This window comes from Hordeum vulgare, chromosome 6H (genome assembly GCF_904849725.1).
Source record: "Hordeum vulgare subsp. vulgare chromosome 6H, MorexV3_pseudomolecules_assembly, whole genome shotgun sequence".
Lineage (NCBI taxonomy): Eukaryota > Viridiplantae > Streptophyta > Magnoliopsida > Poales > Poaceae > Hordeum > Hordeum vulgare.
The window spans coordinates 520,766,302-520,837,654 of NC_058523.1; the positions used below are offsets into that span (position 1 = coordinate 520,766,302).

At 44.6% G+C, this 71,353-nt stretch overlaps 4 protein-coding genes across 5 annotated transcripts; 2 read left to right on the forward strand and 2 right to left on the reverse strand.

The window, feature by feature from the left end:
* Positions 1-109: 109 nt before the first annotated feature.
* On the reverse strand, positions 110-7,207 carry LOC123403094 (putative transcription elongation factor SPT5 homolog 1). 2 transcript variants are annotated; one of them, XM_045097064.1, is made up of 21 exons: positions 6,868-7,207; positions 5,345-5,589; positions 5,102-5,245; positions 4,874-5,035; positions 4,709-4,792; positions 4,328-4,398; positions 3,884-4,235; positions 3,650-3,805; positions 3,459-3,556; positions 3,327-3,375; positions 3,093-3,245; positions 2,819-2,962; positions 2,639-2,738; positions 2,339-2,509; positions 2,220-2,268; positions 2,047-2,114; positions 1,468-1,537; positions 1,188-1,251; positions 881-1,097; positions 696-793; positions 110-582 (listed from the first exon to the last, which is right to left on the reverse strand). In XM_045097064.1, exons 1-21 carry the CDS (start codon positions 7,190-7,192, stop codon positions 340-342), a joined length of 3,063 nt encoding a protein of 1,020 aa, XP_044952999.1. In that variant the 5' UTR covers positions 7,193-7,207; the 3' UTR covers positions 110-339. The 2 variants fall into 2 exon arrangements, with proteins under 2 accessions (XP_044952999.1, XP_044952998.1); XM_045097063.1 differs by having other exon boundaries at positions 2,047-2,138.
* A 1,530-nt stretch (positions 7,208-8,737) lies between these two features.
* On the forward strand, positions 8,738-15,197 carry LOC123401475. Its single transcript, XM_045095299.1, has 10 exons — positions 8,738-9,103; positions 9,250-9,308; positions 11,104-11,245; positions 11,366-11,653; positions 11,746-11,899; positions 11,975-12,913; positions 13,002-13,240; positions 13,320-13,393; positions 13,622-13,733; positions 14,751-15,197. The coding sequence occupies exons 1-10, from the start codon at positions 9,041-9,043 to the stop codon at positions 14,772-14,774; spliced, it is 2,094 nt and encodes a 697-aa protein (XP_044951234.1). The 5' UTR covers positions 8,738-9,040; the 3' UTR covers positions 14,775-15,197.
* A 20,077-nt stretch (positions 15,198-35,274) lies between these two features.
* LOC123401679 (glucan endo-1,3-beta-glucosidase-like) lies at positions 35,275-38,638 on the forward strand. Its single transcript, XM_045095529.1, has 3 exons — positions 35,275-35,421; positions 35,536-36,867; positions 38,220-38,638. Exons 1-3 carry the CDS (start codon positions 35,358-35,360, stop codon positions 38,252-38,254), a joined length of 1,431 nt encoding a protein of 476 aa, XP_044951464.1. The 5' UTR covers positions 35,275-35,357; the 3' UTR covers positions 38,255-38,638.
* Positions 38,639-53,946: 15,308 nt separating this feature from the next.
* LOC123404484 (1-aminocyclopropane-1-carboxylate oxidase 1-like) lies at positions 53,947-55,757 on the reverse strand. The gene is made up of 3 exons (XM_045098419.1): positions 55,533-55,757; positions 55,168-55,397; positions 53,947-54,837 (listed from the first exon to the last, which is right to left on the reverse strand). Exons 1-3 carry the CDS (start codon positions 55,665-55,667, stop codon positions 54,204-54,206), a joined length of 999 nt encoding a protein of 332 aa, XP_044954354.1. The 5' UTR covers positions 55,668-55,757; the 3' UTR covers positions 53,947-54,203.
* Positions 55,758-71,353: the final 15,596 nt, after the last annotated feature.

Consider the following 71,353-nt stretch of genomic DNA (forward strand, 5'->3'; position numbering starts at 1 on the left):
TGAGTCGGCCAGTTGGAGTTGCTCTTGGAGCAGACCATATGAGCAAAATCCCAATCGTAAAAGTTCAAATAAGAATACAAAGTGCAGAAAGATAAAACGGGATGATGTGTCATGTCAGGATCATAAAGATCAAGCATTCCGAGTATATCTCCGGGCAGAACCTGGGAATATCTACATCATGGTCCACTAATTCACATATACTGAACAAGTGGGATTAAGAATAATCAATCTGACATGTTAGAGCGATCTAAAATGCTAAGTTGACCAAAAACACCTATTTTTCTTTCTAATTTTGTGGCCTAGGACAGTTCAGATAACACTAACAGGTTAACAGCTATCTCAAGTTGCTAGTTTGCCCAGAATCCCCAGGTCTACTATTTTCAATTCAAGCGACCCTTCCACCCGGACAATCACATCAGACCCGTCGACTCCTATCAGTCTTCCTATAACTCCACGCATGGCGCCATTCATTATCTTGACCCTGTCGCTCTTCTTCGGCCTGATGATCTCGAGCTCGTCTGGAAGAGCTGTTACTTCATCCCCACTGCCTGATGACCCAAGTGCGACACGGTAAGATCCATCCTGCAAGTTTAGATTCCGGAAATGTTATCACAGCAAAAGAACCCCACAAAAAAAACATGTGGAGAAACAGCTTCTGCATGCGCTTGTAACCGCCACAAATGAACATTACATACCAGGAGTGCTTCCTTCACCACACCATTGGTGGAACCCTCTCCTCTGGACACACTGACCAAAACATCTGGCAAGATCCAATTACTGCCGCACTCATCTCCTGAAAGCATTTGGCAAAAGGTATTCACAGATGTGCACCCAAAGTCCTAGTTTCAATCCAATCCCAGTTGTAGATGAAAGGGCAAACCTATCATTGGAGACATTACATCCATTCCAGCATTTCCTGGGGTCATTGGCTGGCCACCAGGGGTTCCAGGCAAATAAGAGGCGGGAATTGGGGTCATTGGTTGAGAACCAGGTGTTGGAGCGTTGAATGGAGCATCACCAAAGCCAGTTCCAGAGGTATTTTCCCATCCTGATCCAGGAGTGGGGGCATCAAATGGCCTAGTTACGGGAGTTCCTGGCTGAAAATTTCACACGGTGTAGAAACAATACATTTCAGTAGCCAACACAAAGATAAACAATCTTCAAAGTTAACAAGAAGCACATGGAACCTGGTAAGCTGGACTGCTCCCCCAAGCGCCCCAAGTGCCACGATTTCCATCTTCCTGGTTATCCCTGGTCATAATTAACAAAATCAGCGACCAAACAGACCAACACAATTAATTCCAGTAACGTTTCAACACTCCACTTCACAACAGACAAATTTGAAATAGTTCCACTATGGAGCAGGATACACAAAACATCAGAAGCTAATTTATTCTAAATTTCAGGATTTCAATTTTGCAAGCCTAAGTATAACCAATTTATTCTCCAAAAAAGAAGTATACCAACCTCGGTGGACTCATTGGTGCCCAGGCTTGATTATGCATAGGAGTTTGCGATCCATCACAGATTGGTGTCGCTGCGCAAATTCAAACAACTTGTTACCATGGAAAAGGGGAATAAGAAACAGTACATGGTACAATGCAATGAATGACACAGAAATAGGCGATGTGATAGGCACCTGAACAGGAGAGGGCTAAAATGAACAAATAGAACCAAAATGATTTACAGATCAAATGAGTGAATGGCGCAAGAGAACCCACGTGGCAATATAATGACTATTCAACTTCAAGTACGGAGAACACAAGAATTATTTTGATGTAGGTGCAACTATAGTATTTCCCTCCTTCTCTAAATGTATGTAATTTCAAGTTCATGGAAATTAGAAGCCGCTGTAGATAGTGTGTGATACAATACTATAATAAAACGTCTTGGCAACATATGTGATAGAAATTAGCAGTCAAAGTTGCATGTTGTTGAATGCTCGCTACACCTATGTCCAAAATGGCGTAAGTGCATCTTGTACAAAGAAAAAGTGATCTAGGTAATCTCAAATTGAACCGTAACAAAGAATGTAAGTAAGCGCACCTCCAGGTTCTCGCATTGGAGTTTGAATAGGATACAATGGTGTTCGAGATGGGTGCATAGGTGTTTCACTGCCCAATGAATAACGAGATTCACTGCCGATACAACTGGTCAGCAAATGAGAAAATGGTACCAAACAGCTTATTAAAAATATGGTTGATCAAAAAGAAATTTACCGGAATGGTGTTGCAACATTAGCTGTGTCAGCAAGATCCTCTCTCTTAACTATATGTTTGCAGCAAGGTTAGTCGTCAACAGTAGACCGACAACAACAATTGTGACAAAAATTATTCACCTGTGACAATCTTCATAAGTGAATCAAGCTCCACACGCACAAGTGCACCATTCACTTCTTTAACATGGCCTCGATATCCTTTGTAGGGACCAGATTTAATTTTGATGCATCTACTGACCAAGGCATCATGCCCTCTGCCACCACGACCACCCCCTCCAAACCTTCCACCAGCTGTGTTAAATAGGAGGGGAGTGAATTATTAAATCAGCATAAAGTAGTGCAAGTAGTCTTCGCAAAAAATGCAGCTGACTAAAAACTAATGGCAGAGATAAGGAGCGTCCAAACTATCAATATTCATACAATTCATGTAAGGTCCTCTCGGCGGGAGCCCTCCAGGAGATTGCAAGATCCTTGCTGGAGATCTAAAAGCACCAAGCCGTGGATCTGCTGTATCTACACCCTGCAGAAACAAGTAAACTGAAGATATGATGGGATGTTCTAGGTACCAACAAAATTTAATTGAGATAATCAAGCACAGACCATCCTGCTGCTGTTGACAACCGATCCCCCAACAAGGACACAAGATTGTGCTTTTGCACAGATAAAGCCTGAATGTTCAAGGTGGTGGCGGTCATGTATAAAACATATCCCTTTGTGTATATGTTCCACAGGTCCTTGCTTTCCCTAATGTGAACAGAAAAATAAATGTTTGTTAGCCTCTGATAAGAAGATTAAGATTAAATTGAGATAATGGAATAAATATATATTATGACAGAAATAATTAACACTAGATAACAGGCAAAACTGTACACACCTTGCATCTCCCCTCAATGACCCTGACAATATCCTTAGTCGACACTGTGTTATTCTTGCAATCTTTCACAGATACACGCCGATCGAGTTTGTATTTTATTTCTCTCAGTTTCACAAGCACCACTTCAGGTTTATCAGGCACTCCTTTGAGAACCTAATTATACAGCAGGGTTAATCCATAAAACTGTACGTACAAGATAATCAGTCAGATGAATATTTAGATAGTTCTGCTTGCCTGAAATGCTTCGCTTTCCACCCTTACAATCACACCAAATGATAAATTGCTGAAAAGTGAAGAAAAGGGATAAGTTGTTTCGTAGCCGTTAGACATGATGGGTAGCAACCTCACTAAAAATTCTGGGCTTACTCAAGAAGGACAAGATCATGCAATTCATAATCACCAATTCTGGTAAGCCCCGTCGTGACCTCAGAACTCTCCACAACATGATCTGCAAACACACGGATCTGCAGTCACAAAAAAAGAGTTAAACATACTAAAACATATGTTTAAACAAAGCAATTTCCAATAGATGCACAGGTGTACCAACAATTGCTCACATGTTCTTTGCTCGTGTCAGATAAAATGGTCAAGACATGTCCTTCCACTTTAACTACCATGCCTGTCACACCTTCTTGAACACCAAAAACCACTTTTACATGATCGCCGGGATTGAAATATTTGCAGAGATCTTTCTCACTGAAGGCAAGTGTTTTCTGCATGTTACAAAGAAATGTTTAAACTTTTTCTAGTCCAACTGATAGTAGTATAATAAATTCACTGCAAGTAATTACCGGAAGACCAGGTTGTTTTGGTCGGATGTGAACAATAGAATCCTCTACTTTCTCCACATAGCCCCTCAAGTCCTTGAGATCACCTTTAACAACAACTACAGCATCGCCTTTAATAAAATGTCCCTTCTTCCTGTTGAGTGTGGACAATCTAGCCACATCCTCATTCACGTCATCACCAACTCTCCCGAATTTTTCCAATTCATCAAGTGATGGTGTAACGTTCTGTGTGCTGATTGATTTTATCGAGACTTTTTTGCGCAAGAAACCATCTTCAAATTTTAAACCACCAACCATCTCAAAGTATTCCCCAGAATCTCTATCTCTCCTCCGTTCTACAGGAATGTTCATCTCCCTGTGTTCATTTAAGTTAGAAAAAAGAGGAGAAGATAAATAAATAAAACCGAACTACCATTTGATAGCGAAGGGATGAAAAGCATTAAGCACCTTGCCTCGTCGGTACTAAATAACCTTGGCGGTGGAACAAATGATTTCTTCTTTGCAACCTTAAGACCTTTCTGACAATACAAAAACCATATCATGCTAAGTCATCCAATAAGCAAGCACAATACAAAGTAGAAACACGCATTCTACCAAGAAGATAGATTGATAATTAAGAGGTCCTGCAATAAGTTAAAAGCTACTAATTCCATTTTTGGACACAGCAGTGCATGGAACTTGTGAATCATATGGGAAAGAGAACCCAAACTTGAAGTACTATATATAAAATGGCATGTCAATGAGCTCAACCCACTGATAAAAGCGTATATGTTGTGTTGAAAGGTGACAAGTAGAAAATCATGATGAATGGCAACTAGCATAACTTACCAATTTATCTGTCAAAGCCTGTAAATCTAATCTAGGAATGAGCTTCACAGTAACCTTTTGGAGCACATCATCAACATCAACAACCTGGGGGTAATCAAAATAAATAACTGAGCAATTGAAAAATATATATACTAACAACAAACAGGGAAACAACGATGACCATACCTTAGCAAGATCCCCTTTATATATACCAAGCTTCAACCGGATCCATGTATCTCTTGAAAGATCAGCAGACTTGCTCTTGACAGAGAGAACATCAGTCATTTCTTTTGTAGGAACCAGAAGTATTTTTGCTGAAGAAAAGATGTTCCGCAGACCTTTGCAAGCCTGCAATGAAGTTTAGTTAACATCCCTTATCAAGAAGACTAGAATGTCCATTTACGCACTGGTTACCTCCTTGACATGGGCTTCTTTCTCTGCTTCAACATAAATGTAATTCTTTAGGTGTTCCAATGCAACGGCGGACTTAATCTGGAGGTCTTGCCTATCAATGAACTTTTGCATTAGACAAATGGCTGTCTCACGCTCATGTCCAATCTGAAGTCAAAATTAGAACAACAATGAGATTCAAATGGTACGATGAACAAATAGCAGAGCAGAGGCGAGAGCTTAATTTTTCTAGAACTTGCAACCTACCGCACATTTCACCATCCAGAGCTTTGGATCCTTCACTGATGGCAGGAGAGCTTGCTGTTCAACCTCGGTTAGACCCTCTTCATCATAATAAGAGTGTGATTGCGTTCTATATTTCCATTTTAACATCTCCGCCAAGTTCTCCATATCGTCTGCATCATCCATTGGATTTGGATTGAAATGACGTCTAGAACCCCTTTGCACATCCTCATCAGGATTATCAGCCCGAGCATCATCATCAATAAAACCTGCCGAGAAGCAAAGGAGCGTAAGTCACGTCATTAACACAAATAGTCTTGCTTTTGCATACTACGCAACTCAACTCACAAATAGGCAAGCACGGAAAAATTTTAATCCGAAAGGGAAAGTAAAAATATGTTATACTTGAACGGCAGAAATAAACATCCATGTGAACATACTCAGGACCAATGGCAAGAGTATACATCCATAAAAAAACTGCAGTTGATAATCGATTAAACACCAAATTCTGCACCATCCAATCTTAAGTAACATAATGGTTAAATTGATCCTGAAGTAACAAGAGTCTATCAAAAAGTACCATCTGGGCATCGAAACCAAAACTCTTGATTCTGGAGGATATGATTCTGTCCATCATCATGATGACAATGTGGGTTTGGAAAGAGCCAGACAGTTGATTGTAACAACAATTTCCAAGGTATATCCTGGGTAGGTTTAGCCCTAAGTGGCAGGAATTGATAAGTCTTGATGGAACATGGACTTTGGTCCTTCACTCCATAAGGGCATCTTCAATGGTTGTAAGATAGTTGTTGGTAATTTTGACACATAAGATTTTTGATGATGTGTCAAGCAATAAATGAGGAAAGAGAGGAATGTTGTATGTAAATTAACCAACACCTTTGCACAAGCTCCAATGTAGAATGAGAGAGCACCTTATTTATTACCTTACATCTTATTGAGCAAACTAGATACTACCCATTGGAGTAGTTGTATGTTAAGGTGTTGGTTGATGACATGACATATTTTACCAACAAGCTAACCAACATACTATTGGAGATGCCCTAATATCTTCCATTTATGACAAAGTTCCGAAATTAACATAATTCGCACTAAAGTCCACTGATGGTTCACAACAGGAACATAAGAGGCTTTCCATAAAACATTGCCGTCTAATGCAACTAAACCAGCATACCAATTATCGAACCTAGACAACAATGAAGTGACAATAGAATGTAATTTGAGCCAGAATGACGATCAAGCAACGCAACTAAGCACCCTCGCCATTTCTAACAGGGGTAATGACTCCCAAACGCAGGCATGGTCCAGGCTAATTAATCAAGAGCTCCAGAGAAGGAACTAGCATCAGCAGTCACGGAAACCCTCGACCATCCAGAAATGCTACAGGACCAACGACGCGGAAAAAGCATAAACCTACACGAAATTGGGACCGGCTCCGTCGAATTCGGGTAGCAGAAATTTAACCTAACGACGGTTAAGAGGAGAATAAGACGCCGGCGTACGGCCGATAGGGCCAGCGGGCCACTCACCTTCCTCGTACTCATCCTCATCTTCCTCCTCGTCGTCGTCGTCGACCTGCGCCATGTCGTCGATGAGGATCGAGCGCTTCCTCTTGCTGGGCCGGCCGCCGCGGCCGCCCTCGTAGTCCTCGTCCTCGTCGTCATCCTCTTCCTCCTCCTCCTCCTCCTCGTCGTCGTCGTCCTCGTCCTTGTCCTCGCTGGCCGCGTCGTCGATGAAGCTCGCGACGCCCGAGCCCTTGCCCCCGCCGCCGCGCGACCTCCTGCCGCCCCTCCCCTCCTCCTCCTCTACCTCCTCTACCTCCTCGTCCTCCTCCTCGCGGCCGCGGCGAGACATTGCGGGCGGCGGCTAGGGTTTCGAGCGAGCCCCCCTCGCGACGCGCTGCGGCTGGGAGGGTGGCCCCGCGTGGCAGGCAGGGTGGAACCCTCGAGGGTCGACGCGAGAGCCGATTGAGGCCTCGGCGGGGCGGGGCGGGGCGGGGGGGTGGGGTGGGTGGTGAGAGCGAGCGAGCAAGAGCGGGGGAGCGTTTTCGATTGCCGGCAAGGCGAGAGGGGTATTTAGCGGCGAAACCGAGTTATATGGAGGAGGAACGTTGAGTTAATTTTCGTTGGGTGGGCCGGGCCGGGCCGTACGTTGGGCGTGCGCGGGCAGGCAGACAGGTTGGGCTCGTCGCCAGTTTATTCTGCTTCTGGATCATTCCGCAAACAGTCCGTTAGCTCGAGTGCTCCTGGCCCGTCCTGCTAACGGCCCAATTCAGCGGGATATGGACATCTCGGCCTATCCTTTGAGTGGGTAATATCGGCCTACTTTTTTTTTCTAGAGCATCGTGGATGGATATGCTGTTCCGTTGCAAGAAAAAGAAAGAAAAAGTATTTCTCAAAAAAGAAAAAGAAAGAAAAATCCAGTGTTGTCACTCTAGGCGGGATTTTTGTGAGCACTGAGCAGCAGCACCTTCTTTTGAACTACCATCTAGACAATTGCAGCAGCATCTTCTAACTTGTTTCGGGTACATACCATTTGATGGTGTAGCATGCCTCGTAACGTGCGAAGAATTCTCATACGATTGTGTCCTAAGATTTCGAAGCTCCGTCCTTACGGCATGCTGATCAAGTCTTTCCAACTCTCAAGTCTTGACCACAAAGCCACCGATAGAGACAGACAACAAGCAAATAAAACGTCGGTGCTAATTTTGGTGCCGCTACCGAGCTTTACTCTCCCATGGTGATAGCCTCCGCAGCTACGGCTACAAGTAGAGTAGAGGGGTGCTGCCGTCTGGCGAGCTTTATTGCTTTGCCAAAACTGGCCCACGCCCATTGACTGCTTCAGGGCCAAGCAATAATTATCTGCCGCAATAACAAAACCACTTAATCACACGGCGCCCGAGGCGTCACTCCCACGCTCGCTCTCCCCATCGCGCGTGTCCCCCTCTCGCATTCGCAATTCCGGTGCGCCTGTCCGAACGCCCACCACCACGTCACCCCATCGAGCTCCCCGTCCACATCCAGACCACTCGCCACGCGTCCACGCACACATCCCCGGCCGTCCCACGCAGCTGCGCGGAGGATCCCGGGGGCTCATCGGAACGTTCGCCGACATGTGGGGGCGCCGCCACGGCGGGCCCACGCGCCATCGGGGGGGGGGGTCGCGCTCCGTTTGCTTCCTCGCGGGGCAAGCGGCTGTGACGACGGCAGCTGCAGCAGGAGGCTGCCGTGTGGGAGCACGCGTCGGCGGGCCCCACGTGTCGGTCGGCCACGCGGTTTTCGTGCGAGCTCGCGCCAATCCATCCGGCATCGCACCTGAGCCGGGGCGGGCCCGCGGCCCTGGGCCCACGCGTCACCGAGACGCTGGATATCTTCCGAACCGTCGCGCCCCCACATGGCCAGAGTCGGTTTCGCCCAGAGGGGGAGAGGGAGGGGAGGGGAGGCTCACGCCAGAAGATACCGCGCCGCGTGCGTCGTCGGATGGTTGGCTAGCTCCCCGCGCACGGCCGCGCCGGGATCCATCGCCGGCAGACGGACGCCGGCGGAGCGCGCCTACTCCTGGCGCTATTTAAGGAGGAGGAGGAGGCCGTTGGCGATTCGGGTCGCGTAGGGGGGGAGGGAAGAGGGGGGAGGCGACAGGGTAGGGTGGACGGCGTCTTTAGACTCTGGGAGCTGCCATTAACGCTGGCCTGGCCACCTCCGCATGCGGACAAGCGCGGCCACGTCGGCACGGGATGACGGCTCCGAGGCTCTGACCTCCGCGCAGGTATATTTCAAGGGGGGCAGAGCTCTCTCCCTCCGCCGATTCTGTTCGATTCGATGCCTCGACTCCGGGTCCGGGCCGCCTGCCCTCTGACTCTGATCTGCCTTCTGATGTGGGAATTCTGGCGCGCTCTTGCGTGCGCGGTGCAGGGGGACATGGGCGGCGGCGCCAGGCGGCATTTCTTCCCGCTCACCAGCTTGCAAATCGGGTACGTTTCGTTTCTTGGGGGATTGGGGGGTTCATTGGGCTGGGGAAATGCTTGCGGAGCTTGTGATCTTGCGGTGGAAATTCCTTGCTCTGCTTCTGCTGGTTCGGTTGGCATGAGCATTTCGGTGGAATGGAGATTGATTTGAGCAAATTTCATCTGTTAATGTCTGTGTTCAGTCACAAAAATGTAGCGCTCTTGTGCTGTACTGGAACATGCTGTTTGTGTGGGTAGTATAACACCATATGGAGGCAAAGGGAAAAGGTTTCATTCAGTTACATTGGTGCCCACAGTTCATCTTTCGTTGCAACAGTTCCTGGCGGCATGGAAGATGGCAAGAATCCCAGAGTAGTAGTATTTGTTTGGTCTGCGGGGGTGAGAAAGTTCCAACATATAGTAGTTCTTAAGAAACAGACAAAGAAATATCCCAAATTAGGAGTTGGGTAGCTGAATTGTCTGATGTTGATGTTTCATTCGGTACTGTCCTTCTGGCTAGCATTTACTTTCTTATTCTGATTTGGATAGGGTAAAGTAAAACAGTGATAATTTAGTCATGTGGAAAGGAATGTATGCGGAGTTTGTGGTCTTGCGGTGGAAATTTCTTGCTCTGTCGCTGCTGGTTTGATAGAATGAACATTGCGGCGGAATGGAGATTGGTTTGAGCAAATTTCATTTGTGAAATGTCTGTGTTCAGTAAAAAAAATGTAGTGCGCTGGCGCTGTACTGGAATACATATGCTGTTTGTGTGGTAAAGGGGAAAAAATCATTCAATTACAATAGTGGGCACAGTTCACCTTTCGTTGTAACAGTTCCTAGCGGCAGGGAAGATGGCAAGAATCTCAAAGTAGTAGTACTTGTTTGGCTTGCGGGGACGAAGAAATTTCGAACAAACAGACAAGAAATATCCCAAATTAGGAGTGGGGTAGCTGAATTGTCTGATGTTGATGTTTCATTCTGTACTGTCCTTCAGTTCAACATTTATTTTCTTATTGGATAGTGTAAAACAGTGACAATGTAGTCATGTACTACCTCCATACCGTAATAATTGTAGTTGGGAAGAACTAAACTAGTTCTCCCCAACTACAATTATTATGGTACAGAGGGAGTAGAAAGGAAACCGGTTGCTGGTAATTTTTGCCATATAAAGCGGTTGATGGACAAAATTGCCTAACAAAGGGAAGGTGTTAATACATAAGATTAATATGCAGCACTGAAGTTGTTCGATAGTTCACCTTCGATCACCTTTCATTCTGCCTGCATTCAGGGATGTGGCACACACTTATAGCTCAGTCAAACTGCAGTACCTGTGATCTCTGCAACATCATTTAGGATTTTATTTTAGGCTTCTTACTTGCCTGTCACCTTCTTCACTTCAGATTGATGAGTGTGCCCCTGTTGCGGCATATTCTTCCTAGTTTGCACTTTTGGGCTAAACACATATCAGAGAGAAGAAAGGTTAAATCTTAGCTTCTTCTGATTCATGTGACTTCCAGAACACATGAATAGGTAAAATGCAGGAACTGGATGCCATGGCACACTGAATCCTAAAGGAGGAAATTGCGTGCAAATTATGCCATATGAAAAGAAAAATCCATAAGGTTTTTGCTGTTTTAAAATATTTAAGAGGCGTATGGTGTTCACGGGTCACGCGACTTACAAGCTATTCTTTCTTCTGCTTTTTCTACACAGTATCTTCTACTATCCTGACGATAATGCATTAGTAAATTTGGATTTTCATTTGCAGTGCTCTTCATTAGTCAGGCATACTAGAATAACGGTTTCTTTTGTCCATATGCAGGGATTTACAGTCATATCTTGCAGAGCTCACTATCTTTTTGTGCCCCGATACCAAGAAGTTCCTGATATTCCTTGACAACCGTCCATGGTTGCTAGACCAGAATACGAAACCTGCTCACCTGTGGCAATTGATGGTTACCAAGGTCCACTTTACTCTCTTATGCACCAGTGCCTCTTTAATTGATATTATAACCATATATACTCATAATCTCACGTAATTGCTCCTGATAACTCTTGTTTACTGTTGCTATTTTGTGCTCCAGTCAAGATTTTCTCCTTTCGCAAACACTAGAACTAGGAGAAAGAGAGATGAAGCTGGAAATAAGCTTGTATTTTCAGAATTCCCAACATCTGCTCCACATGTGTGGAATCAATCATCCAAATGGTATACTCTGATCGATGATACCATGCGGAAAAAGAAGCTTCAAGTGAATAAATTGAAGGATTCTCGCCTGCTGAATAGGGAGCTGCATCGGACATTATATGGTTTTATAATTTTTGAGGTAGACTGGGCTGACGTGCGTGGCATTAATTATTTGAATGAGCTTCAGGTATTGTTGTTTAATGTTAATAGTTTACAATAAATATCATATTGATGGCTTTAAACGGATAGCCCATGCTTATTTTCCCTCATCTGCTGTAGACTGATACATCAATGGTGGTTGAAGCTAAAATAATGAAGAGATGGGAATTCGATAGTGTCAATCAAGCTTCATCTTTAATCACTTCTTGGTTCTCAGGGAATTACTCAGAGTGTCAGCTCTTACAAGATTATTTAAATAGCATCTCTCCTAAAGGTAAAAGTTTGAACTTCTGAGATGTGTTATTCTTGCCTGCTGGTACAACCTGCTTATATATGCTTGCTGTTACAGGTGATGTATTTTATGATGCCCTAGATGACTTAACACCTGAATTATGGGACACTGAGAGTGCAAAGAGCGATGGTGATGATTCTGGAGATTGTGTTAGGGTGTCGTCAAGTTTCACAAGCTCATCATACACCCCGCCACCTTGCTCTGGACCATACAAGAGAAGAAGGATAATAAGATCTGATGCTGGAAGTGATATGTCTGAAGAACCATACTCAGAATTTGTGACCTCACCGAGATATTCATCATATTCATCTTCATCATGTTGCAGTGATGATGACAGTGGCAAGCCACTGGTGGAGCCTAGCACATACAAGGATGTGCTGATCTTGTTCCGATTCAATGATCATGATCTGCCATTCAGACTAAAGGAAGTTATACTGTCTGATGTGAGGCTCTTAACATTACTTGAGTATGGTCTTCCTTCATGGGTCATTTTTCTTCAGTCATATCCAGTGTTCTGCAAGATATATCGCCCATGGATGTGTCCTCTAGCCAGAGCATTATACGTCTTGATGTCATTAATTACTGTTCTTATAGGATTTTATGACCTCTACAAGAATGTCCCAATGTTGAAGGCAACTGCCTCTAGATTATTTGGCCCTTTGTTTGATTGGATAGAGACATGGGAAATGATCTCAAGGCTTAAGTATCTCGGAACCATGCTTTTTCTGAATAATTTCCAACAGGCTTTTACATGGTCTCTTAAGATTGTACGCGCTACTAAGTCTGTTCTTAGTGTATTAACAAAGCCAGTTATGGGGCCACTGTTAGAGGTTCTTGAATTTACCCTGCCATTATGGAACGTGTGTGCTGAAACAGTTGAATATCTCAGTTCAGCTGCAATGGTAGTGATGGAGACATCATGCAGTGCGATTATTAATACAGTTCAGATGATCATGTGGCCATTTTGGTTTATCTTCAGCACAATGTTTAATATTGGTATGGTTACTGTAATCTCCCAAATGATCTGTTTCTTTTTCCCTTTGTGTTTTGTTCTGATGACTTACTAACATTTTATTTACTGCAGCCAATTCAATCTTGTACCCTGTAATTTGGTTCGTCGGAGAGATACTAGCCGCACCTTTCCGACTTGTCATTGCGCTAGCAAGTTTTGTAGCAGACTTCTTTGATGATATTGTTGATGCTTTAAGGCAGACCTGGTCAACATTAAGTTCGTTGTATCAAGTTGGTTCTGCATCCAGGGCACCTGCGCTTACATCTGAAAGTACCATTTGGGGATCACTCTGGAAAGATCTTCTGTACCAGGTAGCATAAATTTGTTTACATGCCTAGTAAAAAAAAATCAAGTAGTATATTATGCAACTCACGGTGGCTCTTGTTTTAGATTTTCCGTGCGGTTCGGAGCATTTTGTATGGTTTTGTTGCCTTCTTTTCAACGTGCAATAGGCATCGGCTCAGGTAATTTTCCTTTCCGCTTGTATGCAGAGGTAGTATTTGCAAATCAGACAAACAGAAGTCGAAAAATCTGAATGATGACAACAACTGTGCTTTTCTGTTAAGAGTTCTTTTTTTTTTTCAAACCGGCTTATTTGGCATGTCTGGCCAATGGAAATTTTAAAATTGTGTAGTCTAGCTCACATTATGCCTCCATGAGTGCTATGTGCTAATTGTGACTACATGCTGCAGCATTTACAATCACATAGAAGTTCTTCTCCGGCGCCTATCCCGCGCCTTAAATGGAACGCGGCATACCTCCTCTTGTGAAGGACCTCAGAAGTATACTAGTCAAGATCATCCTGTAAGTACTTGCATTTTATACTTATGTTTGGCGTTTGTCTTCAATCAATGGTGTTTCTGAACTTAGGAAATGAAATACTTCTCAGGAGAAAGAACAACCCTGAGAACCGACACTATTCATTTTGTTATGATACTCTTGGACATTTGAATACAATACATAGTTCATTCCAAAATAGCAAATCTTTTTTTCGATAACGGGATTACCCTGGCCTCTGCTATATTACTAAACATGAATCAAGTTTAAGTCACTGAGTTCCAAAAAAAAAAAAAAAGGAAAAAAAAGAAACCACGACCACATCTGGTCTATCCTGAGATTACAGAGCTCGTCCACATGATCTATGAGAGGATCACCAACCAAACTGGTTGAATAAAACCCTGTGCAACCAATTCCAGCTGGCTGCACCCAGAGGCCATAAGCGCCTGCACACCATGTTGTAGTGATGCATGCATACGGATTAAAGCCGTAGCCCTGTACGTAACCTGCAAGAAATTTGGAATAGAGATCTGTTAAAAACAGTCATTCCGGCAATTACATATTGCCTAGAGAATGGCACAAACTCCCACATGGATTTGGCCCTTCAGCTTATGATGAATAACATCCACCCAGTTTTCAGAAGAAAATTGGAATACTCGTTGGCGGTGTTAAATTGTAAGTAACATGGGACAACCAGTTTCCAGAACAGCCAATCTACCGTAGACTATCTTTTACTGTTTTTTAACGAGTGTTTTCCCTGCATATAAAGGTGTCAATCTGTCCTAAACTAATCTATAATTATGTTGTAGCTCTATAAGCAAGTCAATTGATTTGACTGTACTGTGGTGATTGAATAAAAAGACCTATTTTTGTGTAGAACCAAGTGTGATTGCGCTTGCCTTTTCTCTATAAATGTGCTTTATCACTGGATCATCCTATTCCTGTTTATTTCGACATCTGCATTCCTCGTTAAAACTAACAAGGAAACGTGTATTGAAATTGAAAGTAGTATCTGAATTTGCTGTCCCATGTTTGTTTGTGCAGCAAAGGAAAACTAAGACGAGATGACTGTGGAGTTACCAGATTAACATATCAAGTAATTAGCTAATTCGAAGAGAGTTTAAAAGGTTGAGACGAGATAACAGGTGGAGCTCCACTCATGGACATCCACAAGGAGCTTACAACGGTCATGTACAGGTCTCATACATCAACGTCTTGTAATGTTTCATCAAGTGACCCTAATTGGACGCATCCCCTCTGTACAGATAGAGGCAGAGGGCAACAACTAGCGAAGCAAAAGCAGTGCGACTGCAAGTGTACATTAGCGGAATCTGTTGTTTATCCTTTGTAGTGTGATGTAATGTAATATGTTGGTAGGTTGTACAGTAGAGTAGTTTTGTGCATATGCTTCGGCTACTGAACAAGAATTTTGTAAGTATATGAGTGAGTACATTTTCTTTGTTCAGTGAATCAGCAATGGTTCTGTTTAAAGTTCTCCTATCCCAAGTGCCTAGTTCTTACAGTGGAACTTTTACTAAATAACAGCAGCACGCTGATACATTGCACACACAAGCATTATTATTATTTTGAAAGACAACGTCGGCATTATTGGAACACATGATTTTGTTCCTCTTCCTGCTTCCGCATTACCCTGACTGCTGGAGAAGAATCTCTCGCAGAGCAGGACGTTTTCAGCTGGGAAAAAATGATTAGCTCGATCGCCTTTTGAATTCCTTGTGCTCTCAGATCCCATCTGTTCTTTCTTTCTTCCTCTCCATTGTCACGTACAACTACTAGGCAGTCCAGTCTGCACATGGAGATAAGGTGGCGTTGCGTCACGTTCGCAGGCGGCGGGGCATACATATCCATGTGGGGTTGGTAGATGAAGATACACGGATGCAACAGTGCAAAGATCTAGCCAAGGCATGGTTCCCAGTGACAGTGAGAGCAAAGAACATCGCCACCTCCTTGACAATCACCCATAGGGATGTTCACTGAACCCAATACGCGGTGTGAAAATCTTGCGCTGCCCAAAGAAACGACGGATACGCCGCGTGGAAATGATCTCGCGCTGCAAATGCAGCTACGTGTACACGGGGCCGGCCAGCAGATGTGACATGCCATCGTCTGAATCTATTGACGCGAAGGAGCGCCGTGATCCCAGGCCTGCTGAATATGCCCAAAGGTCCACGCGGGTCATGAGTGGTCTCTTTTCTTTTCTTTTTTTGTCGATGCATGAGTGAGCGAGCAAGTGTGGACTTCACCGAATAAAGGTTGGGCTCACATGAGCACGCTCTCCGGTGTCTTGGACCTTCGTAGTTGTCGTCGCGCTAGCAGCTGCCGGAGCCCAAGCACAAATCACCAATCACCAACCCCGGGTGATGCCTTCCTGACGCCCATCGTTTGGCCCCCGCCGTAAAAATCATGCATGCAGACGAGACGAGTGAATGTGAATCCTTCCGCCGCACCGACAGAAATGCCTCTGGGAGGAGGACTCGAGTTCTCCACACACACATGTGGAGCAACGGCGGTGCGTCATGTGTCATGTGCGAGCTGCATTCAGAATATCCAGTGCCGCGTGCTGCTGTGACATGCGATAATATTTCTTATCCAGATGTCCTAATTCTATTATTATTACTCGTGTTGATGCCACCAGAGACCAGATCCATGCATATACGAGGCACCTCGGACGGAGGAAGCTAGATCGACACCCTAGCTCGCCACATGGCTGGACGAATGAATGAAGCCGGCAGAGATCGCGGAACGGTGGACGGCAGCACGCGGACCTCAGCCAGCGGCCTCTCGCCGTCACCGGCAGAGGACGGACGTGGCCGTACGCACGAGCGGTGCGCTCACCGGAGAGTCCAGAGTCGTCTGTAGCTGCGGCCACTTGGGCACCGGCGGCCTGGGTAGTGGTGGTAGTGCCCGGTGAGATGCAGACGGAGGACGACGAGCCTGCGTCCCGTTGCCAGGTCGTCCCTGCTCCCCGCCGGCGTCTCCTTGACCGGTGAATCGCTCTCGCCTGTCCGGCCCCCACCACACACACTGGTGAGTGGTGCCGGCAGCCATTGCCACTCCCCCACAGCACTCGACGTCTAAACTGTGCTGGTAGACAGAAGTATAGTACGTACGTACTTCAAGCAAAGCGCGTTTGCACTTGTGTGTGTGTCATGTTCCTGCCCGAGGCGATGCCACGGGAGGATGCTTGTCTGGATTGTTTGCTTTCCTGAATCATGATACGAACAACCTGAATCATCCATGGATGTGGACACCTCTGCGTCTGCGGCAATCAAGGAGATGATGATGATCTCCGGCGACCACATGACGCGCTATGATTATAAATCCAGGAGGATATTTGCTTACCACCTGTGACCCGTTTTGTGGCCAGCTGCGTAAATTCTTAACATATACACCGTATTTGTTTAAATATGAATGTAACTAGTTATGTTTTAGTATTTAGATATATTCTAAACAAACCTAAAACAAGATTTTTAGACAGAGGGGGTACTAGACTGGAACAGCTGCTCCGAGCCGTGACAATCCCGTAGTTTGTTCCCAGCTCCCAGGCAACGCGCGGTTCTCCACCGAGCTGCATCAGTTCAGTGCGTGCACGGTTTTTCGTCTCCCAACGACATGAGTACGTTGTACACTACTACGAGCAGCAGACTAGCTGTATGTACCATCACCTGCTCCGACCTACGCCGGCGGGCTGTCCGTCGCCATGATGAGCCGCTCTAGGCCGATCCATCGCGGCCTCACCTGCCTAAAAGGCGTCCTCGCTTTACCTGCAACGCACACCCGGCGCCCATGCACCCCTGTCCTCGTCGCCTCCTGCTCCTGAGTTGTAAAAACGGTACTCCTGCCGCGGACTAATCAGTAACCGGATCCCAAACACGGAAAGGCTTCCATCCTGCCTCCTCTTTCTGCCCATCATTTCCACTTTTGATTGGCTATTAACTGGAGAGATGGTTAACTGGCCACTTCAGTTGGCTGCCTGCTCGACCTGCCCATGCACGCATCAATGAATCTTCCCGTTCATGGTGGTTTGCCGTTGGCGTACGTGCGTGCTGCGGCCGCGAGCCAACGGCACCAGACCGGGCTCGCTGGATCACTGCGGCGCCGGTGCATGCACTGCTCGATCTTCAAGCGCAACGGGAAGGCACACGAGGGCGGTAGGGTTGTGGCCAACCAAAAGATCGGTCTTGTACTGCTGCATGCCTGACAGCCTCGTGCGCATTCATGCGTTGCCTGCTTGCCGCTTGGCCATGGCAGCTGGTGGTACGAAGTTTAAGTCGGGGGGAGAGTGGTTTTACTTTGCGTACGTGCGTGCGCCCTCGCTCAGCTTCATCCGGTTGTGTGGTGATGAGGTGATGAGGCCGGAGAAGGCCGTCGGTGTCATGAGACACGCGCTGCGTGGATGGTTCAAACTCGCTTGATCGACCTGTGACTGAAAATGTTCGTGCGTATTTAAAAAAGAGAAAATTCACTATATCTCTACTATTAAAGCAGGATCGAACGTCGTGATGGTTCAACCTACCGATGGTTCGACCTCCCAGCGATCCCACCTCGTCCCCGAACAAAAAAAAAAAAAAAAAAAACGACCTCGCAACCCCACATCTCTCTCCCCCACCCCCTCTCCCCCGTCGGTCTTCATCCCCAGATCTCTCTCCCCCACCCCCTCCCTCACAACCAACCCCTCTCCCCCAAGACCCGACGCCGCCTCCTTGTCCGTCGGAGCGCAGTCATGCATCAGGGTCGGGGGTTCTGCGAGCAGCACCCGCCCCGCGAGCTTGCGGCCGCCCCCGTGCCGCTCGGTGCCGGCCCTGCTCCCGTGCCGCTCGGTGCCGGCCACGCCCCACCCCCCGTCTCTCCCGATCCCACTTCTTCCCCAACCGAAAATATTCGTCGCCGCCACTGCTCGCCACCCGTCCCCAAGTGCCACCTCGCTCGCGAGATCTCGATCCATCGCCACTCCTGTCCTCGTGTTCGCCTCCGATCAACCCGCAATCTGTTTTGTCCGTCACCGAGCCTCCCACTCGCGCCCCCTCAGCCACCAACCGCTCCCTCCCCCTCCCCTCTCGATCCAGATTGGATCGGGGCTGAGGTCGCGCCGCCCCGCCGGTGCCCCACTGCCGGGCCACCACCAGCCCACGCCGCTGGCCGCCCCCCTCATTGGCCCCATGTTCGTTCTCGGCCCTGTCCTCTCTGTGATCTTATCGAGTGACAAAGAAGGTGGAAGGGGAAAGCATCTTCTAGCCAGCCAGAGAAGAGAGAAGACGCAGCAGGGGAGGAGGAAGAGCCGCCCGCGCGTCGCCGACGGGCCCTCCCCGCCGTCACGCCGGGGCGGGGGCAGCGCCGGACAGAGGCTCCGGCTGCCGGTGCAGCTGCGGCAAGTGCCGCGGACGCGGAAGCGGGCCCAGGAGGGGAAGGGGGCTCTCATGCGCTCCGCCTCCGAGCCGGCGCTCTGGTGGCACGACGCCCGCGTCCACCCCGCGCAGCCCCGCCCGCCGTCCAAGCCGCCGCCGCCGCTCGACCGCCCGCACACCTGCTACGACGTCTATTTGCAGGTTAAATGATGCAGACGCCTTGTTTTCTTTCTTAAATCACAAGCTACCTGCCTGTGGATGATGGGATTGTACGCACGGAGCCTTGATAACTTACCTCCGATAATCGAGAATTCCTGACTCGGTGCTCATTCCAGCTCCAGTTAATACCATGAGCTTGTTACTGAGACAAGGTGCAGATAATTAAGATTCCTCTTCAAATGTAGCTCAAGAACTTGATAAGGAAGTTCAATACAGACTTTCGCCTCTTATCTATAAACTGGTATAGTAGGTCCACATCCTTGGAGGTTGGAGGATCTGAATCAGGAACTATCCGTTTGCCTCTCAAAAACTGGATGTAAGTTTCACAATAATCTTTAGATACAACAATTGATGAGTGGTTATTTCTTGCTTGAATGGAGCGAAAAGAGCATCTCAATGGAAGAGGAATTTTCCTCCTATGAACAAGTCCATTATATATTGATGCTTGGATATTGTAAAAATGAGGACAATATCCTGAAATATAATTTATTGCAATTAGTTAGTGCAAAAAAGTAGATTAGCCTAATTGTCCCAGAAAAGGCCATTCTCTTGGCGAACTTGCCTTTTGGTATTCCTCTCAGAGCACTTCCAAAACCTGCAATGATCTGAAGTACATTACACATGTAAGTTGTATAATTCGACTCGATATTGAACACTAGAAAGAGTGTACATATTGAATACAGCCAACTTATTGCATTGGTATGTGACCAAGAAGTATCATTACATGAAAATGATTCCAACAGATTTAACTTTGTGAGTCACAACTGCCGAATGGTGGAGTAGCTGCAAACGGGTTGAACAGAACATCCTACTAAGTTAGTGCTTATGTGACCAGGTTCATAAATCATATGCCTGTTTGCTTTCAGGCTCAACACCTCCCTCTTGGTGGACTATTGCCAAGATGGAACACACAAGTACATCCTAATCGACATCGGCAAGACCTTCAGAGAGCAAGTTCTCCGGTGGTTTGTCCACCACAAAGTTCCTTACGTTGACTCAGTGAGATATTCGACAGTGCATTATTTTCTGAAAAAAATAAAAAACCTGGGGACTAAGAAGGCTCTGTGCAGTGCAGATCATTCTGACTCATGAGCATGCAGATGACGTATTAGGCCTTGACGAAGTCTGGGTGGTACAACCAAGAAATGGCAGGAACGATGTCGAGCAAATTCCTATCTTCCTCACGCAATTCACGATGGACAGGTTCATCTCCGTCTTCTGTTTCCCAAGTGAACTGAAAAAACACCGGATTAGTCACTATAACATATCCTGTAATAACCACAGCCGTGAATTTACAGTATCGCCAGAAGATTCCCCTACTTGGTGGAGCAGAAGCCAGAGGATGGCAATGAAGATGCCCAAGCCGCGAAAATCGACTCGAAGATAATTGAGGAGGATGTGGACAAACCATTTGTAGCGTCAGGGCTAGAGTTTGTTACGTTGCCGGTAACAACCAGCGCTGTTGAGCGTTACTTTGATCTTGTTACATGTTTGACTCCTAGAGTGCTTACTTACCTTGCTACTCTGTGTTCGGGTAATGCACGGAGGAGGGTATATTTGTTTAGGCTTCTTATTTGGGAGGAGAGCCAGAGTTGTGTATTTATCTGATGTCTCAAGATTTCTACCTAAAACTGAGCATGGTAAAAAATTAATCTGGTCCATAGTTCTTTGTTCAAATAATTAGAATGCATGTTCTTGCGGATCACATATGGGAGGGTTGTTAATCAATACAACATGACATTTTTCACTTAAATATATTTAAGGGGTAGTTTGTAACGAAACCGAAAGATGTTACTAATCTGTTAAACTGCATCCAAAATTCTCAACATTGTTTATGATGTCCTTGATAGTCTAGCATGTTACTTATCTATCGTTGTTGCTAAAACTGTATGCCAAATGCTATATGTGGGTTACCGAAAAATCATAAAAGTCTACACCCCAACTTTAGTGATTTCATCTGATTAAATTCAATGGTAACACTTTTTAGTACGTTTCTCGGAGACCAGAGTCTTAGTACATGTCAGTTATCAAATAGTAGTATTCACAAGGTTGCAAAACATAATTTCACATGGTAAAACATCTACTCCCTCCGTTCCAAAATACTTGTCGTGGTTTTAGTTCAAAGAGAATCTCTGCCACGGCAAGAAAAATCCAGAACCATGGCAAGTGAAAACGCTGCCATGACAACGCCCGCTGCAGCTGTGCCCGGAGTTGGATCAATTGTATCATCCTCCTCTGCCAGTGCTACTAGCTCGTCTATGGGGCCGCAAGGAAGATGTCTGTTGGAGTATAAATTAGGAGCGTATGTTTTTTTCCCGTAGCAACGCACGGGCCCTTTTGCTATAATAATAAAGCGGGTAGCGCTTCTATCGTCCGTCGTGGCTTTTTTACGAAAAAGTCCCTCCGTTTTCGAGCATTCAACCCACAGTCCCTGATTAAGTAGATACGTGGAAAAAAGTTTCAGATTTGCAAGAAAGCCCCTGCAGCTGTAAAATTTTCAGTCGTGATCCTTTGTTTGACCTTATCCTCTTCTAGCCGCATCGGAGCACGAGAAGGTGAGTGGCGGCGCCCTTGTCGACGAACTGGAGGAGATCCTCACCGACGGTCACCGGCGTCGAGGTGGGAAGGTGAGGCCGCCGCCGCCGCCGGCCCCTCGCTCAGGTACGCCCTCCTCCTCTCCTGACCCCATCTCCTCTCTCTCTCTCCCCCTCTCTGGCACCTTCCGTTCGATCTGTGCTGAGACCCGGCGAGATTTGTTTTCCTCCGAATAGAGGGGCCCGTCCGAGAAGATGCACGAGGCGACGGGAGGGCGGGCGCGGCACGAGATGGAGACCGGGGAGGCGGCGGTTCCGCCCAGGGCGACCAGCGGGCGGAGGTACAAGGCGCTCATGCCGTGGCGCTTCCAGCGCGCCTTCATCAGGAACCGGGCCAGGAGCACTGCTACCGCCGGCGCCGCTGCACCCAGGGGCGGCGGCGGGGCGCCGGCGAGCGGTTCTGGCGCCAAGCGTCCCAGATCGGAGTGCAAAACTGCCTACCATTGTTCTCTTTTATTCGCTCAAGGACCATGGTTATGTTCATTCAATGAAGTTCAGATCAGCTTGCTATTCCATAAGGTGCAGTCCTAGAGTTGTAGCCGTTTCTTGGCTGGAAAGGGTGGTAAGACTATCTCTTTACTGTCCTGATGGCACAAGGAAGAAGCTTTCAGAATCGCAACAAATGGATGAAAGGCGTGATTGGAAGCGCCAGGTGGTTCAAACTTTGGTGGACAAGTATAATGATCAGCACCATCTTTCAGGGGTTTGATCTCTGCCCATCTCTCCTGCACTCATTTTTTTCTTCTTTTCTAGAAGATTGCATTGTGTTGTCATATATTCATATAACAGTTGGTTGCTGATCAGATTGATGTTTCTTAATTTCGGGATCTTGCATATGGACTCAAAAATGTTGTGTGCTTGGAATCAGTTGTTGGGGACAATGGTCGTAGGTACTATCATGTCAATTTCACTATGTGAAGACTAAAGGAGCTGATGATTGTAACTGTTGTGGCGAAGATCTTTTCTTTACACAGGTCAAAATCGAGGGGGTAGAACTGGAGGTTAGCTATTTCTGCATGGTTGCGCCTACTGACAACGGTATTGTGTACTCTTTCTTGACCTACATATCTTTCAAATATATCATTGCTTATCCTTGAGCGCGTTTGAAATATCTCAAACTGGTTCGCGCGGCCACGCAATATCTATATACACTTGTTCTTATTTTGTTTCTCCCCATCAACTGTGAGTCATTGTCATCTGATTTCATGGTCTTCTCGCTTTGCTTCTGAATGATGGTCTGTACAATGTGAAGAAGAGATGATCTCAGGAGTCAATGGTAATAAGATATGCCAATCACAATACCGTTGTACTGAACGTTATTCAGAAATGATTGCAGATGATTCTGAACAAACACCGGGGCAGTTTCCTCAGTAGCTATTGCTACTTCTACCAAATGAATGATCTACCAGGAGCCAGGAGTGAACTTAGTTGGAGCGCCTCAAAGGAGGGCCAGGAAATTTTGTAGCCATTTCAGCTCGTGTACATATATTAGTTCAGTTAGTGATTATGCAGAATAGATTATTGTTTCTGTAGAATTTGACCTGTACATTGTAACGGCTGTATTTATGTGCTGGTCTCCACTGAAAAAATGCGCTACTGAATGCAGATGTTCTCCTGTTCTGTCGTGTCGTCTCCTTGGAGTTTGATGTTTCAGTAAAGTTGACAGTACGTCTTACGTGAAAAATTGTCTCCTCAGAGTAAGAAGAAGGGATTATTAAGGAAGAAGAGAATCTTCTAAAATACTGTACATCACTAATTTTTATAGAAACTATTGTATTTGGACAGGCTGATGGATCTGTTGAAACATATTACTGTATCACGTATCTGGTAGGACTCCGGTACATATCTGGGAGGAGTCCGGTAGTCTTACCTCTCTGGTAAAAAACAATCAACTAGCCTGGTTGTTTCAGTCTCCTCTCTTCTTAGAGGGAGGCCTGGGTTCGAATCCTGCCAGCGTCCTCTTTTTTCCTTTTTATCTTTTGGCGCCGATGATGCAGTAGGAGGTGCAGATATAGTTGAGAGCATAGTTTCATGCATGGACCATGTTTTATTGACTTTTATATTGACATATTACACTCAAATGTTGATCAAACGAGAGAAGAAATAAGTAGCAGTGTTACAACTGCAGATACAGGGAGTAGGTAAATGCATTTTTATTTATTGTTTTATTTTATTTGTGTGATAGATTGCGAGTCGGATGTGCATTGATAGTTGTGGAGATCTTGGATTGAGAAGATCAAGAGATGGACATACTGAATGAAGGAAGAAGATAATGAAAAAAAGTTGACAATACCTTCTCTTTTATCTTGGCGCGGTACCCAATACCTTCTCACAAGAATATGTTCTCATTCAAAGGCACATACAATTAATCACAAAGGAATAAGAACAATTACACGAGACAATCTGAAGGTGTCACAGACCGTCACACCGAAAGACAAGCTCACGAACGTCTGGATTCGATTTTTTGTTTTGTTTATTACATCTTTATATATTTTTGCATTTTTTTTCTTCCGTTGCAACGCACGGGCCGTTTTGCTAGTCTCTACTATTAAAGCAGGATCGAATGTCGTGATGGTTCAACCTAACGATGGTTCGACCTCCCAGCGATCCCACCTCCTACGTAAAGAAAATCGGCAAGCGATCCCACCTCCCACGTAAATAAAATCAGCTCGTTAGCTCCTCCCACCCACGTCCCCCAAGCGATTTTTTTTCAATCCTTCATTCCCTCCGAAAACCAGCCTCCTTCACCCAAAAAAACCATACAAAGAAACCGTCACATTCTCTGCCCCTCCACGACCGCTGCCTTCCGCCTCGATCGCTCCTTCTGGTGGCGCACACCCACGACCTCCGATCCATTCCTCCTCTGCACAGCCGCCCTCTTCCCTCTCCCCCACGCAAAGCTCCGCCCTCTCCCCCGCCGGCGCCGCCCTCCACTCACCTTCTTTCCTTAAAGCGGGGAGGCCCTAGATAGATTCGAGCAAGTCAGCAGGGCGGCGGCCATATCCGCCACGGCCACACCTCATTGAGATGGGCCACATCGGGAGAGGTAGATCGAGGGGTGGGCATTCGTGCAGGGTGGCCCAGGCCTGGCGTCACAGGCGGCGGTGTGATTCGATGGTCGAGAAGGCCTAGGACATGGCTGAGGCATCCGCTTGATCTCCATCTCCACTAGCCACCGCCGCCGTTTGAACCCACGGGCGTGAGACTATCCAATCCTACAATGTTTTTGGTGAGAATTGGTGTCTGTCTTCTTTTGATTATTTGGGAGCATTAAGGAGGGGGACAAACAGAGCCATCACTTGCGCTCTGTTTGGGGTTTGTGAGGAGGAGGAGAAAATTCATGCCGCGCCTTCGAGATTCTTCGTGGAACTGTAAGTTTTCTCTCCATCTATTGTTTCTATTCTATTTGATAGATTGCATCCGATCTATAATCAGTTTTTTGTCCAATTTCCTCATCTGATTTTTTTATCCATGGCTCTGTAAATATGAACGATCTAATTGCCTGCCACCACTGAAGATCGACGTTGCATCTGTGCCAACCATCGAGTCGTCAATATCTATGTCGGGAGGGTAACTGCCTCACCCTCGCTATGTCCTTTCATCTACAATACCCATGTAGCCATGCCAAAATACTATCGATCAACATACAGTATGCCAACCTTGGCCCTTGGTTCTTGGTTCTGTAGTTTGTTTTGATTTTTTTTCTGCTTTGTCGAGTTAAACTAGAAGTGTCTCTATGTAATTAAGCACACACCATATTCTTCCCTAATATGTGTTTACTATCAATAAGTTCGCAGGTTGAAGCATGCTAATCACCCCACATGTACGCCCTATTGCCTTGATGTGATGGCCTATATAGCTTCACCTGGAGGTGTTCACGTCTCCACTTGCCCATTGGTAACCTTGATGAAGTGGTTAATTGGTTAGGAACCAAAATATTTGAATAATGTTGAGTCATCAGGCCATTTATTTATCCATTATTTGGTTTATAATTTTTCATTTGTACACATCGATGATTTTCTAGATTGAGACCAAGAATTAAGATTGATCCATATTTCTCTTTATTAGTTTGTTGCATTTATGAAGGCTGGTCGTCTTCCTAGAGGAATCAAACATTATGGGTTCCCATACAATTCTTACGTGTCATGCTGGTATATCCCCTCTCTTTTTACTTTTCGAGTTTACTTTTATTTCAGTTTCTAGGTGCACCTAAATTTTCTTCAAGGGTGACAAGCACATCCCTGGACATAACAGATAATTGTTTTTTAGCTATTGTAAACCTGAAGTGGTATCCCCATTATAATCTTTTGGATTATCTAACTGAATCTAGAATACATACCAAGTGCCATTGTTTGCTAATTATGATTTATAATTGCTGCTTTCTATGGAATAAATAAGATTATGTAGGTTTCATATCACACCCCCTTTGCAACTTTATTAAAGGTAAATAGCTTAGCCCTCTATTGATGATGTCTTTGGTTGTTCAAATCGTGTCATGTGGCTGCTCATGTCTCGCTGTCTTGATGACTAACTTTTTGATGTCTTTATCCTCTCATATAGTTTCTTATTATTAAATAATCATATGGACTATTACTAGCACAAGAAAACATTTTCACGGTTTCTCTTAAATAAGCATTCATTCTTTTTAGGGGAAGTATGCACATTCATTTGTTGTTGTGAAAAAAGTGAGCTAAATGCCAAATAGCAGTGCTCCAGTTTACTTTCCATACCGCAAAATATGTGTTTCACTATAGTTTATTCTTGAACATAGTACTACATGTTTTATTTTTGCATTTTGAATTAGAAAACAACAACTCCAATTTCATATGGTCAATTTACTCTTTAATTTGCAGGGTCACAAGTGAATTTAAATGCCATTTCCTGGAAATCGGTGTAAGATAACATCACCCCTTATGAAGTTCAATTGTTTCAATGCTCTTAGAAGACAACCTGAGTACCAAGGACAGAAATACACGACTATGCCATGTTAGTGCCGAGTCCAAGTCGATACCATGTATCTATGTATCATTCAACATTTCAAAAGGAAATGCCAACTTGGTTTCTTTTTGTTCCAATTACATCAATGTGTTTCTTTCAAGTTGGTTGCAAAAAAGTATAATTTAGAAGTCCCGCAGCAATGCGCCGCCGCCGATTGAACCCACGGGTGCGAGACTGGGAGACGTTTTTTACGGGCGTATGGGCCACCATCCTCGAGACAGCGCCATGGACGGTACTGGCTGCAGCAGCGGGACCTTACCCTGCTCTGGCCCATGGTCGGTGATGAGCTCTCTCTCTCTCTCTCTCTCTCCTTTGCCCTCACATTTTTTTTGGTTTATCTTCCTGTTTATTCTCAGATCAAAGTCAATGGGACGTGATGTACCATAAGAATAAGATGTTTGCATGTTTTCAAATGATGAGTTGTTTCAGAATTGTTAGAATAAGCTCGCCCTCGTTCTTTTCTGTTTGAATTAGATTTGCTTGTTCCGAATTTTGATCACATTGTTGTGTGATGTATTGATCTTGGTGTTGTTTTGTTTGCATAGACACCTAGCGATGTATCAAAATCTGTCCTGCGGAATAAAGGAGCGTTGAGGATGATGGTTTCCATGTTGGCTTGGATGTTGCTTGTTTGGTAGTGGCCTTTAATATGTCACGTAAGATCTTGGGGTATCATATTCGCTGATTCTCCATTAGATTCCCCTGTTCATTGCATGATTTTTCCTGTTGTGTTCGGTTAGTTGTGATGCGTGTCGCCTGTAGGGATACGTTGTGGCCGCAAGCCATGCGTGTGCCGGTGACAAGCATGCTAGGTAATATTTGTGTTCATGAATGCAGGAGGAAAGTAACTTGATAGTTTGAAATAAAAATGGTTCCCAGAAGATTTGGTCATGGTGCAGTATTCTTAGGCTAACTTACTATTTCTTGTAGAAACTAGAAAGATATGTCTAGAGAATAAATGTACATGTAAATTTGGTATACATAGTTTCAATACATGTGCATTTCACTTTCAGTTATATGTAGGTTACTAGCATGCTTTTATTCGAGGTATTTGCCAAGTGGTGTGTGGCTGAATTAAGTGGAAGTTCTTCCATCGGTTGTTGCTGGTCATATAGAGTTTACCTTTGATTTTATATATGGTGTACATGGGTCCAGTTTTCTTGAGAAAATTTGATGTAGTTTTCTGCAATAATTAGCCTGGTTTGTATCATTTGGTGACCTATGAAGTTGTATAGTCACATTCTATATTGTACAAGTAATCACTAATCTACCAAAAGTAGAGCTATGATAACTGCATTCAATCAAGACTATATTACAAGAATTTCCACCCAATAATAAGACCATGGTTTTCAGTAGTGCTTGTACAATGAAAAGGGGTAGTCCCGAGATTCAAATTTGTTCACCAGAGTGGCTTTTTGATTAGTTTTTGCTTTGTTTCAAGTGCCAATCGAGGAACCACGTCAAGTACAAGCTTTATGCTACCATGCTTTGATGCTTCACTTTGTCATCATGAGGGTAAATTCTGCATCACTTATTAAAATTTGCTATATATTGAAGATGCAAAAAATGAAATAGATGGTTCACAACACAGTAGTCGAGGGACCGTGAACAAAGGGTATATCTGCATGAAATGTATGGTACTTCCCTCGTGGAGGTGCTGTCTTGCCCCTGCAGACCTATCATCTTGCCTGGAGGTGCGGGTTGTGGAGACAAAATACCCAGTTCATTGTTTGTTTTGTGAAGTTTGTGATTTCTGCATCCCATCCATAATGATCTTTGTAGTTAGATGTTAGTCAACGTTGCACTGATGCGTGAAAGGAAGGATATCTGATAATCAATTCATTTTTCACGTGTTAACAAAATCAGCTAAGCATACTTTTCATGTCTTAACAAAATATATATACGCATGTGTGTTTTCTCCTCCAGATTTTTATGGTCTGACTTCTTTTGTGAATAATAGTCTTGTTCAATCAGATTACCAGCTCCAAATATAGAAGCAACTTGCTTTGGAATGGTTGAAGGAGGCATTGCTGCAGTGAAAACATTCAGTGGTCAACCAGAAAAGGAAACTATGGTCAAGAAAAAGGAGTTACACCCCCAGATACTCAAAGATGGGTTGAAACCGCAACAAGGATGTTTGGTTGCATGATACAATAATCGCAGGATAAAGAGCTTTATTATGGTATGTTTCCTTGTGCTCTGCACATTTTTAGTTAAGATGAGATGGTGTGTTGGAGACAAGAGATGGTCTCCTCCAGGCCACTATATCCTACGGCGACTTTGGAAAATGATGGCTTTTGTTCTGAAAATTGTTAAGTTCTTCATTAGCCTAGAAATATTACGCGATAAGTGTTGGGCAACAAATGATGTGTTTATTTACGTGCATGAACTACTGCATTGAGTTTTGAATTTTAGCGGCGTTGTTGCCTAGATAAGACTTGCATGGAGTGTGTCTATAAAATAACATATTTCCAGAGTCTTGAGTGGTATTTTTTACAATGAATCTTGTAATAAATCATTTGGGGATACTCTACTATGTTGTTGTTGACGTGTTCATATCATCTCAATTTGACTGAGCTTAATGGCTTTTGTGAATTTTGTTGTTGTGCACAAGCTCAAGTCTTACTTAGAGCCCTTTCTATAGGTCATCGCAATGATGTGCATGTCATTGTGTGCATCTCAGAAAGTGGCATAAAATGATTTTGATAGTTCGATCATGAGAAACATGATCATAAAATGGCTAGCCTAGAGGACTTAAGTTAAGGTTATCCAGCATGATCGGTCAAACTAATTTGGTTTGTCGTTCCGTGGCAACGCACGGGCATCATGCTACCATGCTTTGATGCTTCACTTTGTCATCATGAGGGTAAATTCTGCATCACTTATTAAAATTTGCTATATATTGAAGATGCAAAAAATGGAATAGATGGTTCACAACACAGTAGTCGAGGGACCGTGAACAAAGGGTATATCTGCATGAAATGTATGGTACTTCCCTCGTGGAGGTGCTGTCTTGCCCCTGCAGACCTATCATCTTGCTTGGAGGTGCGGGTTGTGGAGACAAAATACCCAGTTCATTGTTTGTTTTGTGAAGTTTGTGATTTCTGCATCCCATCCATAATGATCTTTGTAGTTAGATGTTAGTCAGCGTTGCACTGATGCGTGAAAGGAAGGATATCTGATAATCAATTCATTTTTCACGTGTTAACAAAATCAGCTAAGCATATTTTTCATGTCTTAACAAAATATATATACGCATGTGTGTTTTTTCCTCCAGATTTTTATGGTCTGACTTCATAATTGTCTTGATGGTCACTTTAATCCATGTAATTATAAATACCCGAAATATAGTCCTCATAGTTGTTCTAGGGTTTACATACGGTCTAAAATATGATTGTGTGCATGTATTTGATTATTGGGCTGTTGAATGGCCTTTGTATGTGTATTTTGACCAACAAGAGAGCTAGCTGCTGCGTTGAGTTGCTATACACGGGTAAATAAAGGTTTCTTTTCGCAAAATATCATTTAGGAACACCCACCACCTCACCTGGTCGGACCGCGTCCGCACCTCTCGCTCCCCTGGTCGGCTCGCTCCCCATCGGCGCTCCCCTCGCTTCTGTCGAACCCTAAACTCCAACCCCCGTGCCGCTGGCAAGCAGGCGCGCCGGATCCACTGCCCCTGCCGCATCCGCTGGCGTGTGTCGTTCTCACCATCACATCCACCCCCCGGCCTCCGCTGTCGTCGTATCATTCACTGTCGTCGTCATGTCATCTTCCAGCCCTGTCCGCTCTGGATTGCATGGTCGCGTTGTCGCTGTCCCATTGATCGGGTGCCCCGATTGTGGCGACCCTGTCACCTCCTAACACTCTATCACCGAGGAACGTGATGGTTGGGTGTTCTACAAGTGCAAGAAGCACACTGTAAACATGATTTGATCACCTCCTGCTCCCTCTTTGATCTGACCACCCCTCCTGGTGTGATAATGCTAGATTTTCTTATATGATTTGGTTGCTCTGATAATGTTTGGTGTGATAATGCTGGATTTGCTTATGTTTGCTGTGATAATGGTTGATTGCTTGATTCCTATTATTAGATGCTTGATTTGCTTTATCCTGAGTGACTTGGCCATCATCTTGTGTGTGGTATGCACTTCATCTCGAGTGACTTGCCATTAGGGCATCCACAATGTCTAGAGGCAACCTTGCCTCTATGATGGATCCCATTCAACGCCTCCAAGTTTCATAGATAAGTATGCAATGTATAGAGATTGTGGTTGCCTCTTAGATGGACCCTACAACATACTAAAAACGGAAGAAATCTCAACCTATTTTATTCTGCCAAACATCTCTCACAACTGATCCTAGAAACTGACATGTGGGGTCATAGAGTTATTTTGATAGATTGAGGCTTCCTCTAAGCTAAGAGGCGATGCTAGCAATTTTAGACTAGAGGCTGTAGTTTGCAATGTATAGAGGCTGCCTCTAGTAGGACAAAGAAGGCTTAGAGGCAGCAAAAACAACACATTATGGATGCTCTTATCTTATGTGACATGAACCTCCTCCAGTGTGGCCTGGCCATCATCTTGCTGTTCTTGAACCTGCTCCACTATGACTTGCCCATCATCCTCTAACACATCCTCAAGAATAGCCATTTGCCTCCTCGTCACTTGTAGCTTTGGCCTTGGAAGAATACTTGGCAAAATGCCAGGTTTTCTCTTGTCACATCCTACCCTGTTGTGGCCTTGTTCATTGCAGTATGAACATGTTGTTATACCTCCATGTCTGGTTAACACCCTTGTTCCATCTTTCTTCTCACTCTAATAAAGTTGCTTTCTCCTTCTCTTGTTGGAAGGCCTCCCTACCTTTTTTTTCATAGAGAGATGGCTTGATTTCACACCCATTAATCTTCTCCCACTCACTCCTATTTGTGCAAGGCTTGATAATGGGTATGTAAGCTAGCTTGAAAACTTCTATACTGTAACAGGAGTGCATCAGAGTCTGAGGTTTAATTCTCTCATGTCTACATCATGCAATGCATGGTGACAAGGAACTCCACTTACATCCCACCTTTTGCATGTGCAACTCTCTTCCTTTATGTGAACAATGTATGTCCTCTTCTTGTTGTCAACTTGGAAAATCCCATCACCAGCACGTGAAACCATGCATGTAGATGATAGCTCTATATTATTTTCTATTATTTTCCTTATTTTGGGGCATATGGTTTCAGGCCACTTCTGTGCCCTTTTCCTCTTGTTGTAGAATCTCACCATTAGCTAGGTTTTGATCTTGTCAATCATTGATCTAAGGTGCATCTCTCTTGCCTCAAGAATATATTCTTTGAAACCTCACACTTGGGCAAAACTCTCTAGAACCTTCTAACCCAAGTGTTTGGTGCAAGTTGCTCAATCCATTTGTAGTCTTCTAGACTGATGGCCTTCATCTCTTCCATGTTTGTAGTCCACAGTTCTGGTGTTGTGCTCCTTGCACACTTCCAGAGCTCGTTCTTAAGAACATCTCCTTTGTGTGTTTGTTGAAAGTTTTGCCATATGTGCGTGACACAGTGTCTGTGATGTGCATCAGGAAAGTGCTGCCTCACTCCCTTGATGAACCCCTTTTGCATGTCTCGCATTATAGTCCATGGCTGTGTATTTAGTATTCCCAAGTCACTCTTCAGATTTGACAAGAACCATTTCCATGTGTTAGTGTTTTCAACCTCCATAACTGCAAATGTTATAGGGTAGATGCGGTCATTGGGAGTCATGAACTTCTAAATCAAACATACCATCTGTTGCATCCATGTTCAAAGCCCTGCATGTTTTTCTGGCCCTATGCTCAAGGTGAAATGAAGGAATATGATATCCTCGTTGAGGGGGTCCTGGTATGTAATCATGTTTTGACTCTTCCTCACTTTCACATAGTGCATCTTCCCCACTTGGATCTTGATCACCCTTTTGCCATTGATTTGTGTATTGCTTTTGCTATTGACCTGCATGGTTAAGTTGAACTTGGTTAGGCTGTTCCACCTGCTGTGTCTCTGCCCATTCCAATTGTTGTTGATCTGCATGTTCAACTTCAACTTGAATAGCGTGTTGCTCTTGCTCATGATGTGACTGCCCCTCTTGCACTTGCTCCTTATTTGGCCTCATGCCACTAATTTTGATCACACGAGGATCATCATTATTAGAATAAACAAGAACAATAGTAACATATGATGTGAGGCTGTGATCATGATCAAGATAAATCTGTTGGAACTGGTTTTCATTTATGACACAATCCTTCATGTTTTGAGTCATAGTGTTGTCCCCCAGCTTAATCACTCTTAATCCATTCTTGTAAACTGCCAACTGAGGAACACACGAGTAAGCCCTAATCCTGCCCTCAATCTCATAACCTATTTCTTTCACTAACTCACAACAACAGTAGGTGTCCAATTATCTATATCACAGTAGTCATACCAAATGGAATGGCCTTTGTGGTAAACCCCATGCTTGCGTGAGCAAAGAAAATAACCACTATGTATGACCTCAACACAGAAGAGGTTGCCTTTGGGTTCTGCAAAACAAGCACATTGATAATGTTCACACAATGCAATCTTCACACATGTTCATACAATGCAATCTTCGGACATATTCAGTACAGTAAAAAAGACAGTGCAAACAGTAAAATGTGCAATCTTTAGACATATTCTGCAATCTTCACACATGTTTCGTACAATAAAATAACATACAGTGCAATCTTCAGAGTTTTTTTGACATCTTGTTGCAAAATTAAATAATCTATAGAATATGCACAATCTTCACCCATATTCATACAGTAAATGCAATCATATGCACAATATTCATACATTTTGATGCAAAAAAAATTACAACAGTATTCATACAGTAAAAAGAGAAAGTGCAAAATTCATATATGGTTTGACAGTTATATCACACAGTGAAATCTCTAGAGTTTTTTGACATTTTGTTGAAAATTCAACCATGCGCGGAATAAAAGCAGGACATTTGGCCTCCAGTGGACAAATACATGATTGGTGAGATTCAAAATCGTGTCCTTTGTTGGGGTATCAAAGATGACGAGACGACATTTGATCAACGAAATGCATATGAAAACATACTTTTTGAGCCAAATTACAAAGGCTTGCAGTACACCGCTATTGTTTCACCCACTATCCACACCCACGGAACCCTAACCATAATCTGCTGCTGCAGCTACTAAACCCTACTTGGACGAGTAAAGTACCTAAAACCCTACAAGTCTGTGGCCCTGATCCGTGACGACACATCCAAAACCCCAACAAACCAATGCAATTGAACCCACCGCGGAGCCGTTCCATGAGCTAGCGTGAAAGTATATACCGAAGAAGGGTGGGACGATAGCGACGTACCGTAAAGTGGGAGATCAGCATCGGGCGGACGACGCGTCAGGTGAAAAGGACGTCGCACGCCTCTACCGAAGGGCGCGGGCGGCGACGGCTCGGCACGGACGACGAGCTCATGTCACCGTCACCGCACGCTGCGCACGCCGGCGAGCTCGAGGTCACCACCTCGGCTGGGATGACACGTGACCTGGGGAACACGCGAGGAGGCTAACGACCGATGGGCTGAACAGGAGTAGACTAGCCGATCGGGTGCGGTCCGACCAGGTGGGATTCATTCCTCATTTATCCGCGTACAGGAGCTCGGTGCAGGAGCCAGCTGATTTAACAGTCAAAGTACACGTGACGAGGCAAGTCAACAGCCCAATCAACAAATATAAGGCAACTACAAGGACTGTATTTTGGGTATTTGCAACTACATGAACTAAAATGACCACCAAAACAACCACGAGGACCTGTGTTGAATTTTTGTCGCACAAAAACCATCAGTGACCGAGAAAAATAACCACGTCGCTCCATAGCAAATCCGGCACTGCCAGCTACGCTTTGTTGCAGGTAAGCACGCTCCAAATTACATGTCCCACGTGTACGTGTGACACCACAGGATTAACTGTATCTTGTTGCTGCTGACAGCAGGAGGCGGCACTTTGTCAAAAAAGCCAAGGAGAGCGGGGAAGAGGAAACGGACATAGAGCCGTTGAGATGAGCAATTAATCCACTCTAACCACACTCCAGCAACGCCATGAAACCCACTACTAACCACAGGACGGGCCCAACGATCAGGCACCAACGGTCGCCGGGTGCAAGACCCACACACCCGGTCCCTTTCCACGATCGATCCCCTGCCCGCGCCAGCTCACCAGCCACTTCCGGCCACAGCCAATCGTGGCCGCCCACGTGACCCCACGAACCGATTTCACCGCGTCGTGCGTCACCACCGTCCGCGCATACCCGCCACTTCCCACCATCCCGCGGGCCCCGCCTTCCCCCCCCGCCATAAATCCACTCCCCGCCCTTTCCCTCGCTCCCCCACACTCTCCACCACTTCGCTCCCCGCCGTGGCAAACTCTGCTTTCTCGCCCGCCGCCGCAAGCAGAGCATGGTTCCCCCCCGCGGCCTCCTCCTCGCCGCGGCATTGTGCCTGCTCTTCCTCGCCGCCGCAGGTAATGATCACCGCGCCGACGCCGATGGCGGCTCGTGTTTCCGTCGACAATGCCGGTGTGGTTTATTTACTGTACTAATTAGTGAGTACTGACGATGGATGTCTTTGGTTGCAGACGCGGGCACCGTGGGCGTGAACTGGGGGCGGGTGGCGAACGACCTGCCCAGCCCGGCGGCGGTGGTGCAGCTGCTCAAGCAGCACGGCATCGCGCAGGTCAAGCTCTACGACACGGAGCCCGCCGTGCTGCGCGCGCTCGCCAACAGCGGCATCAAGGTGGTCGTCGCGCTGCCCAACGAGCAGGTCGCCGCGGCCGCCCGGCGCCCGTCGTACGCGCTGGCGTGGGTGCGCCGGAACGTCGCGGCCTACTACCCGGCCACGCAGATCCAGGGCATCGCCGTCGGCAATGAGGTGTTCGCCACGGCCGCCAACGTCACGGCGCAGCTCGTCCCGGCCATGATCAACGTGCACGCGGCCTTGGCCAGGCTCAGCATGGACAAGGCCGTCAAGGTGTCGTCCCCCGTCGCGCTCACCGCGCTCGCCAACTCGTACCCGCCGTCCGCCGGCGTGTTCAGGGAGGAGCTCTCGCAGTCGGTGATGAAGCCCATGCTCGACTTCCTGTCGCAGACCGGCTCCTACCTCATGGTCAACTGCTACCCGTTCTTCGCCTACGCGGACAATGCCGGCGTCATCTCCCTCGACTACGCGCTCTTCCGCCCCAACGCCGGCGAGCTCGACTCCGGGAGCGGGCTCAAGTACTACAGCCTCCTGGACGCGCAGCTGGACGCCGTGTTCACGGCGGTGGGCAAGCTGGGGAGCTACAACGGCGTGCACGTGGTGGTGTCGGAGACGGGGTGGCCGTCCAAGGGCGACGCCAAGGAGGTCGGCGCCGGCGCGGGCAACGCCGCGGCATACAACGGGAACCTCGTGCGGCGCGTGCTGTCCAAGAACGCCGGCACCCCGCGGCGCCCCGACGCGGACATGGACGTGTACCTCTTCGCGCTCTTCAACGAGAACCAGAAGCCCGGGCCGACGTCGGAGCGCAACTACGGCGTGTTCTACCCGAACAAGCAGAAGGTGTACGACGTGGAGTTCGTCCTCGGCGGCGGCGGCGGCTCTGTGGGCGGCGGCGGGCTCGGGTGGCAGGACAACGGCGGCGGCGGCAATGCCGGAGCGGGCGGGGCGGTGAGGGCGGCGGCGACGCCGGGGGAGGCGTGGTGCGTGGCGAACGCGATGGCGGGCGAGGCGCGGCTGCAGGCGGCGCTGGACTACGCGTGCGGGCCGGGCGGCGCGGACTGCAAGGGCATCCAGCCCGGCGCGGCGTGCTTCGAGCCCAACACCATGGTCTCCCACGCCACCTTCGCCTTCAACGACTACTACCAGCGCAAGGGCCGCTCTATCGGCACCTGCGACTTCGCCGGCGCCGCCTACGTCGTCAACCAGCCACCAAGTGAGTCGCTTCCTTCCTTCCCGCTCAATGCGCTCGTTTCTTGCCTGCCTGCAAGCAAAGATTACGTGTAGTAGTAGTACCGCTCGTGCAAATGTACGTCCATTATTACTTGCATTACAGAGCAAGATGTAGGTGAGGTACTCCCAAGCCGACCAAAATGTACTAGGCGCTAGGTACTCCTAATCGGAGCAAAATGTTTGGTGCTAGTTACACGATCATGACCACTCCTAAGTTTCGTTAGTAGTAGTAGTAACAAATTACTGATGATGCAAAGTTAATAACCTACTCCCTCCTTAAACTAATATAAAAACGTTTAGATTACTAAAATAGTGATTCAAATGCTCTTATATTAGTTTACATAGGGAGTACTTTCTTTAGGAAGAAAAGTTACTACGAACTGGACAATTTACTGGTAGTAAACATGCACCAGGGATGGTACAAGCATCGGTGAAAGTTTGTGTGGGAGCCACGGTACTACCTAAAGCGAGAAACATCCCGGTACCATAGACGGCAATTTACAGAGGGAAGGTGGGTAGCACAGTTTGAAATCAAGCGAAAGTTGCTTTGCGTCGTAGTACGGGAATGATTCCTTCCCGTCCTTTGTTTCTGCCCCCACACAAGCAAAGCACACGCCATTAATCGCGACAATCGCCTTAGAGCATGTTATCGGTTATAAGGAGCGGTCATGCCCAATCTAATAGGCACATATACAATAATACATTTTTAATGTGTACGTACTAATTTAATAGTAGTTGGCTCATCTTAGGGTGTTTCTTTTCATTGACTTTTTTATGTAGGGATTAAAAAAAATCCTTTTTAGTCCTATGTAAAAAAACAGGAGAGACATAAACAGATTATAAGGATTTGATTGCATGGGACTAAAAGGGACTTGTAACGCTGTGATTTGTGACCCAAATCTGCACCGCACTGCGATTTGCACGCCAGTACCAGTTCACGTCCGCATTGGATTCGAGCTGCTGTTCATCGAGAGCGTGCAGTTGCTGGTCAGGGTCTCGAGTTATGACCGTGGCTAGACGGCTGTCGGTCAGCTCCATGCTCCAGACCGGGCGTGGTGGCTCGCGGCTCGGCGCGATGTGACTCGACCTTGTGCTCTTTACTTCCGCCGTCGGAATGCGTGCCATGCATGGCCGGCCGTCGCGTCGGCATACGGCGTCGTGCTTCCGGGTTCCTCGGCTGCCTCTTGTTCGTGTACCTCTCGCATTCTTTACTCCTCTTCGGTCCCGGTACAAGAATTTGTTGGCCCTCCATGTTCTCAATGGAGGTTCCGTCGTTTTATAACATGTTGATCTTACTCGGTGTGTGTGTGTGTGTTTATTCCGTTGTTTTTGCAGAGATGGGCAAGTGCGAGCTCCCCTCCACGGTCTGAAGCAAAGCAACAGCGTCCTCCACGCATCTCGGGATGCGAGATTGATTCACTATAGTAGTAGTTAACGAAAGGGGATGGAAATATCTACGTACCGCAGCCCGCAGGTCGGCCAAAGTGCAGGGAAAGAGGGGAGGAATGCTGGAATCTGTGCTCCTTTTCTTTGGTCTTTGCTTGCATGCATCTGGACGCCCGCCCGCTGCAGCGTATGTAGAACATTGGTGGTGGTACTGTAGCCGGCCAGCCCTTGGCTCTTCATGGGAGGGATATCTTTGTTTTAACTCGTCTCTGTAACTATGCTTTTACTCTAAGCTTGGATTACCACTTACTACCACTATAGATTAATTCTACCAAGTACTATAATGGTACTAGCCTTTTTGCGTCCCAGTTGTGGTTTGCTGTCTGGGCTCCCGCGTGCTCGATCGTTTTGGTTTGGCTCGTGTCTTGATCATTGTTTTGCCTCGAAGTTTGTGTACTACCGGAAATGGTGCTTGGCTTGGAAGACAGCTTGGTTGGTAATCGAGTGTCAACTGATGATGGTGGCAGGCAGGGCAGCAGCTCCCCACGATCAGTGTCTGGACCGCTGCTTGCTTGCGTTGGTGGCCCTGGTTAGTGGTTAGGATATTTCTTGCCAAGCCTGAAGATCGCCCAACCGGACGGAGGAATTTCCTCCCAGGTTGCTTTGAAGAGGATGTACTGTAGTAGGCCACAATGCAGCGTTGCTTGGACAACTAAACACTCCCTTGGATCTGGATCATGTTTAGTCTTCGGCTAGCCTAAAAATTGGCCGGTCTCAGCAGAAGCGCCTGCTGCAATTTGTTTGTTTAACCACTAGTGCGTGCTTGATCTGATCTTTGGTGCGCTCGGCCAGCTCGCACATCTGCGTGAGTTCCTCGTCAGGATGGATCTGTGGGTTGGTTGGTTCGTTCTCCATCACGGCACACGTTGGTTCGTGCTCCACCCTCCGTGGCACGTGGGGGTGGTGTGGTGGTGGGCGTTTTCGTAAGCGTCTTCGTGGGTGGGTGAGTGGTGACCTCCGGCTGAGACCGACGGCCACCTCCGGGTGTGCGAGCATGTGAGGGGAGCAGGCTGCCGATTGGAGCTGGACGGAGGGACGGATCATGGACCAGGACCACTGCCGGAGGTTTCTCACCGATCGAGGTGATCTTTGCCCGCGTCACCGCGGTGAAAATCCGTGCCCGGCCCACATGCCGGGTCTTGGCTGCACAGTGCACGGGCAGGGCAGGGCAGAGCGATGCGTCTAGACGTTTTTCTTTTCTTTTTCTGGACGCTTTGCTTTCTTTTCTGGTTCAAGCTTTGACTGGAGGTCTTGTGCTCCGATCTGGTCTATGCCATGGCTCTTCAGAGCTGCTTGCTTTTCCGCCCGTGTTCTCCTGGCCAGTAGACAAAGCACGGTGGGACTTGCGAACGCGACGCCGCTAATGGCGTGCTACTGCTACGTGGGCAATGTAAATTCTGATTCTTTTAGAATCTGACGATTTATTTCAAATTCTGATTTTTTTTAATATGTGTGGATTTTTGTCACATACATTGGATGCTTTGAATTGGCAAACAGTTCTTGTTTTGCACAAACATATTTGCAAGTTCACAAACATTTATTTTTTAAATCTGTATTTCTTTTAAATTTAGAGCATCGTTAAATTCACAAACATTTTTTGAATTCACCCATATATTTGAATTCATGAACTTGTTTTAATTCCGTGAAGAAATTCATGGAGTCTACTGAATTTACAAAAACATCAACCTATAAAAAATCAAATGCGTTTTTAAGCAATTTTCTTTTAGTTAATATTTTTAGCTGGCGAGCAAATTGGGCAACCAAGCTTGGGAAACCGAATGATCCAAGGCAACCGGGCGAGACGAGAAATGGAAACGCTTATGACGCGTTTGGTAGCCCACATTCACCCCAACCAGGCCCGCTCGGGAGAATTTTGGCAGTTTGGTTGGTTGAGTTGCATAATAATTTTTGCCATCTCATCGAGCTCATTTATTTTGCCGATGGTATCACTATTGGAATTTTGTAGTGATTTCATAAGATTTTTTCTTGTCATTGTAGCTCTCAAGCGGAAGTAAGGAGCGTTTTTATCCCCGCAATTGAGCCACTCCACACGTGATGATGGAGCGACTCGACCGGGTAAACTTCTTAGGCCCTGTTTCTTTAAAAAGTCCTAGGACTTTTTTTAGTCCCAACTAAAAAGTCTTTAGTCCCTACCCATTTCTTTTCAGGGACTAAACATGGACTAGGGGTCATTAAATGACTTGCAAAAAGACCATATTACCCCTGACGGGAACTGGGAGATCCACTGCGCCTCGTCGTCTTCATCGGTGGCCATGGCGGCGGCGGCTGCACAGGGCACTGGCGGCGGCGGCTGGGAAGGGCACGGGCGGCGGCGGCTGGGAAGGGCACGGGCGGCGGCGGCGGCTGGGAAGGGCACGGGCGGCGGCGGCGGCGGGGAAGAGAACGGGCGGCGGCGGCTGGGAAGGGGAGAAGCGGCGGGGAAGAGAAGGGGAGGAGCGAGCGGATGGGAGGAGCGAGCGGATGCGGCGCGGGGGTACGGTGGGAAAAAGTCCCTAAAAGTCCCTCCTGGAGGGACTTCTTCAACTAGTCCCAAATGGCCACTTTTAGTCCCTAAAAGTCCCTCCTGTTTCTTTCCCATGAGACTTTTAGGGACTTTTTTAGTCCCTACACCAAAAAGTCCCTGGAAAGAAACACCCCCTTAGTATATCCATCTCATGCTTGTGACGCTTGATTTCCCTCCGTACATTCACGAAACAAAGGCGATCCCAAGTGGAGAGATCATGAGACTGCCTAGGAGTGCGTGCATTTTATGGAACAAGAAAAAAAAAATTAAAACATCGCCACTCACTTCGGAATTGGACATGTTGAAGGCATATGACACGATGGAGTGGACATACCTCGAGACTGTGATCTGAAACTTGATTTTTCTAAGACTTGGGTTTCAATTGTCATGAGCATGGTAAAGTCTACTTCATATTCAGTTCTTTTCACTTTGCAAAAAACTACTCCCTCCATCCGGAAATACTTGTCCTAAAAATGAATATAATGGATGTATCTATAACTAAAATAAGTCTAGATTCATTCATTTCTAGGACAAGTATTTCCGGACGGAGGGAGTAGATGATTTCAAACCTTCAAGGGGTATTGAGCGGGGAAATCCAATATCACCTTACATATTCCTGCTAGCAGGAGAGGGCCTTTCTAGCCTCCTCAAAAGAGATCAATCGTTGCATTTGAGTGGGTTTCAAGTGGCTTGTTCAGCGCCATGAGTTAACCACTTGTTATTTGCTGACGATAGCCTGGTGTTTTTCAACACAAATGGTTCAAGAGCGATGGAAGTGTCAAATGTACTAGATACCTATTGTCAAGCTTTAGGGCAACGAATCAACACCAACAACTCTTCGGTTTATTTTAGCAATGGAACACCAAATAATCTCAGACAAGAAGTTAAAGGACTACTCAGTGTCCATACCGAGACTCTGAATGAGAAATAGTTGGGCTCGCCATCTGGTGTTGGCTCCAGCAAGTGAGCAAGATGGGTGCTTTCAAGTACCTAACAAACAAGTTATGGCCAAAGGTGAAGGGATGGATTGAGAAAACCATCTCATCAGCGGGTAAAGAATTCCTAATTAAATTGGTAGCGCATGCCGTTCTGGTTTTCTTGATGTCATGCTTTAAGTTGCCAAGGGGCCTTTATGAGAAAATGAAGAAGCTCACCCATTAGTTCTTTTGGGGCAACAGAGAGGGGCAACCAAAACCACACTGGGTTTCTTGGAGAACCATGACACAACTAAAGAAGTGTGGCGGTTTGGGGTTTAGGGTTCTCGAGCTCTTCAACATAGCTCTATTGGCTAGGCAATCATAACACCTTCTCGTCGTGCCTGAATCTCCTTGTGCCTGGGTGCTCAAGGCCATCTATTACCCTAACAATGACATTCTAAATGTCAAACTAGGCTCTCACCCATCTCAAGTTTAAAGGTCTATCTTGGTGGGCACATATGCTCTCTTTCATGACCTCATCAGGCGCATCGGCGACACCAATACAACACGAGTTTGGATCGAAAACAGGACCCTGAGAGATGCATCGATGATGCCAATTGTTTGCCTCATTAGTGACCCTCCTGCCTTTGTTCGTGATCTTAAAGACAACACTTCGATTGTGTGGAGGGAGGACAAGCTCCAACAATACTTTCTTTTGTCTGATGCTCAAGCGATAAAAAACACACTACTACAGGAAGGTCCTAAGACGACACATCAATCACAGACCCTTCGACAAAACTGTGTGCGATCCATCAATCACAAACAATATGGTTCTAGCTCCGTGGCCAATGCAAAAAACTGTGTGGGATGACGGATTGATAAAATACGATTCACATGAGGGTTGTGTGTGTGATGCATGGCATACAGTTGGTTCTTATAAACTGTTTGCGATTAGCAAAGATAACACAAATGGTTAACAAATACATATGTGTGCGAAGTACGACATACAGTTCACTCGGATAAACTGTTTGTGCTGATCCAGCAGAACACAGACGAGTTAGCATAAGATGGTGTGTGTGATACCCGACAAACAGTTCATTCATCAGAATTGTGTGGGAAGACCAATAATAACCCAAAGATTCATCCTGACAAACGATGTGTGTTGTGGGCACACGGTTGTTGCTAAACAATTGTATAAGATGTGATTTGCTTTGTTTATACAACATCTATGCTTTGTCTATAGAACACCAACATTGCTGCATAACCTACTTGAACATCCAATTACATCAGTGACTATACAACACATGTACTTTCCTCAATATGAATTGACAAGAAGTAGACGATCATCAAATCATATTGTTCTTCTGACGACGGTTGCCACCACTACTCTGCTTGTGGCTATCCCTTGTCGTTTGCAGGAAGGAGGCACTTCCTCATGTCAAAGTTTCTCGTGTACATCTTCTTCATCCAGTTCGTTCACCCTGGCTTTGTGCCACACAGACTTGTCCTTGCCGCACTCAGCCTTCAAGTCTTTGTAGTAGGGGGTCAATGATGGCCCAGGCGAGGTGAACCAAGGAGTCCTTGTGCTTCTTCTTATCGCTGGCCCAGTCCTTGTATTGACCCAACCCAAAGCCGGCGAGGTGAAATAGAGTAATTGGTCGGGCCGGGCCGGGCTCGGTCCTGTCCCGTAGACGTCATTTTTTTGGGCCCAACCCAAAGCCCGACCCGGCCCGAGAAATGGCCAGATAGAGTCCCAGCTATATCTGGCCATGGGCAGCCAAGCCCGACCCGGCTCGAAAAATCCCGACCCGGCCTTGCCCATGGGCCGGGCTCTAGCCTGATAATCAGGCCCGACGGCCGGACCGGGCCGGGCTCGGGCATGTGGAAACCGGTTTTACGCCTACGCCGGGCGGGGCCTGGGCCCAAAAATTAGGCCCGACGATCGGGTCGGGTCGGGCTTGGGCCTGGATTTTTACCACGGGTTTCTTTAATCCCAGCCCGAGGCCCGGCCCGACCCGAGGTATGGCGAGGTAGAGTCCCGACGCGATGTGATGTACGCCCTATAAACTGTGATGGAGGTAGTATTGAAGTGTAGTTGTAATGATGACTTTTGGGTTTCCATGCTGGTTAGTCATTTCCTCTCCTTTATTTGGTGTTGTCTTGAGCGGGATTAGGGGCGACTATTACTGATTAATCCCTTTAAAAGCAGGAGTGGGGGAGAGAGAAACCATCCATTCACAAATCTCTTCTTCTTCCTTCCAATGTGCATCCTATCATCGCTCTCCTATCGGAGCCAGATTGATCTTGTTGACGACAACCGAAAAGTCTTCATGCATGCACGCATGAAGCCATTGTCGTAACCATTTAAACCTTGAAAAGATCCGAGGGACCTAACAGTAAATCTTGCAATTGCCCACTAAATACGATAGATACTAACCTTGTTGTCCGTGGAAGGCACGAATCTACGCCCGAGCTCCATCCACTATGTTCAAACGGACAAACTTAAGAAGGATCGAAACCCGAAATACAAACTCGAAGAAGGAGCGCCTCCATCCGTCCCAGCGCCGCACATCTGAGAACTAAAACCATAACCTAAACTATTAGCCAGAACATATGCACTAAGATTCCCCTCCCCATCATCCGGTGCCTAGATGCAAGCAAAGGGGAGGTGACTCCACGGGCTACCCAATGAAACCTCAAGGGGGTGTTTGCCCTAGCCGCCCACGGAAGAAGAGGAAATGCTTAACGTACATATGTCTAGATTTTTTATGACACTACAAAAATATTTTTTTGGACCATGCAATTGTTATTATTCTTATTATTTTGTTAAACATGATTGTTTTATTTGAGTTTTATGAACAAATTTCACATGTAAATCACATTTAAAAAAATTAAACTCCATTTAGGGGAAATAAAAACACTTCTACTATGCACGAACATTTAATATTGATATATGTGAATGGTATTCCTTGAAACACATGGATGTTTCATTTCATGTACAAAAAAATCAATTTATGCAGTCACATTTTTTCAATTATATGACCCTTTTTGCAACGCATGAATATGTCTTTTGACGTGCAAGATTTGTTTTCAAAAAACACATGAACATTTTCCCTAACTACAAGAATATTATTTTTTATTTGTGAACACTATTTTTTCTGCAATACATGAACATTTGTTCTAAGTTGATTATGCACGACTTTAGTGAAATAAATACTTTCCTCCGTTCTTAAATGTAATGTATATTATTTTTGTAAAAAGTCAAACTTTTTTAACTTTCACCAAGTTTGTAGATAAAAATATCAAAGTCTAGAATATAAAATCATTGTCACTAAATTAATCATGAAATAAATTTTTATTTATATATTTAGTATCGTAATCATTATATATTTTACTATAAAGTTGATCAAACATAGACAAGATTTGATTTTCTTTGAAACTATTAAGTCTTATATTTAAAACGGGGGGAATACGAGATTTGTATATAAACAAAAAAATATGTCAGTGGAATCGGTCGTACGCTCGCCCATGTGTGGCCGGTGAGTAAAAGCTTTTTTTGTGGCGAATCAATTATGATAGTACAATGAATATTAGTATAATAAATTGTATCAAGATCTATAGACCACCTAACGACGACTATAAATACTAAGTGATTCGAAGGTAAGCCGCTGTCATGGTCCCTCCCTCTCTGAAGTTGGCCAAAACTTGTTGTAGTAGACAATCCAAAAGTTGACATATTAACGCCATATAAAACTAACACACCAGAATAACAACCGTTGTAGTCAAAGAGAAATTTAGATCAAAAGTATCCAACATGAGATAAACGAACACGCACGAAAAAAGACTGGATCAACGTGAATCCATAAAAAACAAACGTCGACCAAATTCTACAAGTTTCGTGGAAAACAAATCTCCAAACATGATTCTAGAAGCACCACAGGGACAAGGCTAGGTGGGGAAAATCGTATTACATCCTGTGAGAGCCACCGCCACCTTGTCTCTATGAGCAGGTGAGTAATCTGGACCTATATATCTACTTTTTACAAGAATGGGTTATATTGCTCCCAACACCATACCGAAACTTTTTCATTTTTTCAGTGTAAAGATTTTTATTGATTTATTTATTGCTACTTATGTAATATTATCAAAACGCTCGAAACTATGAAAAAACGTAGTTTTTCTTGATTTATTTATTCCTACTTATGTAACATTATCAAAATTCTCGAAACTATGAAAAACATAGTTTTTATAAAATTTCTTGCACGTAATGGGCATGCCACTAATTATTGCAAGGGAAACGTTTATACACGGCGCGCCAGCCGAACCGTTTCGGCCGGACGCACCGCGCCCCTCCCACCGCACAGGCGAGGACGGCAACCGGCGGTGACCAGCGGTGAGGAGGCGAGGCGAGGCGGTCCGCGCGTGTTAGGGCGTCGGTGCGTGCGAGGCGGGCCTCTCCCCTTTCCCGTGCGAGAGGTTGAAGATAAGAGGTTGGGGACGACAGGATCTGACGACTCGACGGGCAATCTGACGGATGAAGCTCGACCGGCCCAACAGTTGGGCCGGCGCGTCGGCGCTGAGTGCTGTCCTTATTGCAACGCGCCTCGCAGCAGGCGAAACGAAACACGTCATCTATATATCCGACGCTCGCTGTGCACCCTTCTGGGCCAACCAATGTGGGGCACAAGGTTCACCTTTTTTATAAATTTTAAAATAATTCTGACTTCCAAAATTGTTCATTTATTCAAAACCAATATTCATGGAGTTAACAAATAGTTCTCGAATTCATAAACATGTTTGGAAATAAAACAATTAAAATCTTTGAAATTTGAAGAAAGTTTTTTATTTTTCATGATTTTTTTTATAAACATTCTTAATAGCGATGAACATTTTTTAGTATTTTATGAATAATATTTGGACTCCCTCTCTCTATATATTTTTAAATTGGTGAGCTGAATTTCTATTCAAGATTTGTTTTGGAATGATCGCACAAATTTCATATTTTAGGAACATTGTTTCGGAACCAAGAACACATCTCCAATTTGTTAAATACTTCTTAAATTCACTTCACAGAATTTGAAATTTGATGAAATTTTTTGAAGTCCCGATGAACAAAAATTGAATTTGATGAACATCTTTCCAATCCCTAAGAAAGAAATTAATTAAATTAATGTTTTTTTATTGTAAACTTTTTTTTATATTGATGAACATTTTTTGATTGATGAACAAACAAATGTTCGTGAATTTGAAAAGAAAATTTGCAAACAAAAGTGAAAAAATAAAGTAGAAAAAAGAGTAAAGAAAAAGGAAAACAGAAAAGAACAATAAAAAAAGAAGAAAGGGAAAAAATGAGAAAGGGGGGCGGGGGGGGGGGGGGGGGGGGGTTGCTTGGCGGCGTCCTACGCGGTTAATAGGAAGCTCCCTTGCATTCACACGGACCGTAGAATGTCTCGCTGAAGAGGCTTATCTTACATTTAGTGAGACCGTAGAATCTTTCGCTGAAGCGGCTACAGTAGTCGGGACGACCCATTTTGCGTGCAGTTAAAACAAGGAGAATAAAAAGGGGGAGTGAATAATCGATCCCTTGAGATCCATGTGGAAAACAAGCGTTTTTTAATTCCTTTTTCATTTGTTTCTTCAGTTCTTTTATTATATTTTCCCTCACATTTTTTAATATACGTTGAACATTTTTTCAATACAAATTTAACATTTCTTAATACATTGCCAGTTGTTAATAAAAAATTTAAATGCTTTATTAACATTTTTTAAATACAAGATTAACAGTTTTTAATACACAGTCAACATTTTTCTATACATATTTTAAACATTGTAAATGCCTCATTACCTTATTTCAAATACAAGATTATTATTTTATAATACACAGTCAAGATTTTTCCTATGCACATTTAATTTTTTTTAAATGCTTCGATTATATTTTTTATAATGCAACAATTACATTTATAATACATGGTAAAAACTTTATGTACACATATACATATTTTTAAATACTTTATTAACATTTGATATTTTTAAAATCTTGATCAACATTTTTCAAGTACTATTTTAAAAATTCTAATGCTTGATAAACATTTTTATTACATGATAAAAAATTATATGTTTGAATAACCGATATTTATTTATTAATGCTCATTTAACATTTAAAATGTTTGACATCATATTCCAGAAATAATGTATATTTAAAATATTTTAAGGTATGACCAAAATTTAAAAAATAATATAAAACATAAAATGTAAAAAAGAACAGAAAAATGGCTGTTGCCTGCCGTGCTCCAGGGATAGGCCATTCTGGTCTCCCCTTCAGCGAGGGTTCCTACTCTCTTGCTCTAGACGACATATATACTTTCACAACGGACAACCGTACTCCCCTTCCAAAAACGTAGACCTCTCCGACGACCTGAGACAACCTATTCAGCGAAAGTTCTCTTCTGCCCGCGTGCTCAGAGTAAAATAAAAAAAAGCATTTCAAAAAAATTTGATTTTTTTTGTAAGAAATATTAATATTTTCCCACATGCACGCAAATTTTCATGACCATATGACTTTCGTGGAAAACGCAGCAAAAAAACAAAATCAATGCTCCAAAACGCTACAAAAAACTGACCTCTTGGAACATCGTTTTTGTTTTTTTTGCCACATTTCTACGAATGTCATCTAGTGATGAAACTTTGCACGCATGTGGGAAAAATATCAAAGTTTCTCACAAAAAAAATTCAGATTTGGTTGACTTTTTTTCTTCTTCATTTTTTTGCGATTTTACTGTTCATGCATGCTTAGGTGAGCATGCGGGCAGGTGATTCTTTTTTCCTTGCTGAATTTTGCGGTTTGTTTAATTCCTTTTTCCCATGGTATTATGCTTCATATTTCTGTTTCAAAAATCAGTGATCTCTGAAGGAAAAAATCATGAATAATTTGAGAATCCTAGTTTCTTAATATATGTGAACATTTCCTAAATTCATGAGTATTTTTTCTAATTTTTTTTTCAATCCATGACATTTTTGAAAATTCATGAACTTTTTTTTGATTGCGTGGAAATTATTCAACTCCATAATAAAAAAAATGCGAAAATCTTTTTGATCAAGGTGTTGCAGGTTTTTCCTTTGGTGATTTCCTCAAAATGAACGCCCGGTCCATGTTAGTATCTTGTGTATTGTAGCGAAAATTCATCAATAAAATTGGGTTTACCCTTTACCCCTAGTAAAAGTTATATGCCTAGTACTCCTACATGTCCCAATTCCTATTTGGCAAATTAAGCGCTAGTTATAGTACTTTTTGCAAAATGGAGCACACCTCTCCACAGCATTGTGTATCTAAATGGCCTGGCCCATGTAGGTCCTTTCCTTCACCTTTTTTTGGAACCTTAGAATGATCGTTCTGGCAGCTTTTCTTCTCGGGTTTTCTTAGCATGTTTTTCCCAGATTTCTCTTTTTTTTTTCATTGTTCATTTTCGTTTCCTTTTGTTTTTTATTAATTTATGAACTTTTATCAAATTCATGAACAATTTTTTCATTTTTAATACTTTTTCCTTGTCGGTTTAACCATGGCGCATATCGTTAAGAGTCATCCAGCTGATGCTTTTGAGATGACACTCGTCACAGAAATTAGGGTAGGTCGATGGGCCATGATTCTGAATATAGAGAATATTCCTTATTTGACCTCGTCCCCCGCTATACTACACTCTCAGCCTCGCACACCAGCTGCTATGCGCATCTGTCGCCTATGTCGAAGATGGGAAATCGGAGAGAGAAGGTGCGGTGTGGTACGGGAGATAAGTTTTTGGTCAGTGTTTTCCATTTTACAAGTGAGCTAAAGTAGGGGTAAAATGGACTTTCCAAGTTGCACTTCATGGTGTTAATGGTTAAAACTGATGGAATTGTCATGAAAGAATAAAATGAAAATTGAGGGTCAAAAAAGGAAGAAAAGTGTTTTTAGGGAAAATAAGGAATCCGTTTTTAAGAAAGGCCAAAATGACGAATCCCCCCAGAATATACATGCATATACTATTTCAGATACATGACAAAATACAAGGGGGTGTGTGAATCAAGAGAGAAAAGCGTCCAGGATAACTAGTGGGTCTAAACTCACCCGAGAGAGGAACTTTCATGTTTTGTTTTTCATTAATGAACATTTTCCTTTTCAAATTCATGAACATTCAAAAAATCATAAAGATTTTTATAAACTATAATTGCGTTTTTACTTTCATTCCCAAACGGGTGTATTATTCTTCACCTCTTAAGGAGGCATCTTTGTTGCTAGGAATCCATTATCACAAATAAAAGAGCTACTTCAATCAAAGAGAAGCAATTGCTAAGCATAACTCCTTCCTTTGTGCTTTCTTCCCTTCCAAGCTCATTGTGGGGAATCTAGGCTATTTTTCAGTTCTTAATTAAGGACCACTACTCTGAATTTTTTATATTAATGTTCATTTTAAAATAAGTGATTACTTTTTAAATTTTGAAGTTTTTAAAGTGGAACAATTTTAAAATTCATGAAGATATCATTAAAAAATGATATTTTTTAAATTACAAATATTGGGAAAATTTGTGAAAATTCTATGAATTTTGATGAACATATTTATAAATTATTTTAATATTTCAAAACTATGGAATATATTTTTATAAATGGAAAGGACGCAGGATGAGAAAACATAAGGCGAAAAACTGGGAATCTCTATATATTACTTAAAAGAACGAAGATTCATCTCATGTCATTTTTTCCACACTACCTCTTTGTGTGTCCTCCCACCCTCCACCGACCTCAGTTTTCCACCCTCCGAAGTTTCCTCCCGGGGGCCCTTAAATCATTGAATTCATAGGCATAGGAGCGTCCCAGGCAATGGTTCATTCAATGAGAAAGAAAGACAGGAAGGCAAGACTCGTCGTTCGGGCTAATTCATTTCGGGGGAAAAGGGGTAAGGAAGTCACCTGAGCTATGCGAAGGGAAGGGACACTCTTCCTTAAAAAAGATGCCTTCGAAAGAAAAGCTCTTGCCCTCAACAACACATCACATTTTCTCAAATGTTCCACGTTTCTCATCGAGATGGGGTCCTTGTCGTATGGAATGGACATCCTTGGGGATAGCTGTGTAAGACTTAATTTACCATAAAATTGGATGGAAAAACTACTACAAAGATCACAAGAAACCCATCTCAAAGTGAATGGAGAGAGAACCCCTGCACCTTGGAAGGATCTCAAGTTGTTCATACACTCATAGACAAGTGAACTCGAATCCATGATCCCTCGAAAAGTGAAGTGAACTAGCCAGGTAGAAGAATCAGGTTAGGAGAAGAGTCTTTCATGTGAAGGTGAACATAGATATATGTAAAGGCCACCCAAAGTAAGTTGACTCTGCATGAGATTAAGGTTTTCACCGTGTCCATCTTCGTCACTCGTGCTTTGGTCTCATTATAGTCTGTCTCCCGCCTTCCTATAACCTTTTGCAATTAACCTTGCCTTCTATCTATCCAGCTTAACCTCTCGAGTCTGTTTTACGGTGAACACCCATTTGCATCCAACTACTCTTTTTCCTGCTGGGATTGGAAGAAGCTTCTAGTTTTCTTTAAAACAATCTTTGGTAAGCCAATAAATCAGATCAATTTATAATATAGCAATAAATTCATGGTTTGTACATAAATTATTTTTCATGGTAAAACCTAGAATCAATCATGAATTTTTATAACTTGATAAATAGTAACAAATTCATGGTCGTAAACAAATAAATAGCAATTAACCTTTTCTCATTGTAACTGGAAAAAGAAAAATACGGACACATACATGTTTTGTAAGTTCAAGCAATGACAGAATATATATGTTTCCAAACCAAAACATAACCTTAAGTTATCTATTTATTTGCATCAAGATTTTTCTCAAACGATCCTCTATTCATGTTAAAAAGTAGTTGCCCCTTGTGACAATGAGTGGGCACATACCTAGCAAATTCAAAACACAAAAAGAAACCGATCAAAGGAGTACCACGGAAAATAACAAAAATACACAGGTGGAAAAAAATTTGACATGTGCCCCCCAGCCCTCCTTGTGTGTTGCAGTGTCAATGTGACATAATGAGTGTCGTATAGGGATCACCGTGATTGTCACTGAAAATGCAACTTAAGGATGAACAACTAATGGGCGAGAGTAAAGTTCATACATGCTTCCTCCCTTACCAAGGCCTAATTGGATCATCGTTTCCAGTGCTTTTACCCCTGTAAAACATACACACCTTGATCGATAATTCTTATTCTCAAGTGAAAATCATGTATGGCCGATGATACATGTGTAAAAGAAATACATGTGTATAAATAATGAGAACATCAACACAATTGTTACACCCACAACCCTAACTGCTATACATATTGAACCCGTTACTAAAGCTCGCGCACGCTAATTGAATTATCAGGTACTTTCGTTTCTTGGAAATCCTTCTAATGTTCATGAACATATGATGCTGCCTAAGTTAGATATTTTTTTATACTTATCAATTAAGGACCTGTCATGGACAAGAAGGATATTCGTTGAAGCGGGATCAATCATGGAGTAGAAGGTGCACGCACGGGATAGAACAATGAAGCTTTCACTGATGATTTTCACACTTTGAAGCCATCATAAGGAGAGCATGAAGGCTTGGACGAAATATTCAAGACACCACTTTATAAATTTCGTCCATAGGCTATTATAGGTGTTGCGCCACCTTATTTTTGGTCCAGACCCATGTAATTTCGAAATACCACATTATAGGATATTTTTAGAGTCCGTATGTGTGGGGAAACTGAGTTAGGGTCGGTTTCGGACCCTCCTCCAAGGGGCCGGTCACGAAATTCCTCCTATTTCCCCCCATACATACAACCCTTAGGGCGCTGTTTAGACTTCGGTTTTGTTCAGATTACAAGTTTTTCACTGCCGCAACTTCACGTTCTTCGTTTGTGTTCCACGACCAGACAAAGGCGTCACAGAACCCCATCTTCATCAATAAAGCTTTCCTCTTATATTCGCGATATCCAGATTGCAACCTTAGTTTCTTGCTTGTTCTTCGTTTGCGTGCAGGAAACAGACCCTCATGGTCAGGTTGATCGTGCTCTGGCGTGGTCAATAACCTTTCGGAGTTGGTTTAACGATTGCTAAGGCGCGACGTCTTCACACGTTCGTAGTCGGATCGTCAAAGTCTACTCTACCAAAACGATAACCACCATCTCATCGAAAGACAGGGACAACTTTGCCTCTATCAATAAAGATACACCTATTTGAAGCCGGGCCGAACCTTTCCTCGATTTTACTCGAACCCTCAACCTTAATTCGTAAGTTTCATCCGTAAAAAAATCCCATAGATGCTGGATTGTCAGGCTGGTTCTTGTCATACGCACACTCGTTTGCACATGCACAAACATTTTATGTGTGAAATAATTCTTGCATTACTGAAAAGTTAGGAATTATAATCTCATCCAACAGTATCTTGAACCTCTTTTAGACCAGAGTCTAGCCAAACAATACTTCAACATTGTAACCTACTGAAATTGGCCGATAGCACTATTAAAGTTCCGATGAATATGAGTAATGCAAGAATCATTTTCGCCCATGCTACTTTTGATCTCTCTAATCATAAAAGCATACTTTGATTTTTGCGAGCTCGTTCTTAATCATAGCTATCTTCATACAACCAGACTCGGTATCAATATGGAGAACTCTCAAAATAGGGTTTCGTCCCGCTTTATAAATAAAACAAATCAATATGTAAACTAAAAAAAGAAAATTAATATGTAGAACTCCAAACACCCTCCATGAAATTCCAAATGCCAAAACATTTTGTTAGAAACTCAGCTTCCGAAACATCATTAACGTGGTTAAGCAATTGATACCGTAGTACACAGTAGCTACTAAGTACTCCCGCCGTTTCTAAATATAATTTTTGAAGAGATTCCACTACGAACTACTCCCTCCGTTCCTAAATATAAGTCTTTTAAGAGATTTCACTAGGAGTCCACATACGGAGTAAAATGAATGAATCTACACTCTAAAATATGTCTATATACATCCGTATGTAGTCTACTAGTGAAATCTTTAGAAAGACTTATATTTAGGAACGGAGGGAGTATATATGAATGTATATAGATATATTTTAAAATATAGATTCATTTATTTTGTTTCATATGTAGTCCCTAGTAAAATCTTTAAAAAATACTTATATTTAGGAACGGAGGAAGTACTATATACACCACTTAAAACTTCACACATACTATTCAAAAGAGAGAAGAAAGCTTCACTCACACGTACGGTAACACACACAAGCATCACGGCATGCACTGCGACGCCACCAGCGACAACATTACACACACCCACACGCAAATATCTATGGTACACCACATCAACACGTCCCGTAATACTCATGTCCCGGCCGGCCTTGGCACGTACGAGCACACGCACTTATCACGCGGTGGCGATGGGCGCGGCGTCCGCCTTCATGGCCTTGAACCGTGGCTCCTTGGCCTCGAACTTGTGGCGCAAGTACAGGTCCATGTAGTCCTCGAACACGAACCTCGGGTACACGGCGGTGCCCTCCTCGCCCTCGTTCCTCTCAGCGGCGCCGGCAGCGGCCACGAGCGCCGGGGCGGGGAAGATGACGGCGTCTGCGCCGGGGTTGTAGAAAGACGCGATGGACATGCGGTTGCCGTCGGGGCGGGTGAGCACGCGGTGCATGACGCTCTTGTACCGCCCGTTGGTGATCACCTCCAGCTGGTCGCCGATGTTGACGACGACGGCGTGGCGCATGGGCGGGACGTCCACCCATGCCCCGTCCTTGAGGAGCTGGAGCCCGCTGACCTGGTCGTCCTGGAACAGCAGGATCACGCCGCCGGCGTCGGTGTGCGCGCGGAGGCCGTCCACCAGGTCCGGCCGCGGGCACGGCGGGTAGCTACTTACCTTGGTGCCGAACGTCGGGCCCTTGGACCCGTCGAAGGCCCGCTTCAGATAGCCCTGCTCCAGGCCCAGGTTCTGGCACAGCAGGTCCAGCACCTTCTCCGCCAGCTTCTCGATCTCCGACGCGAACTGCTTCATCAATTGCCTGAAACGACGACACCAAAAAGGCAGCTTTTGTTAACAAGTGTCACTTGCTAACAAAAAGTGATTCCAGTCGTGTTGGTTACTACAGTACGTAATTAGGATTCTGATGATTTTTTAGAAAAGAATTAGGATTCTGATGTGCGGAAGCAATCTTATCTCCTGGTGATATCCTGGCAGCAGTACTATATCTGGTGGATATATTTTTAGCTGCATGCAGCGCCAGGTATGACTTTTCGTACAGGACGAAATGTTCGGTCAGGAGGACCAATAATAGGCTGCTTCAACAGCGAAATGCAAGCAGCAAAAATCCCACTAGAGTTGAATCTGGTACCTGTAGTGGTGGTCGAGGTCGGGCAGGTCGGCGAGGTTGGAGGCGGGGAGGTGGCGGACGAAGAAGGTGCTCTCCCAGTCCACGTCCTTCACGTCGGCGCCTTGCTCGCCGGCCTCCAGCGTCCTCGCCGCGAACTCCTTGAACTGCTCCTCCCGGCACGCCGCGTAGTGCGCCTTGCTCACGCGTTCCACCTCGTCCATCAGCTCGTGCGAGATGCCATGGTTCAGCAGCTGCGCGCACCAGAATCGACCAATTAAATCATACATATATCAAGAAGAGAACCATCAAGCACTACGTTCATAAAATCATTCTGCTATAAGAGAATCCTCTGTGTGTGTGTGTGTGTGTGGCAGTGGCAGTGGCACCTCGAAGAAGCCCCAGTTCTCGCAGGCGTCGCGGATAACCTCCATGGCCGCGCCCCTCTCCTCGGTCTCCAGATTCTCCATGTTGATCACCGGGAAGCTCAACGAGGCGGCAGCTGCATTAGCAGGAATTGCCATCGCTCTCGATATCTGTATGTGTGTGTGCTGTGCTGGACTGCTGGTTAGCTGAAGGCTGAAGCAGAGGGTGAGTGTGCGCTCTGAGGCCGGTGTTGAGTGCCCAATTTATAGGCGCGCAAGAGAGAAGGCCGGACTGCAATGACCTAGCCGGGACGTAGGAGATTACGACACACTTAATTAGTTAATTGCTCCTACTTTGGTCAATCAATATGGAATGGGGAACAAAGCTGTCTGGACGTGCAGAACAACAGGCACGAAAGCAACCGAGATATGCCCCAATTAGCTGATCGCATCAGCGTGCGCGCCGCAACTTCGTGTAGCTTACCTGATCGACGTACACATAACTAAGTTGTCTCCAAGAATATGGCTTCTTGCTAATCAATATGCCCTGATGGAGACAGGAGCAGTAGGATAGGTACTACTGTATATATTAGCCTGATAGGCTGATAGTCTACGTTGGCCGCTATTCTATATACCTAACTAAGTAGTGTTGATGAACTCTGCGAAGTACGGATGGAGTTATCTCTTACTTTACAGGTTGATAATGACAGAGATTAGGCCTAGTACAGCTGACAAAGACGCAGGCCACACACTCCATAGTGGAGTTGTGCTGTCAACAAATATATGGTACTCCAACATCGGTCGATCACTTGCTGTCCGGGGTCACCGGTCGTTCATGTCTGAAACATGGCACCTGACGCGATCTATTCATGGATGGATAAGTAGCTAGAGCCTAGAGCTAGGGCTAGTAACTTCGAGCGCTTACCCGATGTCTGTCCTACTCAGCAACAGCCAGCTGCAGCAGTAGCTAAATAGCATGTAGATCACTTATTGTCCAGACTTCTGTGTGCCGGTCGACTTAAAGCGGGAACGGGAGCACTCCTGTACGCACGCATCAAAGCTGCATGGTGCTTTGCAGCTGGACCACTAGACCCCGGCCATGTCCCAGATCGATCCATGGATGGACAGCTCGATCGAGCTAGCGTCTTTGTCATCCCTGGTCTCATCTCCCTTCTCCTTACGCCGGCCCGGATGGTAGGGGCCGGGTTAAAGTTCTCCTTTCCAGTTATCAGGACCATGGCATTGTTCTAAAACTTATCTCGAGCAGTTCAAAAGAACAGCGGGTGGAGGGGAAAACAAGGATCGAGCTCTGCGGATCACCGGGGAAACCCACCGAAAAGAGTAAATAGCATAAAACTACAATAATTTGAGGCAAGGTTAAAAAAAACTACCTAATAATAATTTTTCGCTGATAAGTATCAAATTAGAGGTCGGCTATTAAAGAAACTAAAATCGTCGTTGTTAAAAAAACAAAACTGGTTTATGACAAGTCGGGCTCGCACCTAAACAATCTGTCTCTTTAACTATTTGTTTGGATGTTAACTGACATGTGGGTCCCATATGTCAGTGCCTGTAAACTTTCCAAAATGCCATTGGGTTCGTGCAAACTTGTTATAAACACAATCGGGTCCCTGTAAACTTCTAAAAAAGCAACCGGGTCTCTCCCGTTGATGTGTGCCAGAAGTAGACGTGCGGAGCTCATGGTCAGCAGCCAGGGCACCGCCGCGGAGCTCCCTTCGGTCGCACGGGGTGCGTGTGGATGACTCCATCGCCCTGCTAGATGTCGCCCTGTCGGAGTTAGCCGCTCATGCCACCCGCAGCAGAGACCCACCTTCGCCTGGACCCTGCACGAGCGACGACTGTTGGGGGTTGGCCGACAATGCGGGGCAGCGCCTCTGGTCGGTGGCACCATGGCTCTATGAAGGGCGGCACATCGGGCGCCATGGCTCCAGAGGTAGGCAGGCGGCACGCTGGGTTGTAGGACACAGTGAGAAGAAGAGGTTCTAGGGAGAGGGGCCAGTAATGGAGGTGGAGGAGCGGTCAGCCAACGCCGACGAGGTGGAAGGTGGATCGATTGGCGCTGGTGGAAGGAGAGGCAGCCGACGCTCCATCGCCTTCTCGGGGAAGAAGGTGGCAAGAGGAGTGAAGAGAATGGGGACGAGACATTAATAGTAAAACAGATGGTCAAACAATCAGTTTTCTTACATGTGGGCCCCAACTGTCATAATCACGATCAATTATGAAGTGCTGAATGATTTTAGTTTTTTGAGATAACCAACCCTTGATTTGGTAGTTATCGGCGGGAAAAAACGGTAGTTTTTTGAAACCCTAACCCGAATTGTTGTAGTTTTATACTATTTATTTTCACCACGAGCACATGGCTGTGGCAACATCTCATGGGATGGTCTTCGGTCTATGTCCAAATCTGCCATGCGAAAATTTAGCTACTCTCTCCTTAAGCTGTGAAAATTTCCTTGTTGATGCCGATTTTGTTCCTCGAGTTTGGGAGCACGGAGAGGACCACGATGGCGAAAAAGGCCATGGCATGGAGGACTCGACGAGGGGATTCGACCCAAGCAAGAGGACTAGAGCTTCATCATCGTCCTCTGCACCGGTGATTTCTCAAAACTCGGGAGGAGTCGTGCCCATGCAACTTGTAACTTGCTCTACCTCCTTCACTCAGACCTCGTCGCCAACGAAGATCATTGTTGTCACTCCACCAAACCCGAATCGTCGTATGCCAATAGCGGCCACTCCCACTTTGGTCTCGGCATCTTCGGTTTCACACATCGACAAGACACCTTCGGCTGCTCCAACGGGTACTGCAACTCCTCATGCAACTTGCCTCTAGTCTGTGCTGTCGTTGCCTCGGTAGGTGCTTCTCGACGCTCTCTCGGTCTCTGATGCAACCCCCTCCCGATTCAAGGGACTGCATCGCCGACCGACACTGTGTACGATGTCTCGACTCCTCGCTTGATCGCACCACAAACGCCATCCAGACGGGGTGGGATCTTCTCCCCGGCCGTTAAAGTTGTTCACGAACTCTCCATGGCGGAACTGCGAGCACTTTCTACCGCGCCAACTCCAGCTTCAGCGTCGGCCGTCGAGTTTGCCGCGGCGGTACAGCCTGCCACGATACACTCGCGGACTCCATCTCCCTGCTATGCCAACACCAACCAGGGAGTTGCTGAAAGCACAATTTCTCCCTAGGGTGGTTTTGATAATTGATCACAACATATGCATCATTGTACTAATGTGTTTTTCAAGTGTATTTCAGAAGTTCAAAAGATGCTATGGCTTAAGGTTTATGTGGATATACCCCTGGATACAAGAAAGGAATAATATTGGCTCAAGCTTCAAGCTGGAAGACTCTTCATTTTATATTTGTGAGAAATCACTTTTGAGTCCATAGGAAAGCCAATACTATTAAAAGAGGGTGAGGTAGTAAAATGAACTGACTGCTCAAATGCTCAAAGTTAGCCACCAAAACACTCAGTCATTTTCCCCACATATCCACTCTGTCAAGTTCCACACTCACAAATTCGGTGTAACCAAAATTGCCGCTTCGGACCCATCGAGTTTGAACCTCAGATAGAACCCTAGCCAGTTCCACCAAATCGGTGCAACCGAAACTGTATCGGTGCTACCGAGTTCAGTGTAACCAACATTCTGTTGCCAAGATAGACAAAGTCGGAAATTCCGAGTTTGAATATCGGTGCCACCGAGTTTGGTCATCTGACTGTTAGTCACCTTTTTGGTGCCACCGAGTTCTATATATCGGTCTCACCAAGATTCAAAGTTCACACTTTTAGTACTAGTCGGTACCGCCTTGTTGTCCACTTCGGTGTCACCGAGTTTGCACTTTTGTGTGTAACGGTTGGATTTTGGCTGCTGCCTATATATACCCCTTCACCCACCTCTCATTCGTGGGAGAAGCACTCAGAACACACACTTCATTTCCAGATCCATTTTCTGACAGAGAACCACCTACTCATTTGTTGAGACCAAGATATTCCAATCCAATCCTTTGAAACTTGATCTCTAGCCTCCCCAAACCGCTTTTCACCAAATCAACCTCTCCTACCCATGCATATTCTGTGAGAGAGTGATTTATGTTGAGGAGACTATCTTTAGAAGCACAAGAGCAAGGAGTTGATTGATCTACCACACCTATTACCATTTGGAGGGTGGTGCCTCCTAGATTGGTTAGGCGTCGCTTGCGAGCCTCCTACTGTGTGTTGTGGAGTTGAACCAAGATGTTTTTAAGGGCAAGGAGATCGCCTACTTCTTGAAGATCTACCGTGAGTGAGGCTAGTCCTGTATGGACCTAAGCCGTGGTGGAATAGACAAGGCCGCTTCTTTGTGGACCCCTTGTGGGTGGAGCCGTGTGTGGACTCTCGCACCCGTTACCCTTCGTGGTTTGAAGTCTTCACTAACATGGACGTACGATAGCGCCACCTATCGGAACCATGCCAAAAATCACCGTGTCAACCTCTTGTGTTTGATCTCCCTACCTTATTCCTCGACTTTACACTTGCATGTTTTACTTTCCGCTGCTATACTATTAGAAGTGCATGTGTAGGGTGTACTTGACTTGCCATAACGTCCATAGCTTCCTATCAAGTAAAATTGGGAAAATGCAAAAAATTTATCTTGTCAAGTAGTCTAATCACCCCCCTCTATACATACTTTTGATCCTACAAGTGGTATCCGAGCTTTGTTCTCCATTTCATTGGTTTAGGAACTTAGGAGAGTATGGCATCTAGTGAGGGAAATTATCATCGTAGAGGTCCTTACTTCGATGGCACTGATTTTGCTAGTTGGAAGCATAAAATGAAAATGCATATACTTGGCTTTAATCCTCATGTTTGGACTATTATTCGTGTTGGTGTGCAAGGTAACTTCTTTGGAGAAGGGCATGAACCAGATCATGATGCGGCAGTTGATGAGCTGAAGATGTTGCAACTGAATGCTCAAGCCCGCGATATCATCTTCAACTGCCTTTGCCCTAAAGAATTCAACAAAATCAGTCGTCTTGAGAATGCAAAAGAAATTCGGGATACTTTGGTTGATATGCACGAAGGTACTGATTCTGTCAGAAAATCTAAGTTGGAGGTGCTTCAATGTTAGCTTTACAAGTTCAAGATGAAGGATGGTGAAGGAGTCACTGAAATGTACTCTAGGCTAGCTCTCATCACCAATGAGATTGCCGGCTTAGGAAGAGAAGAGATGACCGACAAATTCATCATCCAGAAGATACTTAGATATCTTGATGGCAAGTATGACACATTGTGCACATTGATCTAAATGATGAGGACTCTATGTTGAAGGCTATGCGCAGAACGACTTCGCGTAACCTCGACTTTGAAGGTAGTTCTTCGCATAAATCTTTTCTTTCTTTTGATAATGACAAAGTTTCATCAAATGTTTCTAGCCTTAGTATTTCTTTAGGAAGAAATCAAAAAATGATAGATATCTATGTTAGAGCTCTTAAGCAAGTGGAGTTCGACCGGCTTACGGTTCCTCCTAAACCGCCTATGATTGTGCACCCCTTAGTACCAGATGACGAGGATGAGGACGCTGATGCCAATCATGACGACAAGCTCCTCTCCCTTTTGGTTACTGACACTAGTGAAGTAGACTTGGATGATACCAAAGTTGTCAGAATCGTGACTCAAGTCTTAGAATCTTAAGACCTTACGATCCAAATTATGCCCTCCGATTCTACAATTTTGCTCATAGAATCTAAGTTTCTACGTTCCTGGTAGTTATGATTCTACGACTCGCGATCCTACCAACGGAGCTCCGATCCGATTCAGAATCGCGATTCTGACAACTTTGGATGATACTGTACGGGACATGACGCTATGTGATCTTGTCGCGTCGGTACAAAAAAATAAGTCTAGTTCATCCAAGAAAAAGGGGCGTCCGTCTAAGAAGGCAAGGGGGTCTAAATCTAAAAATGGTTCTTCATGAGAGGGGTGTTTTGGAATAGCATAGGTCTATGTGACTTGGCTAAGTACAAACACATTGCTGATACTGTGAAGGATCATGCTTTAGACTTTGTGGCCATCTTCGAGTGTAGCAAACGTGATTTTCCAACACGTGATCTTGACCACTTTTCATCCGGTTACGATTACGAATGGCATATTTTACCGCCGTCTGGAAGGTCAGGGGGTATTCTCCTAGGAATCAACTCCATAGTTTTGTAACTTTTGTCCAAATAGAAGGGGGAGTATCATGTCAAACTCCACCTTCGAAACAAGCCTGGCAATTTTCTTTGGACCTTGGTGGTTGTATATGGCGTAGCTTAGGAGGAGTTCAAGTCAGCCTTTCTCAAAGATATGGTCAACACTTGCCGACAAAATCCCCATCCCATGTTAATCGGGGGGGGGGGGGGGTTCAATATTCTTAGATTTCAGCAGGAAAAAATAACGATCGATTTGATACAAGATGGCCGTTTTTGTTTAATGCTCTTATTACAACCTTGACTTGCGAGAACTGACTATGTCCGGTCGACATTACACTTGGGCCAATAATAGAATAGTTCCTACATTCGAAAAACTTGACAGGGTACTAGTTACCACCGACTGGGAATACAAATATCCCTTAGTTGTAGTTCGGGCACTAGAAAGAATCGAGGCCTTATCGGACCACACTCCTCTGCTAACCGATTTCGGTGAGGTAGCTGCAAGTGACACCAGTCATTAGTTCAAATTTGAATTGGGATGGCTAACTAGTGAAGGTTTTGATGACCCACAAGTGTAGGGGATCTATCGTACTCCTTTCAATAAGTAAGGTGTCAAACTCAACGAGGAGCAGAAGGAAATGACAAGCGGTTTTCAGTAAGGTATTCTCTGCAAGCACTGAAGTTATCGGTAACAGATAGTTTTGTGATAAGGTAATTCGTAACAGGTAGCAAGTAACAAATGTAAAATGGTGCAGCAAAGTGGATCAATCCTTTTTGTAGCAAAGGACAAGTCTGGACAAACTCTTATATAAAGAAAAGCGCTCCCGAGGACACATGGGAATTTATGTCAAGCTAGTTATCATCATGCTCATATGATTCACGTTCGTTACTTTGATAATTTGATATGTGGGTGGACCGGTGCTTGGGTGCTTCCTTTACTTGACAAACAACCCACTTATGATTAATCTCTCTCGCAAGCATACACAACTACGAAAGAAGAATTAAGATAAATCTAACCATATCATTAAACATATGGACCCAAATCAGCCCCTTACGAAGCAACACATAAACTAGGGTTTAAGCTTCTGTCACTCTAGCAACCCATCAGGAACAAACGTAACTACTCACAAAGCATATTCATGTTCATAATAATAAGAGGAGTATTAATAATCATTAAGGATCTGAACATATAATCTTCCACCAAATAAACCAACTAGCATCAACTACAAGGAATAATCAACACTACTAGCAACCCAGAGGTACCAATGTGAGGATTTGAGACAAAGAACGGATACAAGAGATTAACTAGGGTTTGGAGAGGAGATGGTTCTGATGAAGATGTTGATGGATATTGACCCCTCTCGATGAGAGGATCGTTGGTGATAACGATGGCTTTGATTTCCCCCTCCGTGAGGGAAGTTTCCCCGGTGTAATAGCTTCGCCGGAGCTCTCGATTGGTTTTGTCGAAGTTCCACCTCGAGACGACGACGCTTCGTACTGAAAGCTCTCTTTTGATTTTTTCCATGTCAAAACCCTTCATATAGAACAAGATGGGCACCGGAGGCCTGCCAGGGGACCCACAAGCCTGCAGGGCGCGACCGGGGGGTAGGCCGTGCCCCTGGATTGTGACCTCCTGGTGGGTCCCCTTCGTATTTCTTTCGCCCATTATTTTTTATATATTCCAAAACAATTCTCCACAAATTTTCAGAACTTTTGGAGCTGTGCAGAATAGGTCTCTCAGATTTTCTCGTTTTTTAGTCCAGAATTCCAGCTGTCGGCATTCTCCCTCTTCATGTAAACCTTTTAAAATAAGAGAGAAAAGACATTAGTATTATACTATAATGTGTATTAGCAGTCCATAATGCAATAAATATTGATATAAAAGCATGATGCAAAATGGACGTATCAACTCCCCCAAGCTTAGACCTCGCTTGTCCTCAAGCGAAAGCCGAGATCGATAAATATGCCCACATGTTTAGAGATAGAGGCGTCGATAAAATAAAATACGGACATGAGGGCATCATGGTTATCTTTAGAACAACAACACATATTGACATAGAATATCGTATGCTAGATTAACAATTCATTCACAAGGCAAAATATGAATCAAGAACTCTATTGAGAACTAACAAACTATGATTTCAGTCATTGAAGCAATTCCAATTTTTCGCAACGTAGGAAAGAGTCAATATAAGAGCTTGTAAAGTAAATCCACATACTCAATCATATTATGGTCTTTCATAATTGCTAACACTCAGGCGGTACCTATGAGGTCAAAGCTTTAATCGTACACACAGAAAGATAGGGGCTTATAGTTTTGCCTCCCAACTATTTACCTCAAGGGTAATGTCAACAATAATAAGTCATGATCACCCACATCCGGGTGAATATATTTGTCTAGATCATTCCCCAACACATGATGCTTGCCAAAATATAAAGGCGAAATAAAGGAAATGGTCAAGATCACCATGACTCTTACATAAAGGTAAGCACTAGAAATTAAACGTGACAGATAGGCCCTTCGCAGAGGGAAGCAGAGGTTGTCATGCACTTTTATAGTTGGATGCACAATCCCTTAATGGAAAAGAACGTCACTTTATATTGCCCCTTGTGATAAAGAACTTTATTATGCAGTCTATCACTTTTATTTCTTCTATATCACAAGTTCGTATAAAGTTTATTTTCCTCGCACTAATAAATCACACATATTTAAAGAGAAATTTTTATTGCTTGCACCGATGACAACTTACTTGAAGGATCTTACTCAATCCATAGGTAGGTATGGTGGACTCTCATGGCAAAACTGGGTTAAAGGTTTTTGGATGCACAAGTAGTATCTCTACTTGGTGGAGGAGTTTCAGGCTAATATGAGGTGGAAGCAAGCGACACATGTTGAATGATTTACAACCATATAACTTCTATTCGGAAATAAGCAAACATAACTCATTATGTTGTCTTCCTTGTCCAACATCAACCTTTTAACATATAATATTTTAATGAGTGCTCACAATCATAAAAGATTTGTAAGATAATATATTTATATGTGAACCTCTCTTTCTTTATTAGTTCCTTATAATTGCAACAATGACCAATAGCTTTGTTTGTCAACTCACAACAAATTTCAATCGACATACATTTTATATGTGAAGTCATCACTCCCCATAAGATCATTATGTATGCTCTTTTGCTTTTATTCTATACTTCTTTCTATTTCTTTTTTCTCAAGATCATAGCAAGCAAGCAAAGCCCTCAACTCAAAACTACTCTTTAATATATAACTCTTGGACTTGCTTACATAGGGGGAACAAAAAAGAAAAACTCAAAACTAGATCACACTAAAACTTTATTCTACTAGATCAAGATATAACCAAAAGGATTGAAGAAGAAAAATGAAAAAGGTAAAAGGTGTGATGGTGATACGATATCGGTGCGCCTCCCCAAAGCTTGGCACAAGCCAAGGGGAGTGCCCACACCCATGTGTTTAGTTGTCTTTCTCCGGAGGTGGTGGTGTTATATTCTTGGTGACGATGCCCCTCATAATGCGACTCTCCTCCTCAAGCTTATTATTTCGCCATCTGAGATCCATTATTTCCTTGCGAAGTTTTTCGGTGACGGTTAGAGCTCCCATAACCCATGGATGTTCCATTGCTGCGGAGGGGGGGGGAAGCAACACTCTTTTTCATGTTTTCATAAGTAAGAAATTTAGCATTGGGAGGGATAACCGAATTCGGAATTGCTGAGCTCTCAAGTTCTTCCAACATGGCTTTGTTGGGGAACGTCGCATGGGAAACAAAAAATTTCCTACGCGCACGAAGACCTATCATGGTGATGTCCATCTACGAGAGGGGATGAGTGATCTACGTACCCTCGTAGATCGTACAGCAGAAGCGTTAGAGAACGCGGTTGATGTAGTGGAACGTCCTCACGTCCCTCGATCCGCCCCGCGAACAATCCCGCGATCAGTCCCACGATCTAGTACCGAACGGACGGCACCTCCGCGTTCAGCACACGTACAGCTCGACGATGATCTCGGCCTTCTTGATCCAGCAAGAGAGACGGAGAGGTAGAAGAGTTCTCCGGCAGCGTGACGGCGCTCCGGAGGTTGGTGATGATCTTGTCTCAGCAGGGCTCCGCCCGAGCTCCGCAGAAACGCGATCTAGAGGAAAAACTATGGAGGTATGTGGTCGGGCAGCCGTGGAAAAGTCGTCTCAAATCAGCCCTAAAACCTCCGTATATATAGGTGGGAGGGAGGGGAGGAGGCAGCCTCAAAACCTCAAGGGTTGGCCGAAATTGGAGGTGGAGGAGTCCTACTCCAATCCTACTTGGAGTAGGATTCCACCTTCCCACTTGGAAACTCTTTCCACCTTGTGTTTTTTCCTTCTCAAACCTTATGGGCCTTAGTGGGAACTTATTCCAGCCCACTAGGGGCTGGTTTATCTCTTCCCATAGCCCATGAGACCCCTTGGGGCGTGACACCCCTCCCGATGGTCCCCGGCACCCCTCCCGGCACTCCCGGTACACTACCGATGAGCCCGAAACTTTTCCGGTAATGCACGAAAACCTTCCGGTAACCAAATGAGGTCATCCTATATATCAATCTTCGTTTCCGGACCATTCCGGAAACCCTCGTGACGTCCGTGATCTCATCCGGGACTCCGAACAACATTCGGTAACCAACCATATAACTCAAATACGCATAAAACAACGTCGAACCTTAAGTGTGCAGACCCTGCGGGTTCGAGAACTATGTAGACATGACCCGAGAGACTCCTCGGTCAATATCCAATAGCGGGACCTGGATGCCCATATTGGATCCTACATATTCTACGAAGATCTTATCGTTTGAACCTCAGTGCCAAGGATTCATATAATCCCGTATGTCATTCCCTTTGTCCTTCGGTATGTTACTTGCCCGAGATTCGATCGTCAGTATCCGTATACCTATTTCAATCTCGTTTACTGGCAAGCCTCTTTACTCGTTCCGTAATACAAGATCCCGCAACTTACACTAAGTTACATTGCTTGCAAGGCTTGTGTGTGATGTTGTATTACCGAGTGGGCCCCGAGATACCTCTCCGTTCACACGGAGTGACAAATCCCAGTCTTGATCCATACTAACTCAACTAACACCTTCGGAGATACCTGTAGAGCATCTTTATAGTCACCCAGTTACGTTGCGACGTTTGATACACACAAAGCATTCCTCCGGTGTCAGTGAGTTATATGATCTCATGGTCATAGGAATAAATACTTGACACGCAGAAAACAGTAGCAACAAAATGACACGATCAACATGCTACGTCTATTAGTTTGGGTCTAGTCCATCACATGATTCTCCTAATGATGTGATCCCGTTATCAAGTGACAACACTTGCCTATGGCCAGGAAACCTTGACCATCTTTGATCAACGAGCTAGTCAACTAGAGGCTTACTAGGGACAGTGTTTTGTCTATGTATCCACACAAGTATTGTGTTTCCAATCAATACAATTATAGCATGGATAATAAACGATTATCATGAACTAAGAAATATAATAATAACTAATTTATTATTGCCTCTAGGGCATATTTCCAACAGTCTCCCACTTGCACTAGAGTCAATAATCTAGTTCACATCACCATGTGATTCCAACGAATCCAACACCCATATAGTTATGGGGTCTGATCACGTCTTGCTTGTGAGAGAGGTTTTAGTCAACGGTTCTGAAACTTTCAGATCCGTGCGTTCTTTACAAATCTTTATGTCATCTTATAGATGCTGCTACTACGTGCTATTCGGAAATGCTCCAAATATCCACTCTACTATATGAATCCGTTTCACTACTCATAGTTATTCAGATTAGTGTCAAAGCTTGCATCGACGTAACCCTTTACGACGAACTCTTTAACCACCTCCATAATCGAGAAAAATTCCTTAGTCCATTTGTTACTAAGGATAAATTTTGACCGCTGCTAGTGATTCAATCATGGATCACTCTCTGTACCTCTCAACATACTTTGAGTCAAGGCACACTTCAGGTGCGGTACACAGCATGGCATACTTTAGATTCTACGGCTAAGGCATAGAAGACGACCTTCGTCTATTCTCTTTATTCTGCCGTGGTCGGGTTTTGAGTCTTACTCAAATTCACACCTCACAACGCAACCAAGAACTCCTTCTTTGCTGGTCTATTTTGAACTCTTTCAAAAACTTGTCAAGGCATGCATCTTGTTGAAACTTCTATTAAGCGCTTTCGATCTATCTCCATAGATCTTTGATGCTCAACCTTCAAGTAGCATAATCCAGGTATTTCTTTGAAAACTTCTTTCAAACAACCTTGTATGCTTTACAGAAATTCTACATTACTTCTGATCCACAATATGTAAACCACATATACCTATCAGAAATTCTATAGTGCTCCCACTCACTTCTTTGGAAATACAAGTTTCTCATAAACCTTGTACACACCCAAAATCTTTGATCATCTCATCAAAGTGCTTATTCCAACTCCGAGATGCTTGCACCAGTCCATTGAAGGATCACTCGAGCTTGCATACTTGCTAGTATCTTTAGGATCGACAAAACCTTCTGGCTGTATCACATACAATGTTTGCTCAAGGAAACCGTCGAGGAAACAACGTTTTGACATCCTACGTGCAATATTTCATAAATAATGTAGCAACTACTAACACAATTCTAACAGATCTTTAGCATCGCTACGAGTGAGAAAGACTCATCATAGTCAACTGTTTGATCTTGTCGAAAACATCTTTGCGACAAGTCGAGCTTTTCTTAATAGTGACTTATCACCATCATCGTCTGTCTTCCTTTAAAGATCCATTTTACCCAATAGTCCCATGACCATCAAGTAGTTCTACCAAAGTCTACACTTTGTTTTCACACATGGATCCTCTCTCGGATTTCATGGCTTCCAGCCATTTGTCGGAATCTGGGCCCACCATCGCTTTCTCCATAACTCGTAGGTTCACTGTTGCTCAACAACATGACCTCCAAGACAGGGTTACCGTACTACTCTGCAGCAGTACGCGACCTTGTCGACCTACGAGGTTTGTAGTAACTTGATTCGAAGCTCAATGATCACCATCATCAGCTTCCACTTCAATTAGTGTAGGCGCCACAGGAACAACTTCCTATGCCCTGCTACACACTGGTTGAAGTGATGGTTTTAATAACCTCATCAAGTTCTACTACCCTCCCACTCAATTCTTTCGAGAGAAATCTTTTCTCGAGAAAGGATCCGTTTCTAGAAGCAAACACTTTGCCTTTGGATCTGAGATAGGAGATGTACCCAACTGTTTTGGATATCCTATGAAGATGCATTTATCCGCTTTGGGTTCGAGCTTATCAGACTGAAACTTTTTCACATAAGTTTCGAAGCCCCAAACTTTCAAGAAACGACAGTTTAGATTTCTCTAAACCTCAGTCTATACTGTGTCATCTCAACGGAAATACGCGGTGCCCTATTTAAAGTGAATGTGGTTGTCTCTAATGCATAACCCATAAACGATAGTGGTAATTCGATAAGAGACATCACAGCATGCACCATACTAAATAGTGCGTGGCTATGACGTTCAGACACATCATCACACCATGATGTTCCAGGTGGCACGAACTGTGAAACAATTTCCACATTGTCTTAACTGTGTACCAAAAACTCGCAACTCAGATATTCATTTCTATGATCATATCGTAGACAGTTTATCCTCTTGTTACGACGAACTTCACTCTGAAACAGAATCGAACTTTTCAATATTTCAGACTTGTGATTCATTAAGTAAATACTCCTGTATCTACTCAAGTCGTCAGTGAAGTAAGAACATAATGATATCCACTGCGTGCCTCAGCACTCACTGGACTGCATACATCAAAATGTATCACTTCCAACAAGTTACTATCTTGTTTCATCTCAATGAAAACAAGGCCTTGCTCATGTGGTATGATTTGCATGTCACCAGTGATTCAAAATCATGTGAGTAAAGATCCATCAGCATGGAGCCTCTTCATGCAATTTATATACTAACATGACTCAAGCGGCAGTGCCACAAGTAAGTGGTACTATCATCATTTAACTCGTATCTTTTGGCACCAATGTGTAACACTACAATCGAGATTCAATAAACCATTGAAGGTGATTATTCAAGCAAATAGAGTAACCATTATTCTCTTTGAATGAATGATCGTATTGCAATAAACACGATCCAATCATGTTCATGCTTAACGCAAGCACCAAATAACAATTATTTAGGTTCAACACCAATCCCGATGGTAGAGGGGCGTGTGACGTTTGATCATATCAACCTTGGAAACACTTCCAACACGTATCGTCACCTCGCCTTTAGCTAGTCTCCGCTTATGCCGTAGCTTTCATTTCGCGTTACTAATCACTTAGCAACCGAACCGGTATCCAATACCCTCGTGCTACTAGGAGTACTAGTAAAGTACACATCAACATTATGTATATCAAATATACTTCTCTCGACTTTTGCCAGCCTTCTTATCCACCAAGTATCTAGAGTTGCTCCGCCTCAGTGACTGTTCCCCTTATTACAGAAGCACTTAGTCTCGGGTCTTGGGTTTAATCTTGGGTCTCTTCATTAGTGCAGCAACTGTTTTGCTATTTCACGAAGTATCCCTTCTAGCCCTTGCCTTTCTTGAAACTTAGTGGTTTTACTAACCATCAACTATTGATGCTCCTTCTTGATTTCTACTTTCGCAGTGTCAAACATCGCGAATCACTCGAAAGATCATAGTATCTATCCTTGATATGTTATAGTTCATCACGAAGCTCTCATAGCTTGGTGGCAGTGACTTTGGAGAACCATCACTATCTCATCTGGAAGATTAACTCCCACTTGATTCAAGCGATTGTCGTACTCAGACAATCTGAGCACATGCTCAACGATTGAGCTTTTCTCCTTTACTTTGTGGACAAAGAATCTTGTTTGGAGGTCTCGTACCTCTTAACAAGGGCACAAGCATGAAATCACAATTTCATCTCTTCGGAACATCACTTATGTTCCGTGACGTTTTACAACGTTTTCGGCGCCTTGCTTCTAAGCCATCAAGTATCTTGCACTGAACTATCGTGTAGTCATCAGTAACGTGTATGTCGGATGTTCATAGCATCCACAGACGACGCTCGAGGTGCAGCACACTGAGTGGTGCATTAAGGACATAAGCCTTCTGCATAGCAACAAGGACAATCCTCGGTTTTACAGACTCAGTCTGCAAAGTTTGCTACTATCAATTTTCAACTAAATTTTCTCTAGGAACATATAAAAACATAGAGCTATAGCGCAAGCTACATCGTAATTCGTAAAGACCATTAGACTATGTTCATGACAATTAGTTCAATTAATCATATTACTTAAGAACTCCCACTCAAAAAGTACATCTCTCTAGTCATTTGAGTGGTACATGATCCAAATCCACTATCTCAAGTCCGATCATCACGTGAGTCGAGAATAGTTTCAGTGGTAAGCACCTCTATGCTAATCATATCAACTATACGATTCATGCTCGACCTTTCGGTCTCATGTGTTCCGAGGCCATGTCTGCACATGCTAGGCTCGTCAAGCTTAACCCGAGTGTTCTGCGTGTGCAACTGTTTTGCACCCGTTGTATGTGAACGTTGAGTCTATCACACCCGATCAT

Excerpts from the sequence above, each read along its gene's own strand:
- LOC123401679 (XM_045095529.1), top strand. The coding sequence starts at position 35,358 with ATGGTTCCCCCCCGCGGCCTCCTCCTCGCCGCGGCATTGTGCCTGCTC. Across the intron at positions 35,422-35,535 it reads GCTCTTCCTCGCCGCCGCAG|ACGCGGGCACCGTGGGCGTG; the intron begins GTAATGATCACC and ends CTTTGGTTGCAG. Across the intron at positions 36,868-38,219 it reads CGTCGTCAACCAGCCACCAA|AGATGGGCAAGTGCGAGCTC; the intron begins GTGAGTCGCTTC and ends TTGTTTTTGCAG.
- LOC123404484 (XM_045098419.1), bottom strand. The coding sequence starts at position 55,667 with ATGGCAATTCCTGCTAATGCAGCTGCCGCCTCGTTGAGCTTCCCGGTG. Across the intron at positions 55,398-55,532 it reads AGAACTGGGGCTTCTTCGAG|CTGCTGAACCATGGCATCTC; the intron begins GTGCCACTGCCA and ends TGGTGCGCGCAG. Across the intron at positions 54,838-55,167 it reads GACCTCGACCACCACTACAG|GCAATTGATGAAGCAGTTCG; the intron begins GTACCAGATTCA and ends TCGTCGTTTCAG.
- LOC123401475 (XM_045095299.1), top strand. The coding sequence starts at position 9,041 with ATGCGGACAAGCGCGGCCACGTCGGCACGGGATGACGGCTCCGAGGCT. Across the intron at positions 12,914-13,001 it reads CAGCACAATGTTTAATATTG|CCAATTCAATCTTGTACCCT; the intron begins GTATGGTTACTG and ends TATTTACTGCAG. Across the intron at positions 13,734-14,750 it reads ATACTAGTCAAGATCATCCT|CAAAGGAAAACTAAGACGAG; the intron begins GTAAGTACTTGC and ends TTGTTTGTGCAG.
- LOC123403094 (XM_045097063.1), bottom strand. The coding sequence starts at position 7,192 with ATGTCTCGCCGCGGCCGCGAGGAGGAGGACGAGGAGGTAGAGGAGGTA. Across the intron at positions 1,252-1,467 it reads GCACCAATGAGTCCACCGAG|GGATAACCAGGAAGATGGAA; the intron begins GTTGGTATACTT and ends AATTATGACCAG. Across the intron at positions 583-695 it reads TGGTGAAGGAAGCACTCCTG|GATGGATCTTACCGTGTCGC; the intron begins GTATGTAATGTT and ends CTAAACTTGCAG.